The sequence below is a fragment of the Monodelphis domestica genome, chromosome 1 (assembly GCF_027887165.1).
Source record: "Monodelphis domestica isolate mMonDom1 chromosome 1, mMonDom1.pri, whole genome shotgun sequence".
In the NCBI taxonomy this organism is placed as follows: Eukaryota; Metazoa; Chordata; class Mammalia; order Didelphimorphia; family Didelphidae; genus Monodelphis; species Monodelphis domestica.
In genome coordinates, this window is record NC_077227.1 from 409191473 (window position 1) to 409263561 (window position 72089).

A 72089-nucleotide genomic window follows, 5' to 3' on the forward strand; every position below is an offset into this window, starting at 1 on the left:
AACCTTGGTGCTCATGGAGTCAGTATAGGGTGGAAAAAGAGACATTGGCCGACCTGTGATTATCTCGAATGGTGAGAGTGAGAGCTTGCCAAAAGGTGTGGCTCTCAGGTTCAATAGAACTATTGGAAGGGCTTTGGGCCAGGGTATGTTTAAGTCCTCCATAAATTTGGCTAATTGTACTTTAATGATGCCATTCACACGTTCCACTAATCCTGAGGATTGTGGGTGATAGGCACAATGTAGATGATGTAATACAGGCCATGCTGTTAACAGCTGTGACACTACCGAACCAGTGAAATGTGTTCCTCTATCACTATGTATTTCCCTAGGAATTCCCCATACTGGAAATATCTTTTCCAGTAAGCACTTGGCTACTGCTGTTGCTGTGGCCTGTCTGCATGGAAATGCTTCTACCCAGCGAGAAAACATGCAAACCATTACTAAAACAAATTTGTATCCAGCATGAGGTGGTAACTGAATGAAATCAATTTGCCATACTTGAAAAGGGGCCTCAGGTAATGGGAATTTACCTGGCATAGGTTTTAAAGGCTTACTGACATTATATTTAGGGCAAATTTGACATTGCAAATACACATCCTCCGCTGCTCGCCTCAACCTCCCCCACCAATATTTGCGAGCTATGCTGACCAATTTGTCTGGTCCCCAGTGACTTATGGAATGCAAGTACTCCATCATGGGACGGCATAGAGGGTCCGGTAGTACTACACACCCATTTGGTCCTTGCCACAATCCAGTATCCCTGTTTCTAACGCATCCCTCCTTCTCTAGTTTTTCTTGGATAGTTCTAGACATGACTTCTTGGGCTGAAACAATTTCTGCCTGGGTCAGCTTATTCTCAAAAATAGGTTCTTCCTTATCTGAAAGTGCCAGACCTATTGTAGTTGGGACCCGCCTGGCAGCTTCTTTGGCATACTGATCTGCTAGGGCGTTTCCCTTTGCATGGGGAGAATTCTCTCGGGAGTGCCCTGGGATTTTAATAATTGCTATTGCCTTTGGTAGTAAGAGGGCTTCTAACAGTCTCCGGACTTGTACCCCATTCTTGATGGGGGTTCCAGAGGAAGTTAGGTATCCCCTATGCTGCCACAACATTCCAAAATCATGAGCCACCCCGAATGCATACCTGCTATCCGTATATATGTTTACCCGCTTTCCTTTGGCCAGCTCACAGGCTCTGGTTACTGCTTCCAGTTCGGCTTGCTGAGCAGAAGTTGCCGAAGGGAGATGTCCTGCTTCAATGACTTCTGCAGTGGTAGTGATGGCATATCCGGCCACTAAAATGCCAGATTCATTTCGGAGACAAGAGCCATCTGTATACCAGGAAAAATCTGGATTCTCCAGTTCTTTTTCCTGGAGATCTTCTCGTGGACTTAAAACAGAATCAACAATGTTAACACAATCATGGCCTTCAGTACAATCCCTGTCACTTTCCTCTATATCTGGCAGGAAAGTGGCTGGATTAAGGGTTTTACACCTAGAAATGGTGATGTTGGACTTAGCCAGGAGAGAGGCTTCTAGCTTTGCAAGGCGGCTTGTGGAAAAATGCTGAGTGTGATGAGAGTTCAAAAGCACCTCTATTGCATGTGGGACATGCAGTGTTAAAGGAGATTCTAATGTCACTTCTTCTACTAGTTCTAGTAAATCTGAAGCTGCCACTACTGCCCTTAGGCATGATGGTAGCCCTCTTGCCACTGAATCTAGACTTTTACTGTAGTATCCAAGAGGCCTAAAGTGGTCTCCATGCTTCTGGCTCAAAACTCCCAGGCTAATCCCGTTTCTTTCTAAAAGGAAAAGGTGAAAGGGTAGTGAATAATTTGGACGCCCCAGGGCTGGGGAGCTAGAAAGAGCTGACTTTAAGTCCATGAAAGCAATTTTTGCAGCCTCATTCCAAATCAGAGGTTCTGGGGACGAGGCCTTGAGGAGATCAAAAAGGGGCTTGGCTACTAAAGAGAAAGATGGGACCCATAACCTACAGTAACCAGCTAATCCCATGAACCCTCGAAGCTGTCTTTTTGTTTTAGGCCTTGGGAAATTCAATATAGCTGCTACTCTGGCGGGATCCAGGCTACGCCCTTCAGCTGATATTAGATGTCCCAGAAACTTCACCTGTGAAGAGACAAACTGCATTTTTTCTTTAGATACCTTATGGCCTTTTTGTGCTAAGGACTTAAGGAGCACAATCGAATCTTCCCTCGAAGACTGGGCATCTGGGGAACACAGAAGTAGGTCATCCACGTACTGGAGTAAGGTGGACCCAAATGGAAATTTAAGGCCAGCAAGGTCTGCTTTTAGTACTTGGGAGAAATATGTGGCACTCTCTGTATAACCCTGGGGCAGAACAGTCCAGCAGATCTGAATTCCTTCCCAGGTGAAAGCAAAAAGGAATTGGCTGTCTGCATGTAGTGGCACACTGAAATAAGCACTGCATAAATCAACTACAGTGAAAATTTTTGCACTGTGTGGGATTTGATTTAAAAGGTTATGGGGGTTGGGGACTACTGGAGCTCTGGGGATAACACAGGCATTTACTGCTCTTAAATCCTGAACTAGACGCCACCCTTGGCCTCCAGGCTTTCGGACACCCAGTATGGGTGAATTGCAAGGGCTGGTACATTTTATCAAAATGCCTGCCTCTAGATAACTATCAATTAATGGTCTAATTCCTTCTGTCGCTTCCCGTGAGAGGGGATATTGAGGGACCCTTGGAAGGGGTTTGGATGGGTCTAACTGAACTTGTATTGGGGGAGCGCTTAAAATTCTCCCGATGTCAGAAGAATCAGTAGCCCACAGAGAGGAAGGAACTTCCTCCAGCTGTGGAAGATCATAGGCTATAATGGGAGCTGTAAGTATTTGGAAGGTGGGAGTGGCATCCGATGGGGATAGGGAAAGCCTTATTTCCTTTCCTGGGGAAAATTCAATTGTGGCTTTGTATTTGTCTAGGAAATCTCTACCCAAAAGATGCAGGGGGGCATCTGAGGAAAGAAGAAAGGAGTGCATATCTTTCACTTCTCCCAGAATAAATGGGAGAGGTTGAGACAAGTAAACAGATTGCACGTGGTTCGTGATCCCCACTATTGAAACTTTTTGGTCACTCCGAGGAAGGGGGCTAGGAAAGGCCGTGGGGTTTAAAACTGACATTGTGGCCCCAGTATCTATGAGAATCTCAATAGGATGGGATACAATCACAATGTGAGTGATGCCCACTGGGGAGGCGGACACCACAGTGAAAACCCCCTTGATACCCTCGGAGCCCCGTCATTGTGAGGCTTCCCCTCGGGGGAACTTTCCTGAGTGGTATTGAAACTTACCTTGGCGTCTCCCCCTCTTACCCAGGAGCCGATGGCAGTCCTTTTTTAAGTGCCCGGTCTGGTGGCAAAAGTGACATCTCCAGGCTCTTTGCCTCCCGCCTGCTTTTTCAGCAGAATAGGGTTCAGTCGGTCTTCTCTCCTTCTGCTCCCAGTGTTTTAACTGCAAATTCATGATCTGGTTAGTTTTTTTTGTCATTTCCTCTGCTGCCTTCTCCTTTTCTTCTGTCAGTGTTTGTTGGAATTTACTTGCTAGATAGACTAGGTCAGGGGTGGGAGTTAAATTCCAGTCTACTTTCCCTCTCTTGAGGAGATTTGCAAGGGCCTTATTTAACCCTTCCACATAGAGGGTGTTAAAGGTAATTAAGGTGTCTGGGCTATCTGGGGAAAGTCCAGAATTTGCCCTGAAGGTATCTAAAAATCTATTATAAAAATCAAATACAGATTCTCCTTCTTTCTGAGTGCAAATTTGGATTTTTCCCCAATTTACAGATTTTGGAAAGGCCTTGGGGATTGCTTCTAACAAAGCCTCTCCCATCTTCTTTGCCTCCTGAAGATGGACTTCAGGTCCTTCCTTTCTGGCCATTAACTGATTAATATATTCTAAAGGGTTCTCCCAACTAGCAGTTTTAAACCAGTGGGCTGCATCTCCTGAACCTACTAGTATGTGAGCTAGCTGGTAAAGGTCTGATAGGCCAGGCTGGTATGTAGAGAGAGTTAATTCAAATTCCTTGGCAAATGCTATGGGGTTTTCTCTAACCTTTGGGAATTCCTTGGCCATGGCTCTGAGCTCTGTTTTTGTCCAAGGAGTAAAAGATACCTGCATTGTTTTGGTTCCTTCCCTTCCCTTAATTTTAAAGGGGAATTGAGGGATGGGTGCCTCAGGTGATTCTAGGGGCTCAGGTATGCTGTCTAAAGAGGTTGCTGGGTTGCTAGAGCCTTTCAGGAGTTCTTTAAGGCTTTCTACCTCCTTCTGTAAATCAGCTATTTGCTTTTTAGTGGCTTCCCTGCCTTGTTCACCTTGATTCTCCTCCTCCTCCCTTACCTTTCTCTTGTTCTTACCCGTCTCTTGTTCTACGGATCGTTCTGACCTGTGTTTTCTCTGGGTGTACTCCTCGAGCCATAGGTTGAAGACTTCTCTTTCGTCTCCTTCAATTTCTTGACCTGCTTCACTTAAAACATACTGCAGAAACAACATCCTTTCCTCATTAAGTGAACCCCACCTTGGCCAGCTTACCTTCGGATTGGCCTTTGTCATTGCTTGCCATTTCTCTAAGTACTTGCTAGCATCCGGTCCATACTTCGAAACCATGTAACTTGCGGCCGTATTTCTAGGTGGTTCTTTGGGCTGCTGACCGCCCCCACCAAATTTTGGGACAACAGACAAGCTGTTACCCATGTCCAATGACTATGGACAAATTGACTAAGGATCCCTTAATTAAAGAGCGAGTTATTCCCAAACCAGAGATGCGAGTCCTTCCTCCGAGAGAGCCGCTTACCTGGCCCTTGCTAACCGGACTCCTGACCCAACCCCAAACAGGTTGTGTGTGGTACCTCAAGTCTGGGGTCCTCGTTAGCTGGAGGGCTCAGGCCGCGGGGACTTCGGATCTCGGTGGGACCTCCATTAATGTCAACTAGGAAAAACACAGAACTATTAAATAGTCAAAATCACTCTTTAATCAAGGGAAAAGGGGTTAGCGCTGCTACTACGACAACAGAGCTGATTTCCAAGACTGCACCGGAGTCAAGACGCTCTGGTCACCAGCCCCTGGGAGTGCCACCGACTCAGGATGGACTCCGAGGAACAAAAGAACTTGGGGAACCTATGTACCACTCTAGATGACCTGGGGGCTTTAGGATTAGAGGGACAGTTGATTGTCTTTACAATGGTGGGAAAGGAAAATGAGAAGTTCCAGACAGGAATAATAGTGAGGGGCTGGGGCCCCACAATGGACACAAAAGGGAAAGACTCAGCCTAGGGCTGGGTCACCTTGGTCATGGACTTTAGCCTAGGGGGAAGAAACCATTGGGACAAAAGGGATGTTTAACATTGGATGGGATTTGCTGTTCCCACCCAAACTACCAGGAAATTCACTGTCTGGTGAAGAGGGACCTTCCCTCAGGGGGAAACTCTCCCGTGAGAAAAGTCAAAACCTGGGGTTTCCACACTCCAACTAAATAAACTGGGGATCTCTAGATTTCCATGTTGACAGTACCATATTATATGACTGATGGTAGGCTCCTTGGTGATCAATCATATTCCCTTTATTTTTCATTAAAGAGAAACCTCAGAAGATTACCCATGTTCACTTACCATTGAGTGACTGAGTCCCATGTCAATCAGTGATATTCCAAGAATCTCATGAGGGCAGAGAATGTGTCATCGAAACTTTTTATCTTCCTCATGCGTCAGCACAGTCTGCAGCTTTGATTCAATTTTTCAGTTGAATTGTGTTATTATTGCCCAACCTTTACATGCTACATGCAGCTATTTCTGGAGAACTCAAAGCCTCATAGTCACCTTTAGAGAGGTCCTCTCTTTCCCAACACAGGCCCATCCTGTCCTGAAGAAGACTGCTCAGAAGCAGAGTTTTCCTGGGCTCAGGGCTTTGAGGGTCATTTTTGGGCTAGGGCACAGAATTGAGTTTGGGCCATGGGTCTTCTGTAAAATGATTGTTTACTTTGAATCCTCTACAATCCTTATCTCATTGACATGGGCACTGTACCCCCAGAAACCCAGGCTAACTATTATCAGGGAAATTCCCTTGCTCCCTTGCATCCTTGTGACTAAACCTAGAAACACCCAATGACCCCCCCTAGGGTCCTGAGATGTTTATCCTCCTTGATTGTCCTCTAGATTTAAGATGGACCAAGAGATGAATCTTTTAGCCTCCAGGCCGACCCCAGTCCAATGACCACCTCACCCCACCAAATGCCTGAGGGACCAATTCTCTAGGTCACATCCACACCAGGACATAGCATCTAAAGAGTATAAAAATCCCAGAACTGATGTCTTCTGGGGGATAGCCTTTCCATCCATGCTGTCCCTATGGAGGAACAGCCTTTCCATTCATGCTGTCCTCCCAGGAACTGCTCCCCATCTTGCTGTCCCACCTTGCTATCCTCCTGGTCATTCTCAACATTACTTTCTAAATAAATAAATTTCTCTTTTTGTTTTTAAGCCAAGTTTTGTAGTCTTGTATGCTTGCAAAAGGTATCCTTCCTGAAGCTAGGGGTACATTTCCACCCCATAACATCATGAAATGCCTCTTTCCCTGTGTTGACATGGAATCTAGAAACCCAAACTTGTAGCCTAGTAAGATCTGATGAACTCCAAGTTTCAGGGCTAGATTGTAGATTGTAGACCCAAAAGTTTGTACTTGTTCCCTGTAACCTGTAAGAATCCACCAAGAAGGGAATCTCTGGCTAGTAGTTTCAGACTGAATACGGAACCTATTGACCCTTTCCCAAGAAGATCCACACCTGGGCAGAGACCATCCTTTTAGTAACCATAGTAAACAGTCCCTTCCCTTACACCATAGCCGTAGCTATTATTTTTTTTCCCCAAGCTTGATTGAATTCTGTCTGTATAGTTTGAAAACTCCCATTTCCCTGTAACCATGGTAATGTCAATCAATCATCTTTCCCTGCCCCTGGATTCCCCAAATGATATATAGGTTCCCCAAATTCTTTTGTTCCTTGGAGTTATCATCTGGCACTCCCAGGGATAATGTCCCCAGAGTCCAGGGTGTAAACCCTGTAAACATTGTGGCGCCAGACTCTTTGAGTAAAAGGCCAAATATGGGACTTATCTCTATCCTGACTAAACTGTGGTTTTTCTGACTACTTTGGTAATTCTGTTATTTCCAAGTTAACACCTGAAAAGAACCTGGGTAAGGAGTAGCAAGTAGAGAGCATGATCTTGACCCTCTGGCCTCCCAGCCCTCTGGGAAGAGGGGTCACAGTTTTCTGCGCATAGACAATTGGAGGCCCTAGAGAACACAAGCCCATAAAGCCACCGGCTAGGAGCTGTCAGAAAGGGTATTTAACCCTCACCCCCAGGGGAAGGAGACAGTCCATTTTCTGCCCCTTGTCTTCCCAACTAGCCAACCCTGGGCCCTCAGCCTTCGCCAGTGAGTAGGATTCCTTCAGAGCTGCACGATCTACACATTCATCAAGGACTTCTTCATTGTGTGGTGCGTGGATGAAAGACGACACCCAGGAGATAGGCTCGAATACTTTATTGGAGACCAGAGATGAACAGAGATGGGATGGCAGGAGGAGGGAGCGCCAGGGATGGGCTGGTCCCACCTACAAGCTTTAACTTTAAGGACCCGATAGGGGCACCACCGCCGCTGCGTGCTAAGTGGTTGTCGTGGGCGCAGGGGTCGTCGTGGGCGCAGGGGTCCACGAGGGCGCAGCTGTCGGCGCGGACGTTGCCGGGCCCTCCGCTGCGGGCTCAGGGGTCGGTTCGGTAGTTGCCGGGCCCCCAGCCCCGGGCGCATCGGCTGTCGTGGGCGCATCGGCTGTCGTGGGCGCAGCGGCTGTCGTGGGCGCATCGGCTGGCGCGGACGTTGCCGGGCCCCCAGCCCCGGGCTCAGCGGCTGGCGTGGGCTCAGCGGCTGGCGCGGACGTTGCCGGGCCCCCAGCCCCGGGCTCAGCGGATGGCGTGGGCTCAGCGGCTGGCGCGGACGTTGCCGGGCCCCTTGTCGGGGGCGCTGCGGGGAGCGGTGCACCAGCAGTATTCTTACCAGCTCCAGCTTTAGGCGTGGTCTGAGCGATGTTCGTCGCATTGGAGCCCGGAATAACTATAGTTTCCGAGGTTGTATTCGGCATCTTCTCTAAGGGTACACAGCAGTTTTGTTTATTGAGGCACTGCCCAAATTTCCTCTCTGGGGTCCAGCAGAGACCCCGACAGACGCCTACGCCCTGATAACATTTTCTTCTTTTCCAGGCACCTGTCCAGGAGAAGTAGAGAGCCAGAAGTGAATGGGGATAGCCTCTGAAGGAGAGGTACAGAACTTGCCCTGGGGTCCACAGACTCAGGGATGCCATAATCCCAGGCTCAAGGGGGGAGGTCTGGGCCTGGGAGGATGGAAGATCGGGCTCCGATGGAGGTGGAAGGATAGTAGGAGAGGAAAAGGACAGGAGAAGGAACCTTCCGTTCCTGGGGGTGAGGACTTCCCAGCTTACCCTCTGTGTAACCCCAAGTTAGACAAAAATCCCCCGAATCCTCCGAAGCCCCTCCTCATCTCCCCAAAGAAGCCCCAGAGCAGGTGAGAAGATGGAGGAGACTGTCTTGAGATCTCAGCTGTCCCCAGGAAACACAAAGGAAGATTTTTAATATCTGCTCAGCCTCAAGTTTAGAAAGAACGTTTCCAGAAGATGGTGTTAAGTTGTCCTGTTGGTCCCACTCTTCGTGAGCCCACTTGGGGTTCTCTTGGCAAAGACACTGGAATGGTTTGCCACTTCCCTCTCTGGCTCATTTTACAGGTGAGAAAATGGAGGCAAAGAGGTTTAAGTGACTTGGCCAGGGTGACACAGCTAGTGAGTGGATGAGGACACATTTAAAATCCAGTTCTCCTGCCTGGGACCAGTCACTATAACCACCTCGCTGCTCCATTCCCAGAAGATGGACTCCTTTTTTTGTATGGTAAATGGGGTTGTGGGCAGAGATTCCCAATAAAATGATTTCTTCCCCTGAACCAAATTGGGATGGTGGGAGGAAGATAACAGGAAAGGCTGTCAGTTGGAGCCCTGGTCTAGATGGTGTAGTGGAAAGAATCAAGAGTCAAAAGAAAGGCAGCTAGGGGGCCCAGCAAATAGAGAGTCAGGCTTAGAGGTGGGAGGTCCTGGCTTCAAATGTGACCTCAGGAACTTCCTAGCTGTGTCACCCTGGCTAAGTCACTTCACCCCAATTGCCTAGCCCTTACTGTCCTTCTTTGATTCTAAGACAGAAGGAAAGAGTTTAAAAAAGAAAAAGTTAAATGACTGGCTGGGCTCAAACACCAGCTTTTTCATACTCTGATTTGACAAAATATACTTACCCTCTCTAGGCCTCAATTTCCTCATCTGTAAAATACAGTGGGAAGTATTAAACGAGATAATTTCTAAGTACTTTTCAGCATTGAAAGCTAAGCTTTTCTGCTCTAAGGGAGGCAGCAAGGTATGGGAGAAGGATCTGCTCTGGAGTCAGAAGACATGGGTTCAGGACCTACATCTGGCACTACCTATGTGACCTTGGGCAAGTCAGCATCACTCCCTGAGCCTCAGTTTCCTCATCTGTAGGAAAGTATTAGGGGTTGGGCTTAATGGCCAGTTCTAAATCTGATTCTATGATCTCTAATTCTGCTAATTCCTCATTAGAAGCCCCAGAGCATGTGAGGGAAAGAACAGGAGCTCAGGGAGGTGAGTCTGACCTAGAAAGCATAATATACTTGCTCACTCTATCAAATTCATTCCTCTGTCTCATAGGCATGTGAGGCAGGATTTTAAAACATCTGCTCAGCCAAGACAACTTGGAACTAAACCACTTTCCTGAGCAATCAAAGATTTTCATTGGTAAGTTGTATTGCGATTTGGAGTAAAAAGCTATTCTAATGGCCATTAATGAGAGAACCCCTCCTTCTCAGACCCAGTGCCTTTCTTCCTCTTGATTCTCCTTGACTATTGTAGTCTCTTTCATAATAAGGCTTATAGTCTTCATCTTGAAACTGTGATCATCTGCTTTGCTTCTGGGACCATTACATTTCCTAGCTCACTCTCTGACTCATTGGCCAGTCCTCTTTCTTGGGTTTGGTTCCTCCTCCTTCTGCTTCCCAATATTTGGGCATATCCTAAAGCTTTCATTTCTTCACACTTTCTAATTCACTCTTCCCTTTTCATCTTGATGTGGATGACTCCCCTCAATCCCTATCTCCTTTTCCAGGCTCACACTTGTAGCACCCTACCAATTCTTCAGACACAATGCATCTACAACCAAGTTCTTCATCTTCCCTGTGAGCCAGTTGGCTCTCCTGACTTCCTTATATCTGCTCAAGGCACCACCATCACCTAGTCATTCAGCCTCAAAAGCTCAGAATCATCTTTGTCTCCTGCCGTTCCCTTGTCTACAGCTCTCTTTCCCATTAGCATCATTCCTTCTGTTCCCATCCTGGGACAGACCCTCACTAGTCCTGTGGAAAGTGTCGACTTGGCTCTGTTGCCTAGGCCAACTCCTTGTGGTTTACTGGACCCTTCAGGTTGGACAGATGAAGACACTGTATTAAAAATCCCAAAAGGAATGAAGCAGGATGTCACTGTGTTCACTCTGCCCCAGAACACTAGACCAAAGTAATTTCCACAAGGCCTTCTTAGAAAGAGTAAAAAAACCTGGTTCTACTTCCTACATTCAAGAATTAACTTATAGCTGGTGGGGTGCAGGCTGGAAATCGAACTACTTTAAAGAAGAGTTTTTGTTTTTTCATTCGTAATGAGGATGTCTGGCACTGACTGTACACTACCCTTCTGTAGAAAAACAGAGCTTATGTGACCTTACAAAAGCTCTTGTCCAACCCTTCTCCTTTTACTGATGGGAACAAGGCTAGGCCCAAAGTCACAAAGGGGATAAAGTCTTCCTTTGCACACAAGTCTTCTAGCTCCATGTCCATTGTTCTTTCTAACTCACCACACTGTCTAATAACAAAAAATGCTGCCCTCCCCTGAAGCCCCAAGTCCCCCTGAAGGACAAAATGTTGGTCTGTAGGGACCTCTAGGGATCCCAAGGGGCATCTCTGCTCTTTGTAGGTGTATTTCCATGTTCCCTGATGGCCCTGACCCTCATCCCATGGACTGTCAATGAGCACCTGCAATGATTCCAGTGTGACCCAGTCCCAGCTCTCTTTCTTCCCTCAAGAGAATTCCAGGTTACCTTGGGTTGTCTGTGCCAGAAATGAGATAATGGCAAAGGCCAGAAGGAGCTTCATGGCTGCTGTCCCCTGGACAGAGGGCCAGCAAGGCTAATGGAGATGTAAGGAGCGCCCTGTGAGCTGTGGGTTGGAGCTCCAGCATTTATTACCCTCTTCAGCAGGGCTGGGCCAGGGTTGGTGAACCAGAGAAGGAGCAGAAGAATTCGGTGCTGCCCAGAGTAGTTGCATTAGGTCATACCGCCCATTGGTCAGTGACCTCCACTGAATGTCCCTTGGGTGCTAAGCTCCATCTTCAACACTGTTGAGGGAGACATAAAACACACCAATGTAGTCAGTCACAGAAGCATGGGAGGGCCCTTGGGAACCATCTCATTACAGAAGAAGAAACCCCTCATTTGGCAGGAGAAAACTGAGACCACATTGCAGGGGAGGGAGTGGTTTGCACCAGGTCTTCCTGGCTCCTCATACTGGAACATGTATCCTTTCAATCTTAAGCCACTGCTTTTGCCATTACCCTGCATTGCTTCTCTCCATATCCAGGCCCCTCTCAGATGGGAAACAATGTGTGCATTCCCTGCCTTTTTCTTTTATAAAGATCTCCCAACCAGAATGTGAGACTTTGTTTTCCTCCTTCCTTTGATCTTCAGTTCTCATCAATTAAATTTAAAAGAGAGATCATTTCAAGAAAGAAACAGAAGAACCAGGCCTCTCTGAGCTGAACAAAATGGAAAGATCTGTTTGTGCTGACCCTCAGTGGGTCTGGTTGAAGTTGTCTTTCTCCTTAGAACCTCTCCTGGACATCCTGAAGCACTCAAAAACGTAGCTTCCTTCCCCCTCCAGTCTAAGACTGCTCTCAGAAAAGCCACCTGGAGTGGAAAAAAAAAAAGTTCTGACCAGGTGAGTCAGGAGTGCAGCTCTGCCTCTAGCTTCATGATTGTGAGTAGAACTTGACTGCTCTGGGGGTCTCAGTTCCCTCATATGTAAAATGAGATTAGATGAGGTGATCAAGAAGGCCCCTCTCAGCTCTGACATCAATGTTCTAAGGTCCTTCCAGCTCTTACCTTGGAGGATTGTCGTCGTAACCCTCAGATTGCACCTGTGTGAATTTCAGGCATTTCCAAATTCTGATCTCTGTGGATATAAAGGCTTTTAGTCATCTGGGAAAGCTTGAGGAGGATTTTCCTTACTTTGCTGAAATTACAGCCCTATGGAGCCCCCTGTTAAGGCTGTCCCCAGAGGAATTCCGTGAATCGTTTGTTCCATGAATGGTTCCACTTATTGCTCCTTACCCACCCAGAGTGCTCTCTGCCTCAGCTCTTCTCTTGCCCCTCATTTTCTTCCTATGCCCATAAGCCTATTTCAGTGTATCCTGTAACTTTGTCTATATTTGTCTTCCTTTCCTACTACTCTTCCAGTTCTTGGGAGCCAGGGCCAGTGTCTTTGACCTAGTGCCCAAGTATCCCATAGTAGTAGTTTGAGAAATGTTTGAGGGCAGCGAGGTAGAGCTCAGTGGATAGAGCGCCAGGCCTGGAGTCAGGAGGTCCTGGGTTCAAATTTGACCTCAGATACTTCCTAGCTGTGTGGCCCTAGGCAAGTCACTTAACCTCAGTTGCCCATCCCTTACTGCTATTCTGCCTTGGAACCTATGCTCAATATAGATTAGGAAAAGGTAACAAAAGAAAGGAAATATTTGTTCAACTGAATTGAATCAAATTTAGGAGTTCAGAGAAGAAAGAGATAAGTATGGACAGGAACAGGCAGGGAAGACTTCCTGGAGGTGATGGGACTAGTGTGGAATTTCTGGAACTTCACTGAATCCATTGTAAATCCCTTGAGAAGAAGGATGCTATTGTTGGTTTGTTAAAATGGGCAGAGAACAAGGAGAAAGGCATTTAGGCTGGAGAAACAACATGGGAAAAGGAACAATGTGGGAAATGTAGGCTGTTAGGGGAGAGAGCAAGGAGTAGAGGTGAGGAAAATGGACTGGCTGGCACAGGAGGTATCCCTGGGGGAGTAGTGTTAGAGAAGACCATGTAAGTAGAGTAAGCATACCGTAGCATTCCTCGAAAGCCAAGCTAAGGACTTGGCCTTTAGGTAGTGGGGAGCCATTGTAAGTTTTAGAGCAGGGGACTATCATGAAGTCTTCAACAGTCATTCCAGGAGTGAGATCCCATATCTCCAAAGCCCCTAACAATCCTGAAATCTCTAGCAGCTAGTTGGCACAGTGAGTAGAGCGTTGGAGCCTGCAATCAGGAAGACCTGACTTCAAATTCTGTCTCAGATGCTTCCTAGCTGTGTGACCCTGAGCAAGTCAGGTAATTACTGGGTGCCACAATTTCCTCAGCTATAAAATAGAAGTAGTAACAGCCCACACCTCATAGAGTTGTCATGAGGATCGAATGAGATAATTGTGAAGCATTTAGCACACTCCATGGCACCTAGGAGGTACTCAGTAAATGTTTATTTCATCCCCATTATTCTATCACCTTTTAGGCTTTGCCTGAAAGGACCAGCCTTTGAGCTGTATTTTGAGGGAGGGTTAGGATTTTGACAGGCAAACCCTAGGGAAGGGCTTGAGTGAAGGCATAGAGGCAATTTCAAAGGACCCAAAGTCAGTTTGTTTGGAACATAAGGTTTCTGAACCAGGATGTGTAAAAATGGATTGGAATCCAGGACTTCAATCCCCACAAGCCTTTGCTCCACTTCCCCAGAATGCTTTGTAATCTCACCTGGGCCGAGATCGAGAAGGGATTTAACCTGATTGCCAAGGCTTTTCTGCATCTTTTTTTGGACTTCCGTTTTGGAGCAGAGACGTCTCTTCCATGATGTGAGGTTATCTTGTCTAGGCCTCTGGCCTAGGCATGTGTTTTTTCTTATTCTGTATTTTCTTTAATCCTTAACCTTTAATAAACCTCTAAAAATATAATACTCCTTGCAGAGAGAAACTAATTTCTACCTGTCTCAGTCTCCCCGAAATTTTAATCTTTACAGGTGGCACTTGTGGACATGAAAGCTTGGAAGCCATTTTCGAGGATGGAATGACAGGATTTGGCAGTAAACTAGATCTAGCAAGATCAAGTTAAAGGAGTCACACATACGGAGTCAAAGGATGGGAGTTCGGGTTTGCACTCTCCTACATGCTAAGTGTACGACCTGGAGGAAGTCATTTCATCAGGCTGGGCCCCATTCCCTCAAACAGAAAATGAGGCAGTTAAGCTAGACACTGCCTGAGGGGTCTTCCAGATCTAAACCTATGATCTTATGATCCCATATAGGATCTGAAGGAGGAAGAGAAATACAAAAATAACTTGGAAACTTGTAACTCAAGAAAAAGGAGTTGGCATGGAAAGAAATGAAGTGGATGAGAAGGGGAGCCAGTTTCAGGGGAATGTAATGAGAATACCATACAGTTATCCCCTCCACATCATGACTTTGCCTCTCGCAGTTACACTATATCATGGGTCAGCATAAGAAATGAAATGAGCATTTGGGGAGAGTATAGCAGAAGCTGTAGATGACAAGCGAAGGCCAGGAAAGCACATAGCGAAAGTTGAGAAAGTCAGAGATGCAGAAAATATTTATATACCATTGTCAAATATTGACAAATTTTATCTTTTAATACCATAAATATACACAATCTCTTTTTAAAAATAAAGTAAAAAGGGTGAAATCTGTGAAGAGAATGCCAAAGCTAGTATATGATATACCAAGGCTAGACATATAAAGATATCTGTAAATGTTTAGTAACTTCTCTGGTGCGAAGGGAGTTCCAAAAAACTTTACACAAATTTTTGAGGTCATGTGGGCACTGTGCCCCTAACCCCTGTGCCATGGAAGGGATAGCTGTACTTGGAATTAGCAGATACCGAGGTTTCAGTCTTCTTTCCAACACTTATTAGTTAGTTATATGGGCCCCTACGCTTAGTTTCTTCATCTGGAAAATGTAGTGCTTATATCACACCATTGTGAGGATCAAATGAGACAATTGAAGTTAAAGCCCATATAAACCTTTGAAGTCAAATGATACAGAGATAGAAAGATGGAGAGAAACAGAGACAGAAAGATGGAGAGACAGAGAGACAGCTATATAGATAGAAGCAGTCAGAGACTGAGAGGAGCCCTAAGAGCTATGAAAGTGTATGGGAGCCAACCTCACTCATCATGTTCTTTGCCTTGCAGTGCTTATAGATCATCCCGTCTCTCTTTAGAGCTTAGCTTGCTCAGAGCTAAGGAGCTCATTTACTCTGATGTATTTTCTGATATTCTTTAATCCATAAAACTTTTCTGATTTTTAGCTGCTGACTTGCTTAGACAAATGAACAGACTAGCCAATCACTATTTGTAATAGTCTTTTGTATAATAATCTGAAAACGAACCCCTCTCTTCCCAGAGTGATCAGGGAAATGGATTTCCTTGTGAGCCCCCAGACTAGAGATCTTTGAGGAGCAACAGATATAAGTATAATTCAATGTTTTTCTTAAAGACTGGGAGAGAGACAGCCCAACCTCAGCAATCCTGGACTTCACCAGTCCTTTCTCCAGATAGCATGCTGATGTTACAGGAGGAGCCCTTCTGCTTTCCATAGATGTGGTTACTTGAGCGGTATGTATGTATATACATATATGTTGGGTATATATATATATATATATATATATATATACACATATATATATACACACACACACACACATGAAGAAAGAGGTAGCCTCCTATTCCCCTTACACACCTATAAAAGTAGATAGAATAAATGCAAAATGAATTTATAAGGTAATTGGAGAGCAAGCACTGGAAGTTGAAGAAATCATGAGAAACTATGAGGCCTACTTTTTCAAAAAATATTTAGAGCAACTCTTTTTGTGATAGCAAAAAAATTAGAATTTGAAGACATGTCCATCAACTGAGGAATGGCTAAACAAGCTGCGATATGTGATTATCATGGAATACTATTGTGTCTTAAGGAATGACAAACAGGATGATTTCAGAAAACTTGTATGAACTGATGCAAAGCAAAGTGAGCAGAATCTGGAGAACATTATATATATAGTAACAGATGTATTGTACAATGATCCATTGTGAAGGACTAAAGTATTAACAGCAATGCAAGAATCCAGAATCTCAGGAATACTTATGATGAAAAATGCTATCCACAGTCATAGAAGGAACTGTTAAGAGAATGAATGCAGATAAAACTAAACCATTTCACACCTTATTTCCTTCATGAGTTTTTTCTTACATGGGCAATATATGCCTTCTTTCACAAGATAAGTAATATGGAAATTTGTATCATATGAAGAACTTCGGAATATTCTGTATCAGATTTTCTACCATCTGGAGAGGGTCAAAGGGAGAGAAGTTGGATTACAGAAGGTTAGAAAACAAATGTTTAAAAATTATTTCTATATGTAATTAAAAAATTATGCTTTTAAAAGGCATTTTGTACTTAGTCTAAGGTTCTCTTCTGCTCTTTTGACATGATCATGCCATATTTTGGTCTTGAATATGATTAATTAACATTGTTTTCCTAATAGCTGAACCTTGCTTGTTCCCCTGATATAAATCCTACTTGAGCATAATGAATGGTTTCTTAGATAAATTACTGTAGTCTACTTCAGAAGATTTTGTTTAAAAATTTTCAGTCAATGTTCATTAGTGATATTGGACTATAATTTTCTTTTTGGGTTTCATCTCCCCCAGGTTAAGTTTTAAGATTATATTTTGTCTCATAAAAGGATTTTGATAGGATACTTTCTCAATTTTTGAGAAAAATTTATGATATATGGGTATTGACTCTTCTTAAAAATTTGATAAAATTCCCCAATGAATCTCAGGACCAAAGTTACAAATACACATTTTAAAGATTGGATTTGGCTCTCCCCTGATTGTAACAATGAAGGTACTTAGCTCTTCCTTCATTGTGAAAATTAAATTGTAATCCCCTGATTGTAACAATGAGGGTACTTGGCTCTTCCTTGATTGTGAAGATTAAATTGTAATCCCCTGTGTATTTTTAGATTTTAATCCCCAAAGTGCTAACTCAGTTTTTAAAGTACATCTACCCATTTTAATTACACAAAGTAACTAACAACAAAAGGTGAAAACACTCATTTCATACACTGAGTGGGCAGTCCTGGAGAGGAGAGTCTGTTGTGATTGGTAAATGTGAAATTTAGGGGAGGTGACACAAGAGAAAAAGGCCTTTAAATAGAGGAAACAAACTGAAGAGAGAATCAGTCACCTGGGCTTGGAGTGAAGGATCAGTCACTTGGAGCTGGAGGGAAAACAGACACTTGAGGAGAAACTGGAAGACAGATAGTCAGACTTGAAGTGTAGACACTTGGCTGTGGAATTGGAGTCTTGAGACTCCTTTATCCTGACTGGGGCTTAGAATTTCTATGTGGCTCTGAGAAAGCCAGAGCTCTCTCTCTCTCTCTCCCCTTTTCTCTCAACCATAATATCTTTCCTCTATTGTAAAACAAACTACTACTAAATTCCATTTACTTAAGTAATTCATTTTGGGATTTAGAAATTAAATCCTTGGTGACCAGAAATTAAAAATTATTCAGGTCCAACCATAAAAATTTAACAATTTTGACTGACCATGTTGGTTGTGATGAAATACCCTCAATCTTCTTAAAATTTCCTAAACTTTTCTTTTACTCTGACTATTCCTGTCAGCTTTTAATAGATAATTTTGAATCTACATAAATCAACTGAAGAGGTAAGTTTGCTGTTTCCAATTCTCCCTTGTCCTAGGGAACAATCACCCTAATTAGTCAACCTTCACTGGCAATACTAACAGACTTGGGTGTTCTTAACTAGCTGTGAGAAAAACTTGGAGAAAGGAGCCCTGCTCAAGAGAGTGATTGTATTAAGTTTTAGCCTTGTCTTGCTCTGACCTTTCATCCAGAAGACTTAATTGGATTAAAAACTTTTAAAAGGATCATACCCAAACACCTAAAAATGTTGTTAGAGCTAGTATATGGCCAAATTAACAACTGGCTTTTCAGTAAAATGACTAAAATTGTACAAACATTGTTCTTTGACTATCTCATAATCCCAGAGAATGTATGGCAATGTCTATACTCTGTACTGCTTCTAGTTGGGATTTTAACTGTTGGAGCTGTAAGATTGTATCTATTTTTCTCTAAGAGAAACCTGGAAAATACCATACATAAGGTAGAAAATCAGGAGAATTATGTCAGTCTCCCCTTGAAAAACCCATTTCCGGGTCAAAACGACCAATTGCTCCTTCTACTACTCAACAAAATGTGGAACTAAATATTCAGCTTGAATTTATAGAGGAAAGTTTGGGGGAGCTCATAGTTTTTATGAAAAGTATTAAAAGGTACTCAGTAATACCCCAGATTAGGAGTGATTTATCTCTCCATACTTCCTCATTATCAGAATCTCTGTCCCACCCTGCTCTACACAATATGGCTCGTAGTTCACAAACCATACCTCCCATACCCAATTACTCCTTCCCCTACTACCCAACCCACTACTCCCCCCACCCATGCTGACTGCCCCACCCCTCCACCCTAACCTCACACCCTGCCCATTCTTCCTGTCCCACCACCTCTGAATCCTCCCCCTAACCCCTGCCCCTTCTTCCTTTGCCCCTCTTTCCCACCCTGCCCAATTCATTTCCAATACTGCTCCTACCTCTCGTCCTTCTGGCACTATGGGCCCCAAACCCCTTCCTCTCAATTTTCCCACCCCTTCTCCTTCTCTTACCTACCCCACTGAAAATGGAGCAAGAAGCCTAGAGACAGAAACATGAGAAAATTAAGATAGAAGTTTATTTCCTTTAAGGGAAAGCCGAACTTTCAATAAAAGTGGGAACTTGGTATCTATAGGACAATATACACCTTTCAGTCCTGAGGATTTAAATAAATTCAAGGAAGACCTTCCCTCATTCACGGAAGAGCCAATGTTAATTATAAAAAGCTTATAGAACATATTCAAAACTTTTGACCCTACCTGGATATATGTCAAAAATTTATTAGAAAAATTTCTGACAACAGAGAGAAAAATAAAGTCATATCTTTGGCTAATCAGAAGTGAGGTAAGGGAGTAAATTATTGGTCAACTGAAAATCCACATTGGAACCCCAATGTTGAACCAGATTATATACAAAACTAAACCGGGCCAGAGAAACATTATTGACATCCATGAAAGCTTGCTCTGTGTAACCTGCTAGTGGCAGTTACAAAAAGAAATTTTTCCTTTGTGGGTTGGGACTCGAGAAGGAGCAAGGAGTCTGAGAATATGGGTGAAGAATGAGAGACACAGACAAGTCAGTATTTCTGAATAGGGAAGGCATGACCCCTATGATATTCTCCTTGATAGGAAAATATGAGAACTAATGGTACACGTGGAAATGAAAGAAAATAGGGTAAGCGTATCAAGAGTGAGAATGCAAAGCCCAAGAGAATTAGGAGCAAGAGGAGAAATCATGGGGCTGCCTTCCATATTTATTACAGTGTGGCTTCGGAGGTACTCAACGAATATGTAACAAAGCATACATAATTTAGATTGGACAGGAAGGTAATGATGATACCTTTTGGGCGTGTTGGGTATGTTGACTTCAACCCACGCTTTTACAAAGGAATATGACTCCACACCAAATGTTAATGAGTTTGCCTTGAGCAAAGGCAGCATGGCTAGGTCAAGAGTCCGTCCACAAGTATCAGAGTTCAAACCTTGTGTCTGAAGACACAATATCCATACAATCATTTATATTTATTATAAAGCTTCCTCAGAGGGGAGAGAGAAGCTTTAAGGTAGGAAGATAGAGAAAGGATAGAAGTTTTAGATACCACGAGGGGGATGATGGAGTCGAATTAGAGATATGAGGTGGCAGGAATGAGTCTTTATTAATTACCAATGAGCCACAGCCAAGCTCTGATCAAAGGACCCTTCTGAAGGCTTTTACCAGTCCAGAGATCCCATTTAATACCACACAGGTCAGAGAGATGCTAGAGAAAGATTAGAAATGGAGCCTGGCCCAAAGCCAGGCTCCAGCAAGGACAGGCATCAGTGCGAGCTGGAAGGGAGGAAGAGCAGAAGAGAGCGAGGCGGAGCTGGCTGGGCCCTATTTATATGCAAATATACGCAGTACATAGGGATGGTTATCATTGGTTAATGACAAGGTATAGGTGTGGTTTCTCTCAACCAGGTGAGCACAAAGAAACCTGTGTTCCTGCCTAACCTGTGGGAAGCTGGGGTCAAGGGTTAGAGGCTTTCCCAGCCATGTGCAATACTGAGCATGCTCAAGACTGAGTATGCTCTCTTCTAAGACAATCTGTACATACCACTGTTTCCCTTGCCCATAGCTAGGGGTGGACTGCTACATCTTAGATGTGAATATGCTTGGAATGCTATACTCTGATAGACCAGACTGTGGAAAGGAAACTGAAACAAGTTCTGGGCTTTCTGCCACTGTGTTGGAACAAGCAACAGTGGGAACATTAGAGAAGAAATTGACAGACTGACAGTTGGTGGGGGAAGGGGCAATTGGAAGTGGCAGTTGGTTTTGTGATGAGCATTTCCTTCCTGGCAGGGGAAGAGGGAGGAGCTTTTCCTTCCCAGTCACTGGATAGAAGTGCCTCTACTTTCTTCAGTCCGAAGAGACAGGCCCAACCAGCTCTTAAGGTCAGAAGTATTCTTGTTTCTTGCTGTCTACTGCTAAGATTTTGAAATTAAGAAAACTAGTACAGATATAGCATAGACAAGAATAAGCCAGCCTGTGAGGCCTGGCCTCAGCTCCATAGCTGAGAAAGACTCAAAACGTATCTAGGGAATCCCTCTCCCCTTTTCCCTGATACTTCTCTAATCTGAACTGGTTATTAAAATTTATCTTATTAGAATATTGCAGTCATCTTTTCACGGGGCATAGAGGGAGCTGAACTTCAGTCATTCAACTACAAATGGTCCTTATCGGACCTCTGCTGAGCGGCCAAAGTCTGGGGAAAGGTTTGTCCCTCAGGAGGGTCTGTGTTTACCTGATCTGGGGCATCTTTGGCAGCAATCCATAGAGAAGACATCCCCTCAGGCTATCATAAGTGACTCATTTCTCGGACACCCCATTTTGTTCAAAAACAGACTCTCAGCAGGGGGCATCCCTTTCCTTTTGCCTCACCGGCAGCCATATTCACTCTCTCCCTTCAATTCCTCCATTCCCTCCTTCAAACCTTCCATATCCCCTGTTCTTCATATCCACCCATTCTTTCCCTATAAATATTACAAGACTCATGGTCTAAATTTGAAAGCACCAAACAAGAAATAGAGGAGACTCCATCTCAGTTTATAGACAGACTTATTGATGTGGAGAACATATATATGGACTTTGATCTATCCAGAGAAAGAGACATTAGACAAATACGTAGACAATTTGTTAAAAATTGTTGTTCAGTGGTAAAAGACTACTTTAAAACTAGCTGCCCGACCTGGGACTCTATGGACCTCGAAGAACTGAGGAAAGTAGCAGTCTACATTTATAAGGGCCATACAAAAAGACATGAGGAAAACAGTAAATCAGTGGAAGACTTGCAGAAAGAAATTGAAATGTTAGAAAGAAAACTGAAAAATCAGGGAGAGATCATAACCCTTTTTCAGGAATCCACAGATAAATCAAATAACATGCCTTTACTGTGGAAAAAGAGGCCAAGTAATGATGGTTTGTAAGAACTGGCTACGGCAAAGAAGAAATAACTTTAGAAACAATAACTATATAAATGACTATAATAATGATCATAGAAATCACAATTTTAGGAGTAATAGAAATATTTATAATAACTATAGGAATCATAATGAAAATCAGAAGGATGATAGTGCTCAAACTGAGACAAAAGAACATACACAACAAAATACCAAACAATATATGAAAAAATGGAACTTGTCCACTCTATACCCAGGGTGAAAATCCCCATCAGCATGGAGAATCCCAGAAAGCTGCCCAAGCATCTTCTTGACAGTGTGATTGGGGGGAAGGGGAAGGGCCTTGGAATCAAAGAACGAAACCTTTGATTTTCCAGACCCTGACAGTTTAATGCCAATTATCCTTGTACATTCCCCGCCCCTCACATAGTAAGGAACCTTAAGTCACCTTAAAGGTGAGGAATTCATACTACGATTATCTCTTGGACATGAGCCTCTAGGTTGGATGCAGAATGTGACTCTATTGGCTCTCTAGAAATTAGTAGGTATATCAGGAACACCTCAAATTGTCCCAAAACTTTCTCCTCTCATGGTATGCATGGGACCACTAACCATTGAACACTCTTTTCTTTTAGTGCCTGGATCCCCCACAAACTTGCTGGGGAGGGATTTACTATGCAAACTACAGGCCACAATAATTTGTGCTTTAGATGGCTCTTTATTATTGGAAGTACCTGAGGAATCTTTAAATTTACTCCCTCTATTTTTCTCAGAGAGCCAGGAAGTAAAAGAGCATCCCACCTTTGAAATATCTATAGATATACTGGAGTCTCTTTGGGCCACATCTTTTTCCAATGTAGGTTTACTTAAATCAGCTATCCCTGTCCAAATTAAAACTAAATCTAGTCTACCTCCTTCCATTCCTCAGTACTCCCTCTCAAAAGAGGCAATTGAGGGTATTACCCCGGTAATAAACTCATTGATTGACCAGGGCATAATAATTCCCTGTAAATTTGAATACAATATGCCCATCCTACCCATTAAAAAACGAAAATTGGGGGCCGATGGCAAGCCCCTCTATAGATTTGTAGAAGATCTGAGAGCAGTCAACAATCATGTTACAAAGAGACGCCCTGTAGTTTCTAACATAAAATACTAGTATTTCTTCCATTCCTAGCACAGCTACATACTTTACAGTAGTAGACTTGTACTCTGCCTTCTTTTCCATACCTGTACTTAAAAATTCCAGGCTTATTTTTGCCTTCACATGGAAGGGTTCTCAGATGGCATGGATTCATCTGCCTCAAGGTTATATGGAAAGTTCAGGTCTTTTGGCACACATTTTAAGTCAAGACACTGACAATATAAAATTTAAAAACAGCAAATTAATAAAATAGATGTAGATGATCTACTCTTGTCTTCAACAGATGCTGAAGCATGCCAAAAGGATAGTAAGCACCTCCTCCTAGAACTACATAAAAGAGGACACAAGATTTTGAAGGAAAAGGTTCAGTGGTACCTCCCAAAAGTAGAATACTTGGGATTTACTCTAACTGCTGGTGCCCTTACAATTTCTCCTAAGCACATAGAAAACATCCAAAAATTAAGTGCTCCTACCACTAAAAAGCAATTGAGGGTGATTCTTGGAGCAACAGGATTTTTTTTGGCAGTGGATCCCTTGTTACGGGGAAATCACTAAGCCCCTTGTATCACTTACAAAATACTTGGTCCCTGAACCACTTAAATTAGAAATGGAATACCTAACAGCTTTTTCAAATTTAAAACAGGCTATCCTGTCTGCCCCTGTTCTAGGCATCCCAAATTATGATAAACCATTTACCCTATATATACATGTACAAAAAGGGGGTAGTTTCAGGTGTTCTAACTCAACTTTGGGGACTTGCTCAATGCCCAGTAGACTATTATTCAGCCAACATAGAGCCAGTAGCTTTTGGAGCACCATCATGCCTTATAGGAATAGCTGCTGTGGCTTTAATAGTAACTAAATCAGCCAATCTGTTATTGGGATGACCTCTGACCATAATGTGCCCACATTAGGTTGAGGCATTGTTATTAAGACATAAGACACAGGCATTTACTGACCGAAGGATTACTAGGTATGAAATAACACTACTAAACAATGAACACATCACACTAAAACTCTGTGGAGCACTTAATCCTGCAACCTTACTTCCTGATTTGTCAACTTCCAGAGAACCTTTACACGATTGTACATCTCTAGTGTCCATTGTTGATAAACACCATAATGATTTACTGGACACACCATTGAACAATTTGGATTTAATGTTATTTATAGATGGTTCTTCATTTATTAAAGATGATGTGTGCTATACAGGAGCTACAGTAGTTAATGAATTTCAAACTCTGTGGTCAGCTTCCTTACCCTCAAATGTAAGTGCACACGGTGCAGAACTCACAGCATTGAAACATACCTGTTTCATTGCAAAGGATAAAAGAGTCACAATTTATACAGATTCCTGCTATGCCTTTGGCATGTGTCATGTTGTTTGCATGTTATGGCTCCAAAGAGGATTTTTAACCTCAGCTGGAAAAATCTATAGCTAATGGAGAAATTATTATTGAAGTTATTTCTGCTCTCCAGCTACCTGAAGCCCTAGCTGTAGTTCAGTGCTCGGCCCATACAGATGGCACTGACCTTGTCTCTAGGGGAAATGATTAAGCAGATGCCACTGCAAAGCTAGCAGCCATAGAAGGGCCTGAATTAATTTTAACATTAACAACTACTGATGACTTAAATTTATCACTTTCCTATAATGAAAAGGAAGTGAACAAATGGAAACAAAAATTTAAAGCAAACAGATTAATGGAATATTGGTGTCATCTGAAGGAAACCCCTTGCTTCCTAGAAGTTTTTATCAACAAATTTGCTAATCTATTCATAAAAATGGTTATTTTGGCTCCCAGGGCATCATGGACTCTGTTAAAAGTGTATGGATAGCCCCTGGTATAACTACTATAGCTTCTAAAGTATGTACAGCCTGTGAACCTTAAAAATTCCCAGACCCTACTTCATAAAATTGGATTAAGACCATTCCCCATTTGGGCAGTGAACTCTACTTAGATCAGGAATGTGAGAACTCACCTACTTAAGTCTGCCCTAGGGGAAGATAAAGTTGTAAACTCTTTTCTGAACAATGAAAAGTACTTAAACCCATACTTAAGCCATGTCTATTTTAGGACTAATACAAAAAGGGTGCTAAGTCCCTATAAAGGTCAAGCAACCTGTGAACTTACAAGGAGCAAAGAGGTGAAAACTTACTCAGAGATTCTAGTCTACTCAGGTGTGATTACTCAAAAGATTAGTCTACTCAGGTGTGAACTAAGAATGGTCTGTCCTTTGAAAAACATCTACAGTGATTGGTAGATGTAAGGACTTAGGGGAGGTGACATAGGAGAAAATGCCTTTTAAATAGGAGCTCAGATAGGAGCTCAAGGGACATTTCTGAAACATTCAGATTGAGGATTGAGCTGGTGAAGTCAGCTGAGATGGAGCTGGCCTGGTGTCACTAGAATTCTTGCTTGGACAGATCTTGTGGTGAGTGATTAAGGACTGACTGATCTTTTCTCTTAGGGCTTAGGCCTGGGTTGGCCAGGACTGGCCAGGGCCAGTTTATACCTTTCTCATTTATTCCCTCTTTTTCTCTTTTTCTCTCTTTCTTTAATTCCTCATTTGTATTAATTAAAATCTCTATAAAACCCAGTTGACTTTAGTATATTTCATAATTGGAAATATTTCCCTTGTGACCACCTTATATTTGATTTAAAAACAAAACACTGTAGTGAAAACATATTTCCTGTGGTCACAACTTACTCATCCACTCTTATATCTACTACAATGTAAGTCTTCAACTATTTTAATCACTACATTTTATGCCACAACTATTTTAACTATTACAGTTCATGGCTCCCACTCTTTTAACAGCTACAAGCCTGACCTACCTGCCAGGTCTTTAATCAACATGCCTTTTGTGGCAGTTTTTGGTGGATGTCCTCTTGCTCATATACTGTTTGAACATTTACAAATCAATTTTATCTCTATGCTGAAAGCTGGAGAGTATAAATTTTGTCTGGTCATAGTTGATCAGCTGACCAGTTAGACTGAAGCATTCCCTACTGCTTGGGCCACATCTTCTTTTGTTGTCAAAGTTCTTTTAAAAGAAATTATTCCCCATTTTGGCCTACCAGCCAGTATTGACTCAGATAGAGGAACTCATTTTACTGATGTAGTCTTATCACAAATTTATTCATGTTTGGGGATAACTTCTAAATTTCATATACCATATCATCCCCAGAGATCCAGCCAAGTTGATTTACCTCTGATTACCGCTTTGGCTGCATCCCAAAAGGTTTGAAAGGATGTCTCACTGGTGTCATTTTCCTCGATGAAATTATTAATTGTTTCTATGATTTCTTCTCTAACTAAATGATTATGGAGTATCATATTGTTTAATTTCCAGTTAGTTTTTGATTTGGTTTTCCATGTACCATTACTGATCATTATTTTTATTGCCTTGTGATCTGAGAAGGCTGCATTTATTATTTCTGCTTTTCTGCATTTGTGTGCTATGTTTCTGTGACCTAATGTATGGTCAATTTTTGTGAATGTGCCATGTGGTGCTGAGAGGTAGGTGTATTCCTTTTTATCTCGATTTATTTTTCTCCATATGTCTATTAATTCTAATTTTTCTAAGATTTCATTCACTTCTTTTACCTCTTTCTTATTTATTTTTTGATTTGATTTATCTAAATTTGATAATGGTTGGTTTAAGTCTCCCACTAATATGGTTTTACTGTCTATTTCTTCCTTCAATTCTCCTAGTTTCTCCATTAGAAATTTGGGTGCTATATTATTTGGTGCATACATGTTGATTAGTGATATTTCCTCATTATCTAAATTCCCTTTTAACAAAATATAATTACCTTCCCTATCCCTTTTAATCAGGTCTAGTTTTGCTTTGGCTTTGTCAGATATCATGATTACCACTCCTGCCTTCTTTCTGTCAGTTGAGGCCCAGAAGGTCTAACTCCATCCTTTAATTCTGACCTTGTGGGTGTCTACCCACCTCATGTGTGTTTCTTGAAGACAACATATGGTAGGGTTTTGGATTCTAATCCATTCTGCTATTCGTCTACATTTTATGGGTGAGTTCATCCCATTCACATTCAAAGTTATGACTGTCACTTGTGGACTCCATGGCATTTTGATAACCTTCCCTAATTCTAACCTTTTTTTCTTCAGCTCTACCCTTTAGTCCAGTGATTTACTTTAAATCAGTACCCCTTATCCCCTCCCTTGATATGTTTCCCTTTTTAGTCCCTCCCCCTCCTCCCTCTCTTTCCCTCCCCTTTTGTTTTCCCTCTCCCCCTCCCCCCCTTGGTTTTCCCTTCTCCCTACCCTTGTTGGGTAAGATAGAATTCAAGATCCCAATGGATCTGGATGTTCTTCCCTCTCAGAGTTGATTTCCCTGAGAGTAAGGTTTAAGTAAAAACTCTCTTCCTCTCCTTATAGGAGTTTTCTTCCCCTTCCCTTCCCATGTGAATCTTTGTGTGAGAAAGATTATTCTATTTGGTCTTTCTTTTCCCCCTATTTACACATTACATTTCCCCCACATGTTAGTATACATAGATTGATATAAATATAGTCCTTATAAAAGAGAGTTTGAATAAAAGAAAATGATAACATTTTTCTCCTTTTCCCTTTCCTTCATATTTACCTTTTCAGGTATTCCATGCTCTTTGATTTTTGATATCGAACTTTCCACAGAACTCTGGTCTTTTCTTTGCAAAAACTTGGAAGTCTTCTATTTTATTGAATGCCCATACTTTCCCTTGGAAGTATATAGTCAGTTTTGATGGGTAGCTGATTCTTGGTTGAAGACCCAGCTCTCTTGCCTTTCTGAAAATCATGTTCCATGCCTTACGATCATTCAGAGTAGAACTTGCAAGGTCTTGTGTGACCCTGATTGGCATTCCTTTATATCTAAATTGTCTTTTTCTGGCTTCTTGTAGAATTTTTTCTTTTGTTTGAGAGCTTTGGAATTTGGCAATTACATTCCTGGGAGTTGTCTTTTGGGGGTTTAGTGTAGAGGGTGTGCTGCGAGCTCTGTCAGTGGCTGTATTGCCCCCTTGTTCTAGAATCTCTGGGCAATTTTCTTTGATCATATCTTGTATTACAATGTCGAGTTTGCTGTTTATTTCTGGCTTTTCTGGAAGTCCAATTATTCTTAAATTATCTCTTCTCCCTCTATTTTCCAAATCTGTCACCTTGTCAGTGAGATATTTTATGTTCTCTTATAATTTCTTGGCCTTTTGGTTTTGCTTTATTAGTTCTTGTTTTAAGGCCTGGTTTTCTTTTTCAGTTTGGTCAAACTGGTTTTGTAGATGCATGAATTTCTTTTGCATTATTTCCCACTTTTCCTCCCAGAAGGCTTCCATCTTTTTGATCATTTCTGATTCAAATTCTTCATGGGTTTGTGGAGAGTTTCCATTTCCTTTGGAAGGTTTCGGAGCATTTGCTTGTGTTTCCTCTTCTATCTCCTCTGTGTTTTGTATTTTTGCTCCATAAAATGTGTCCAAAATTGCCCCCTTCTTCTCGTTTCTTTTGGAATTTGGGGGCTTTTGTGTGTCAGTGTAGTTTGCCATCTCTATCTGAGTGTGGAGGATTAGATTTTCTTATCTCTGTCTGGTGTTCAGAGGTTTTAGCCCCAGGCAGATTGTCCTTTCTATGAAGTTGTTGTTCTGTCTTCCTGGGGAAGCCAGGAATTGCTGGTGTGTCCCTGGGTTGAATTGAATGTGCCCTGAGGCAGGGACCTGAGACTGTAATGGAGGGATCCAGCCAGGGGGTTATAAGCTCCCCCCCCGTCTCTCTGTTTCCCTGCTGTCTGGGTGCCCCCTCGACTGGGTCAGGTTGTTTTCAGGAAGTGGCCTTCTGAATAGCCGGCCCTGGGGTCATTTTGCCAGCCCTGAGGGTTACTGTTGTTCCCGAAGACCCTGCTCTCTGAGGAGGAGGGGCTGAGGCTTCCCTGAGCTCAGGGCCAGGGCTCCTGATAAGAAGATTAGCTTTCCCTGGGTTGAACTGAGATTCTGATGGAAGGATCCAGCCAGGGGGTTACGAGCTCCCCGGTCTCTCTCTGTTTCCCTGCTGTCTGGTTGCCCCCTCGACTGGGTCAGGTGATTTTCAGGGTGTGGCTTTCAGAATAGCTGGCCCTGGGGTCCTTTTGCCAGCCCTGAGGGTTACTGTTGTTTCCGAAGACCCAGCTCTCTGAGGGGGAGAGGCCGCGGCTCTGAAAAGGTAAATATGAAGGAAAGGGAAAAGGAGAAAAATGTTATCTTTTTCTTTTATTCAAACTCTCTTTTATAAGGACTATATTTATATCAATCTATGTATATTGATATGTGGGGAAAATGTAATGTGTAAATAGGGGGAAAAGAAAGACCAAATAGAATAATCTTTCTCACACAAAGATTCACATGGGAAGGGAAGGGGAAGAAAACTCCTATAAGAAGGAGAGGAAGAGAGTTTTTACTTAAACCTTACTCTCAGGGAAATCAACTCTGAGAGGGAAGAACATCCAGATCCATTGGGATCTTGAATTCTATCTTACCCAACAAGGGTAGGGAGAAGGGAAAACCAAGGGGGGGAGGGGGAGAGGGAAAACAAAAGGGGAGGGAAAGAGAGGGAGGAGGGGGAGGGACTAAAAAGGGAAACATATCAAGGGAGGGGACAAGGGGGACTGATTTAAAATAAATCACTGGATTAAAAAGTTAGAGCTGAAGAAGAAAGGTTAGAATTAGGGAAGGATATCAAAATGCCATGGAGTCCACAAGTGACAATCATAACTTTGAATGTGAATGGGATGAACTCACCCATAAAATGTAGACGAATAGCAGAATGGATTAGAATCCAAAACCCTACCATATGTTGTCTCCAAGAAACACACATGAGGTGGATAGACACCCACAAGGTCAGAATTAAAGGATGGAGTTAGACCTTCTGGGCCTCAACTGACAGAAAGAAGGCAGGAGTTGCAATCATGATATCTGACAAAGCCAAAGCAAAAATAGACCTGATTAAAAGGGATAGGGAAGGTAATTACATCCTGTTAAAAGGGAATTTAGATAATGAGGAAATATCACTAATCAACATATATGCACCAAATAATATAGCACCCAAATTTCTAATGGAGAAACTAGGAGAATTGAAGGAAGAAATAGACAGTAAAACCATATTAGTGGGAGACTTGAACCAACCATTATCAAATTTAGATAAATCAAATCAAAAAATAATAAGAAAGAGATAAAAGAAGTGAATGAAATCTTAGAAAAATTAGAATTAATAGACATATGGAGAAAAATAAATAGGGACAAAAAGGAATACACCTACCTCTCAGCACCACATGGCACATTCACAAAGATTGACCATACATTAGGTCACAGAAACATGGCATACAAATGCAGAAAAGCAGAAATAATAAATGCAGCCTTTTCATATCACATGGCAATAAAAATAATGATCAGTAATAGTACGTGGAAAACCAAATAAAAAACTAATTGGAAATTAAACAATATGATACTCCAAAATCATTTAATTAGAGAAGAAATCATAGAAACAATAATTTCATTGAGGAAAATGACAACAGTGAGACATCCTTTCAAACCTTTTGGGATGCAGCCAAAGCAGTAATCAGAGGTAAATTCATATCCCTGAGTGCATATATTTACAAAGTAGGGAGAGCAGAGATCAATCAATTGGAAATGTAAATAAAAAATCTTGAAAGAGATCAAATTAAAACCCCTCAGCAGAAAACAAAACTAGAAATCCTAAAAACTAAGGGAGAAATTAATAAAATAGAAAGTGATAGAACTATTGATTTAATAAATAAGACAAGAAGCTGGTACTTTGAAAAAACAAACAAAATAGACAAAGTACTGGTCAATCTAATTAAAAAAAGGAAAGAAGAAAAGCAACTTAACAGCATCAAAGATGAAAAGGGGGATAGCACCTCCGATGAAGAAGAAATTAAGGCAATCATTAAAAATTACTTTGCCCAATTATATGACAATAAACACACCAATTTGGGTGATATGGATGAATATATACAAAAATACAAACTGCCTAGACTAACAGAAGAAGAAATAGAATTCTTAAATAATCCCATATTAGAAAATGAAATCCAACAGGGCATCAAAGAACTCCCTAAGAATAAATCCCCTGGACCCGATGGATTCACAAGTGAATTCTATCAAACTTTCAGAGAACAGTTAATCCCAATACTATACAAACTATTTGACATAATAAGCAAAGAGGGAGTTCTACCAAACTCCTTTTATGACACAAACATGGTACTGATTCTAAAACCAGGCAGGTCAAAAACAGAGAAAGAAAATTATAGACTAATCTCCCTAATGAATATAGATGCAAAAATCTTAAGTAGGATACTAGCAAAAAGACTCCAGCAAGTGATCAGAAGGGTCATCCACCATGATCAAGTAGGATTTATACCAGGGATGCAGGGCTGGTTCAATATTAGGAAAACCATGCACATAATTGACCACATCAACAAGCAAACCAACAAGAAACACATGATTATCTCAACAGATGCAGAAAAAAACTTTGATAAAATACAACATCCATTCCTATTAAAAACACTAGAAAGCATAGGAATAGAAGGATCGTTCCTAAAAATAATAAACAGTATATATCTAAAACCATCAGCTAATATCATCTGCAATGGGGATAAACTAGATGCATTCCCAATAAAATCAGGAGGGAAACAAGGATGCCCATTATCACCTCTACTATTTGACATTGTACTAGAAACACTAGCAGTATCAATTAGAGAAGAAAAAGAAATTGAAAGCATCAAAATAGGCAAGGAAGAGACCAAGTTATCACTCTTTGCGGATGACATCATGGTCTACTTAAAGAATCCTAGAGATTCAACCAAAAAGCTAATTGAAATAATCAACAACTCTAGCAAAGTTGCAGGATACAAAATAAACCCGCATAAGTCATCAGCATTTCTATATATCTCCAACACAGCTCAGCAGCAAAACTAGAAAGAGAAATCCCATTCAAAATCACCTTAGACAAAATAAAATACCTAGGAATCTATCTCCCGAGACAAACACAGGAACTATATGAACACAACTACAAAACACTCTCCACACAACTAAAAGTAGATTTGAGCAATTGGAAAAAACACTAACTGCTCATGGATAGGATGAGCCAATATAATAAAAATGAACATCCTACCCAAACTTATTTATCTATTTAGTGCCATACCCATTGAACTCCCAAAAAATTTCTTTACTGATTTAGAAAAAAACCATAACAAAGTTCATTTGGAATAACAAAGGATCAAGGATATCCAGGGAAATAATGAAAAAAAAACACAAATGATGGGGGCCCTGCAATCCCAGACCTCAAACTATATTACAAAGCAGCAGTCATCAAAACAATTTGGTACTGGCTAAGAGACAGAAAGGAGTATCAGTGGAATAGACTGGGGGCAAGCGACCTCAGCAAGACAATATATGATAAACCCAAAGATCCCAGTTTTTGAGACAAAAATCCACTATTTGATAAAAACTGCTGGGAAAATTGGAAGACAGTGTGGGAGAGATTAGGAATTGATCAACACCTCACACCCTACACCAAGATAAATTCAAAATGGGTGAATGACTTAAACATAAAGAAGGAAACCGTAAGTAAATTGGTTAAACACAGAATAGTATACATGTCAGACCTTTGGGAGGGGAAAGATTTTAAAACCAAGCAATACATAGAAAGAATCACAAAATGTAAAATAAATAATTTCGACTACATCAAATTAAAAAGCTTTTGTACAAACAAAACCAATGTAACTAAAATCAGAAGGGAAACAACAAATTGGGAAAAAATCTTCATAGAAACCTCTGACAAAGGTTTAATTACTCATATTTATAAAGAGCTAAATCAATTGTACAAAACATCAAGCCATTCTCCAATTGATAAATGGGCAAGGGACATGGATAGGCAGTTCTCAGATAAAGAAATCAAAACTATTAATAAGCACATGAAGAAGTGTTCTAAATCTCTTATTTTTTTTTAAATTTTATAATATTTTATTTGATCATTTCCAAGCGTTATTCATTAAAGACAAAGTTCATTTTCTTTTCCTCCCCCCCACAACCCCATATCCGACGCGTGATTCCACTGGGTATCACATGTGTTCTTGATTCAAACCCATTGCCATGTTGTTAATATTTGCATTAGAGTTTCGTTTAGAGTCTCTCCTCTGTCATGTCCCCTCAACAGCTGTGGTCAGGCAGTTGCTTTTCCTCGGTGTTTCTACTCCCACAGTTTATCCTCTGCTTATGAATGGTATTTTTTCTCCTAGATCCCTGCAGATTATTCAGGGACATTACACCTCCAGTAATGGAGAAGTCCATTACATTAGATTATACCACAGTGTATTAGTCTCTGTGTACAATGTTCTCCTGGTTCTGCTCCTCTCGCTCTGCATCAGTTCCTGGAGGTTGTTCCAGTCTCCATGGAATTCCTCCACTTTATTATTCCTTTTAGCACAATAGTATTCTATCACCAACATATACCACAATTTGCTCAGCCATTCCCCAATTGATGGGCATCCCCTCTTTTTCCAGTTTTTGGCCAAAGTTGGCCAAAGCTGCACAAAGAGTGCAGCTATGAATATTTTTGTACAAGTCCTTTTGTCCATTTTCTCTTTGGGGTACAGACCTAGCAGTGCTATGGCTGGATCAAAGAGTAGACATTCTTTTGTCGCCCTTTGGGCATAGTTCCAAATTGCCCTCCAGAATGGTTGGATCAGTTCACAACTCCCACCATCAATGAATTAATGTCCCTACTTTGCCACATCCCCTCCAGCGTTCATGACTTTCCTTTGCTATCATGTTTGCCAATCTGTTAGGTATGAGGTGATACCTCAGAGTTGTTTTGATTTGCATCTCTCTGATTATAAGAGATTTAGAACACTTCTTCATATGCTTATTAATAGTTTTGATTTCGTTATCTGAGAACTGCCTATCCATGTCCCTTGCCCATTTATCAATTGGAGAATGGCTTGATTTTTTGTACAATTGATTTAGCTCTTTATAAATTTGAGTAATTAAACCTTTCTCAGAGGTTTCTATGAAGATTTTTCCCCAATTTGTTGTTTCCCTTCTGATTTTTGTTACATTGGTCTAAATCTCTTATAATCAGAGAGATGCAAATCAAAACAACTCTGAGGTATCACCTCACACCTAGCAGATTGGCTAACATGAAAGCAAAGGAAAGTAATGAATGCTGGAGGGGATGTGGCAAAGTAGGGACATTAATTCATTGATGGTGGAGTTGTGAATTGATCCAACCATTCTGGAGGGCAATTTGGAACTATGCCCAAAGGGTGATAAAAGAATGTCTACCCGTTGATCCAGCCATAGCACTGCTGGGTTTGTACCCCAAAGAGATAATGGGGAAAAAGACTTTTACAAGAATATTCATAGCTGCGCTCTTTTTGGTGGCCAAAAATTGGAAAAAGAGGGGATGCCGTTCAATTGGGGAATGGCTGAACAAGTTGTGGTATATGTTGGTGATGGAATACTATTGTGCAAAAAGGAATAATAAAGTGGAGGAATTCCATGGAGACTGGAACAACCTCCAGGAACTGATGCAGAGCGAGAGGAGCAGAACCAGGAGAACATTGTACACAGAGACCAATACACTGTGGTATAATCTAATGTAATGGACTTCTCCATTAGTGGAGGTGTAATGTCCCTGAACAATCTGCAGGGATCTAGGAGAAAAAACACTATCCATAAGCAGAGGAAAAACTGTGGGAGTAGAAACCCCGAGGAAAAACAACTGCCTGACCACAGCTATTGAGGGGACATGACAGAGGAGAGACTCTAAACGAAACTCTAATGCAAATATTAACAACATGGCAATGGGTTTGAATCAAGAACATATGTGATACCCAGTGGAATCACGGATCCGCTATGGGGTTTGTGGGGGGGGGGGAGGAAAAGAAAATGATCCTTGCCTTTAATGAATAATGCTTGGAAATGATCAAATAAAATATTCTTAAAAAAAGATTATTATGAGAATTAACCTGGATCCTCATGCCTAAGATAAAAAATTGAGTATATGCAATTATAAAAATAAATTGCGAACATGAAAAAAAAAAAGAATTCTACCTGGCTCTGAGAAAGTCAGAGCTCCCTCTCCCTCTCTCTCTCCCCTTTTCTCTCAACCTTAATATCTTCCCTGTATTGTAAAATAAACTACTACTAAATTCCATTTACTTAAGTAATTCATTTTGGGATTTAGAAATTAAATCCCTGGCAACCACCAATTAAAAATTATTCAGGTCCAACCATGAAAATTTAATAACATATACACACTCCCTCCCTGCTTTAACAGTTCCTTTATGACTAGATCTATTTCCTTTTTTAAGTTTGGGTTATTTAAGATCTCTATCTCATCTTCTAACATGGTGCATTTTATGTGTTTGAAGATATTCACTTTTATGTTCTTAATTATTTTAGCATATAACTGTGCATAACTTGTTCTAATGATTTTTTTATTTCTTCTAATCATAGTACAATTTTAATTTATTAGTTTGTAATTTTATGTATTTTCTTCTCTCTTCTTTTTAATCAGATTATCTAAGGTTAGTCTATCAATTAGTCTGAAGAATCACCTTTTAGGTTTATTGATGATTCCATCTCTTTTGTTTCCAATTCCTCTGTTTCCCTTCTACTTTTTAATAGCTCTTCTTTTGTGCTTTTTGAGGGGTTTATTTGTTGGATTTCTAATTTTTGAATGCATTTTTAGTTCATTAATCCTTTCTTTTTCTATTTTGTTAATGTATAATTTGTAAGTATTTTATCCCCTCCTCTCCACCAAGACCTGCTTTAGCTGCATCACAGAAGCTTTGGTATGCTGTTTCATCATTATAATTTTATCTTACATAATTATTAATTTTTTCTCTGATTTTTTCTTTGAGTCACTGATAATTTAGGGTTTCATCGTTAGGTCTCCATTTGGGTCTATGTGTTTTTTTGCATATTTTCCCTGAAGATGTTTCTATTTTTATTGCATTATGGTCTATAAAGAATAGATTAACCCTTTCTGCCTTTTAATATTTGTTTTCAAAATCTCTATTGATTTTGATATTCAGGGTCAGGTTTTGTAAAAGTTCCATGTGGTGTGTAAATGCCAAAACTGTAAGGATAATTTTAGTGTTTTGACTTAATATCTAAATAAGTGGTCACCATGGGAAATTCCCAAATATGAAAATACCCAAGTCATCTGGGATTTATGGAGATTTTAATTAATAAAGAGAGAAAGAATTAAGGGAAGGAGAGAGAGAGAGAGAGAGAGAAAGAGACAGAGAGAAATAATTTAAACTGCTCTGGCTCAGGCTGAGCCAAATAGTAGAAAAAGGTCTAGGCCAAAGTGGCCTCTCTGAGCCTAAGGGAGAGTGCGTCAGTCTTATTACTTACCACAAGACCGTCTCCAAGCAAGCTCCAGTCCTCCACTGAATCTTCTGAACTCCAATTGAGCTTTTCCCTCCACTCTGAACTGAATTGCTCTCTAAATTTAATTACCTCAACTGACTTTTTACCCCTTCCTTTTAAAGAAAATTTCTCTTATGTCACCTCCCCTAAATTTTCACGTCTACTAATTACAGTAGACACGTTTTTTTTTTTCCCCAGAACTGCCCATTTTTAGTTCTCATCTAATTTGGTTCTCACCTTCTATGGTTAGATTATATCTTCTGAGTACTTCACACCTCTTTGTTCAGCTTGCTTTTTGTAAGTCACTTGATCTTTTTGTGATTAATTTAACCTTTACAGGTACTTAACACCTTTTTGTATTTGATCTAAAAATAGACCTAGTTTAAGGTTCTAGCTTTACTATAAGGTATGAGTTAAGGACTTTCACTGTTCAATCAAGAGTTTACAACTTTATCTTCCCCTATGGCACTGTCTGAGTAGGGTGGAGTAATTTTAAAAGTTCCCAATACATTCCTGATTAAGTATCTCCATTGTTACAATAAGGGAATAGTTTAAATCAAATTTTCTAAGGTACAGTCTGAGTAGTGTTTAAGATTCACAGGTACTGAGAAATATGTAAAATGTTTTGCTGTACCTTGTAAAATATGTCATGCATTTTAAACTCTAGTTTGTGTAGCAGTTTATTCAGTTCCATATTTTCTCTTTTGTTTACCTTTGGATAAGACTTATCCAAAGCTGAGATACAGAGATATTGAAGTTTTCTGTCACTATTATGTTATCCAAGTCTTCCTGTAGCTCAGATGTTTCCTTTATTAATATGGATGCTAAGCATTTGAAATTGTTATTAATGATATTTATTTTTCTCCATTGTTTCTTTCATTGTAATATAGTTTTCTTATTTATCCCATTTAATTTTTAATGTTTGTTTTTGTTCTGTTAGATAGCATGATTGCAATTCCTGCTTTTTTGTTTTCATTTTATGTATACTAAATTTTTTCCATCTACTCAGTTTTAGTCTGTGTCTTTGTTTTTAACACATGTTTCTTATTAGCAACAGATATGGGGATTTTCTTTTCTTATCCAACCTGTCTCTCTTTTTCATTTTATTGGATTGTTTTATTCATTCATATTTCAAGCAATTAGAGTTTGGTTTATGTTTTCCTCCCCTTGTCTCTAATATCGGAGGGGGTTTTTTCAAGTTAGGATTCCCCTCTCTGCCCCTTCTCCTGCACTATGTACTATAGTACTATGTTGCTTCAGTTACTTTACCTTGATATTTTTTTGAGCCTTATTTCCACTGACTCTATTCCTCTCTCTTCAGATCACCTACTCTTATATGTTACCCCTTTCTTTTTTGAGTTTCACTTTTTGGGTCCTTTTTTTCTTTTTTCTACTTTTTAAATTTTGTAATTCTTTCTTGCTTTTCCCCCTCAGTTAATCAAATAAATTCATTTTTCTCATCTACATAACTAGTTCTATTTCTTAGTCATCATTGTTGTTGTATTTGTCATTTCACTTTTTATAAATGTTTTCTCTCACGCTCTTTATTATCCATCCTCTCTTTGTCTTTTTGTCAGACCCTTGTTTTTGTGATTTATGACCCTGTATTCCTAATGTACTCAAAGTTTCTAAGGTATCCATTCTATGCTCTTCCCACTAAGCAGTTTCTGCCACTGCTTTGTAGTGCTTGCCCCATGGTTTCTGCTTTTCTATTGTATCTGACTCTTCAACAATACCAGTTATTATGCATGTCAGCAAAAACATTGCTCCATGAGAAAGGTCTCTTTCCCACCACCCATCAATGACCTATATCCCACCTTGGTTATCTCATTTTCCCAACATTTGCCTAAAATCTCTTTCCAGTTTCCAAGCTCTTCTACTCCCTCAGGTACCAGTTGCCCCAAAGGGTTCCAAGACCACCCTTCCCAAATTAGAATGAGTAGACTTATCAACCACTAAATCCTTGAGGCCATATCCAACACAAGATCTCCATCTCTCTTTCCCCAGAAGACCACTCATCAATGGAATCTCCTCCCAGCATTAAAGCAAGTCTTTCTTCCTTCCCCCCCCCCCTTTTTAATCCTTCTTCCACCTCCTCATTCACTTTCCTATAGGCTCTTCTCTTTCTAGGACCACAAAGGTCACATTGCCTTCATTGCTAGTCTTTAATGGGAGCTTAGCACACCACACATTCTTTCTGTCTCCCTGTCCCTCTCCTTTTTATGTCTCCTCCCCATGTTGCAATGTAGTCCCATCAAAAGAGTATTGATTCACCTGTAGGCAGAGTGTTACCAAGTTCTGCTCATAAGACCTCCCTGTCTGCCTCTTCATTATTATTATCTCTACCAAAGTCCCACCTTCACCCCAGTCTTTTTGTGTACATTTAGGAGTCTCTTACAGATCTTGCTGTTGTAATTGCTGGCCTTGCTGGCTGTGTTTTATTCACTCTTTTGCATTTCTGTTGCTTTGAGTGTTCAAGAAGCAATTAATTTATTCAGTTCTGGTTTTCTTTCAAAAAAAATGTTCCAAACATCTATTTATTATTCAATGTACATCATTTTTCATGTCTGGTTAAGTTCAGATTTGCAGGGTAGGTCATCTGGGCAGCATCTTGAGTTCCATTACACTTAGGAACACATTATTCTATTCCCTCCAATGTTTACTATTGGGTTCAGAATAGTCTGGTATTATTCAAAGTTCTTTTCTTTGTATTTAAATATCTTTCTCCAGTTCACTGGTACATGTTGTTTCTGAATTGAATTGTTAAATTTAACCACAATCTTAGTTATTCTTGTTGTTATTGTTGTTTTTCCTGGAAGCAACCTCTAAATTTTTTCCATTGTTATTTCTTTTTCAATGTGTATTAGTTTTGGGCACTTCAATTATTTCCTTCATATTGTTCTCTCTTTTGTTTCCTTGGGGAGATTTCCCATTAGCCCAGTTTTTCTATTCTGCCCATTATTTTTGCTGTGCAAGTCATAAATTCTGCTCTCATAATTCTCATTTCTGTTTTGAACCACTTATAAACAATGTACTGTGGTTCCATGTTCTTAAATTCCACAGTCCTCTTCAAATGCTGGATCACTTTTCTTTGTTTTATAGTATTTATTTATAGAACCCTACACTCATTTACTGGATCTAGAGGTCATATTTCTTTCTGTTGCTACAGTTTTTCCTACTGATTTCTCTGTTTATGATTCAATTGTTTGAGTTTTTCTCTTCCCGACATCTTTGGTAATTTTGGTCTGTTTTCTGCCTTTATTTCCCACTATTGTTTACTTTCTGATTCCTTCTTCTCTCAGTCTGCCTTGCTCCCTCTGTTTCTTAGTTCTTTGGCCAGGCACTGGCAGTTAAAAGCTTTGCAGAGCTGGTACAACTGGGTTATTGGCCCAGCTCTGGCAGGACTGTCCATCCTGGTACCTGCAATTCAAATTCTTGTAGCATTGGCTGTGGCAACCAGGGAAAATTTCTAGAGCATGGGGCAGTGGTTCCCACAGCACTTGAAGGAGGAAGATGGGTAGGGATCAGGGTGTGGGTTGAGTTGTAAGCCTGCTATTGCTGCCTCAGTGTCAGTACTGATAGAATTGGGGAGGATGCTGACTGAGCTCAGGGTCAATGAGGATCAGTTGATGGTTGTTTGGAGTATTTTCTAACCTTATTTTAGATATTAGGGTGTCCTAGATAAATTATGGAGATAGCACGATTTGCTTTATCTTTGGTCAATAAATTCTTTTTTTTTAATTGAAAATATTTGAGAAGTAATGGCAATGAAAGAAAATGTCTAATTCAGCACTTTGTTGTTCACTTGGCCCAATTAATGAGCATTTTTTTAGTAGTTACTGCATGTCAGGCACTATGTTAAACACTAAAGCTACAAGAAAGGCAAAAAGTGCTAAGAAAAAGGCTGACTAGAAAAGACTTCTCATAGAAGCGGGGGGAGTTTAGCTGTGATTTAAAGGAATTAGGAAACCCAGGATGTAGAGATAATGAAGAAGAGTTTGTTCTAGGCATGGGAGAAATCAGGAGATGAAATTACTTGTTTGCAGAACAGTAAGGAGTCCAGTGTCACTTAATGGAAGAATATATGAGGGGGTGTGAGATGTAACAAGACTGGAAAAGTAGAAGGGAATGAGGTTATAAAAGGCTTTGAACACCAACAGATTATTTTTATATAATCCTGGAGGTTATAGGGAGCCACTAGAGTTCACTGAGTAGGGGGCAACATGATTAAATCTGAGTTTTAAGAAGATTAATTTGATAGCTGACTGGATTGATGGATAGAAGTAGGGAGAGACTTAAGGCAGGGAGAAGACATAGGACACTAATCACAGTCTTTCTCTTGCTCTAATTACATGCCAACATGTATTTGACTCATAGACTCTAAGCATCTTGAGAGGAGAACTATGTTTTATACTTCTTGGTCTTCCCTACAATGACCCATGGCTTTCAGATGACAAAAAGACAAGAGGTTCAGAAATGAAAAATGATGGACTTGGGGTCAGGAAGCCTAGGTTGGAATTCCATTTCCAGCATTCACTCACCATGTGATTTGGGGCCCATCTCTTCTTCATTTGGAGCCTTAATTTCCTTGTCCACAAAATAGGGGTGATAAAGTGTCAAGAAAAGCTTTTTGTAAACCATAAAGCTCTATACAAATGTAAGCTTTCATTACTGTAGATGTTCAGTAAATGTTCAATTAAACCAAAATTTGAAGCCATAGGAAAGAATGAGCTTCTCAAAAAGGAGTGCCTATAGCATAAGAACCAAGTGCAGAAGCTCATAATCCTGAGGAAAATCTACAATGAAAATAGAAAAAGAGTAGCCACAAAGGAAGACAAATGATGTCAAAGATGATGGTTTAGTCAAAACCAGTCAGAGGCAGTTTAATCAATAGGCAGAAACCAGGAAAAAAGAAACATCTGCTCAGAATATCAAGAAACTGAAGTAAAAGCTAATAGTAAATAGTGTCAAATGCATCAAAGAAGGCAAAGAAGAAAGGTAATTGGATTTGATAAGGAAGATATAATTGATGACTTTGAAGAATGGTGGGAGTGAGAGTCCAATGTCAAGTGTGTCTATTAAAGGTGAGATTTAAACCCAAACTCCTACTGACTCCAACTTCTTCCACTCGTTGCCTCAGTTGTGGCAATATTCGACTGGGAATGAATTCATTGGATCAAAGATGTAGAGCTAGAAAGGACTTAGAGTTCATCTGATCCAGCCTCCTCATTCAAAAAATGGCAACAACTAACATCACAAAGGGGAAGTTACTTGACCACAATCAGACAGGTAGAAATGGCAGAGCTGAAACAGAAGCCAGGTCTCCTTACTCCAGACTCAGTCCTCTTTGCACTGCCCCAAACTGCCTCATTTTACAAGGAGCTTGGTAGTGTGCAAAGCCTTCTTAGATCCCAGCTCATCATCCCAGCAAGAAGATGTACCACACCCTGGGAACCAGAACCCCCAAGTGAAAGTCACAATATACAAGGGACAAGTGCCAAAGAGACAGTTGGGTTCAGCTCTGGTCCTGACTGAAGCCTCCTTTCCTCTCCCACCTCCACCTCCCCAGTCTACTCACTGATAGGAATCACATTCCTACGCTGTTATTCTCCATTTAGAAGGAACATACTGTCTGTTCCTGCCTCCAGGCTTCGGTTCATTCTGTTCTCCATAGTCCCCTCCTTCCTGGAATGTACCCCCAACTTCTGTTGACAAAATTGACCCTTGATCATCTTTCCAACTCAAGTCTCACCTCCCCTTAGAAGCCCCCCCTGACCAACCCTACTCTAACTTACCCAAAATCCATTTCTCTTCCTTTAAGATTTCTCCATCATACAGACATGTAGTGCCCGCTGCCAAGGAGGACTTACTTAAGATGGCTGTAATGAGGACCACAATGGACTAAAAGTCATCGGGCAGAGCCTTAGGAATAATTTTGCTGCTAAGGTTTTGGGGGACCTTGAGTAAGTCACCTCCCCCCACTCAGAACCTCCTGCCCTTTATCAGTAGAATGAGACTGGGCTGCATAGACCTCTAGGGTCCCTTCCAGCTCCATAATTCTTTGTAACCACTCTGGATCTCAGTTCTCTCATCTGTCAAAACATCCACACTCCCTGCTTCCTAGGGCAGCTGCAGGACACTAGTTTTGTAAAGTAAAGCCTGATAGAAAAATGAGCTAGTGAGGTCATAATGCCTGTTATTTCTCCCTGCTGGAGTACAAAAAGAGGCAAATCTTGTATAATTGTCGGGTAGCACCTGCCAAAGGCCCCACCCAAATGGTGTCCCTGTCAGGAGACTAGGATCCCCTATATAGCTTACGAAGACATCTGAGTAAAATATTAATGGTCATAAGGAACAAGTATCTAGTTCTTTGTTTGCAAAGCACTTCATTTATACTATTTCATTTGATTCTCACCACGACTCGGTGAGGGTAAAAATGTGAGTATTTTACAGATGAGTAAAGTGAGGCTTAGAGTTGTCAAGTGACTTGCCTGCAGCCATATAGCTAGTAAGGTTTCAAACTCAGTTCTTACCTGATCCAGATCCCAGCACTTTATACCACCCAGCTGCCCCTGCACAAATGCAATTTCAAAGTAGTAGGCACACCTTAATGATCCTACACCTGGTGCCAGCTCTTCCTCCTGTCCAGCTCTGATCACTTCCCCCTGGTGATCTGCGGGCTCCCCATTGCCTACTTCTTAATGTCCAGGCTCCTTTGCCTGGTTTTCAAAGCCTCCTACAGCTCTCCTTTTCGAGCCTTCTGTCCCACTGCTCGTCTCCATGCGTGCTAAGCTCCACTGAATTGGGCTACATTTGATGCCATCTCTTCATGACTTTTCTGCCTCAGCTTGACTCACAGTGTTTCCTATGCCTAGACTCTCTCCAAAGTCAGCCCATCAGATGCCATCTGTCCTTTAAGACTCAACTTAAATAGTACAGAAGATCTTCCCTGACCCCGACCCAGACAGCAGAGGCAGCAAAACCAACCTGCCCTAAGCACAGACTGGGTCATGTCCCTCCTTGGGTCGTACCTTTTCAATGGCTCCCTATGGCCTACTGGGGGACTCTGAAGCCTGGCCTTCTGGGGGTTTCCTAAGCTGGCATCGCCTACCTTCCTAGCCTGATCTCAAAAGAAAAGGCAAATGGGAGCAGTGGATAAAGAGAGAGTCATTGGGAGTATGGAGCTTGGCATCAGGTCTATTTGTGTGGACACAGTTTGGCTGTATGACCCTTTCCAGCTCTCCAGCCCAATTCATTTAACACCTCAGTGCCTGGGGCAGCCCTGTCAGAGTTGCAGGACCTAAGCTGGTTCCTTAAACCAGTGAAATGGCAGGCCTGGGCAAAAAAATAAAAGTGTGAAGCCTCTCCTAATCCCCGTTACACTATCTGCCTTCCTACCAAACTGAGTCACTCTCTTTCCTGCTCCCCTCTGCCTGATTTTATTAGTCTTTGGCTCCTCTCCTCTGCCTTGGCCTCACATAGCACTTTGTACCCCCACTGATGCAATTATGACATTTTGTTTAGTTATCTGTGCACCCACCGAGTCCCCTCCTGTTAGCTCCCCAAAGGAAGAAATTCCTTCAGTGGAATTACTCATCTCAATATCTCCCCCTGTGCCAAGTACATATAGAGCTGCACATACAGAGCAAATGAAGCTTTGCTCAAGCGGAAGAATCAGTGATCGTATATCAATGTGCAATATTCGACATCACTCGGCTTCACGCTCCTGTGATTTTAGCCAGCACTTGGCAGCATCTTAAGGGAGGAGAGCTGCTTTGGGGAAATGTTTTCAGAGTGTGCTTTTTAAAAAACGTATTAGTTCAATTTCTTTTGTCACAGAGACTCCACCACAAATACCCCAACGCCCCTCATGACAAAGGATGTTTTCTCTGCCCTCCTCTACCAAAACATTTAATTTGGGGTTGTTAAGATAAAGAAAGTGGATAGAGTGCTGGAAGACTCAGCTTCCTGAGTTCAAATCCGGCCTCAAACATCGACTAGTTGCGTGATCCTGGGCAAGTCACTTAAAACGCCATTTGCCTCCCTTTCCTCCTCTGTAAAATGAGCCAGAGAAGAAAATGGTACCCAGTCTGGTACGCTTGCCAACGAAACCAGTCCGACAAGAGTAAACACCACCACCACAAGAGAAAAAAATATTGTGTCCTTTAGGTTTGATAGCATGGTACTAACATTGACTGGAGTTTTGTCTGCCCTCATAACTTTTCAAAGAGTGACTTTAAAAAATCCAGAAGAATTTTATACTAACTCCATCTGTAACCATTTGTAATTGTTGTTCTTTTATTTAACTTCTGCAATTTAATGCCATCCATCAGAAGAATGAGTCAGTTTTGGGTCACTCTATCTTACAAACATATTTAAGGGCTTTAATTGAGCAGAGCCCCAAATTCAGTCCCAGTGGGACACAAAGAGGAAAAACAACACTGTATGTACCCTCAAGAAGCTGTCAGTGTAGGGGGCAGCTTGGGGCTGCCCATTTCACTCCAAGCCCCTTCCCATCTATCCCCAGAAGCCCCAGAGCAGGTGAGATGATGGAGAGGACTATTTTGATATCTTAACTAGACCATCTGTCCCCAGGAAACACAAAAGAGGATTTTTAATATCTGCTCGGCCTTAAGTTTAGAAAGAACATCTCCAGAAGATGGTGTTAAGTTGTCCTGTTGGTCCCACTCTTAGTGAGCCCATTTGGGGTTCTCTTGGCAAAGACACTGGAATGGTTTGCCACTTCCCTCTCTGGCTCATTTTACAGGTGAGAAAATGGAGGCAAAGAGGGTTAAGTGACTTGGCCAGGGTGACACAGCTAGTGAGTGGATGAGGACACATTTAAAATCCAGTTCTCCTGCCTGGGACCAGTCACTATAACCACCTAGCTGCTCCATTCCCAGAAGATGGACTCCTTTTTTTGTATGGTAAATGGGGTTGTGGGCAGAGATTCCCAATAAAATGATTTCTTCCCCTGAACCAATTTGGGGATGGTGGGAGGAAGATAACAGGAAAGGCTGTCAGTTGGAGCCCTGGTCTAGATGGTGTAGTGGAAAGAATCAAGAGTCAAAAGAAAGGCAGCTAGGGGGCCCAGCAAATAGAGAGCCAGGCCTAGAGGTGGGAGGTCCTGGCTTCAAATGTGACCTCAGGAACTTCCTAGCTGTGTCACCCTGGCCAAGTCACTTCACCCCAGTTGCCTAGCTCTTACTGTCCTTCTGTCTTGGAAACGTACTTAATATTGATTCTAAGACAGAAGGAAAGAGTTTAAAAAAGAAAAAAGTTAAATGACTGGCTGGGCTCAAACAGCAGCTTTTTCATACTCTGATTTGACAAAATATACTTACCCTCTCTAGGCCTCAATTTCCTCATCTGTAAAATGAAGTGGGAAGTGTTAAACAAGATAATTTCTAAGTACTTTTCAGCATTGAAAGAAATCTAAGCTTTTCTGCTCTAAGGGAGGCAGCAAGGTATGGGAGAAGGATCTGCTCTGGAGTCAGAAGACATGGGTTCAGGACCTACATCTGGCACTACCTATGTGACCTTGGGCAAGTCAGCATCACTCCCTGAGCCTCAGTTTCCTCATCTGTAGGAAAGTATTAGGGGTTGCGCTTAATGGCCAGTTCTAAATCTGATTCTATGATCTCTAATTCTGCTAATTCCTCATTAGAAGCCCCAGAGTATGTGAGGGAAAGAACAGGAGCTCAGGGAGGTGAGTCTGACCTAGAAAGCATAATATACTTGCTTACTCTATCACGTTCATTCCTCTGTCTCATAGGCATGTGAGGCAGGATTTTAAAACATCTGCTCAGCCAAGACAACTTGGAACTAAACCACTTTCCTGAGCAATCAGAGATTTTCATTGGTAAGTTGTATTGCGATTTGGAGTAAAAAGCTATTCTAATGGCCATTAATGAGAGAACCCCTCCTTCTCAGACCCAGCGCCTTTCTTCCTCTTGATTCTCCTTGACTATTGTAGTCTCTTTCATAATAAGGCTTATAGTCTTCATCTTGAAACTGTGATCATCTGCTTTGCTTCTGGGATCATTACATTTCCTAGCTCACTCTCTGACTCATTGGCCAGTCCTCTTTCTTGGGTTTGGTTCCTCCTCCTTCTGCTTCCCAATATTTGGGCATATCCTAAAGCTTTCATTTCTTCACACTTTCTAATTCACTCTTCCCTTTTCATCTTGATGTGGATGACTCCCCTCAATCCCTATCTCCTTTTCCAGGCTCACACTTGTAGCACCCTACCAATTCTTCAGACACAATGCATCTACAACCAAGTTCTTCATCTTCCCTGTGAGCCAGTTGGCTCTCCTGACTTCCTTATATCTGCTCAAGGCACCACCATCACCTAGTCATTCAGCCTCAAAAGCTCAGAATCATCTTTGTCTCCTGCCGTTCCCTTGTCTACAGCTCTCTTTCCCATTAGCATCATTCCTTCTGTTCCCATCCTGGGACAGACCCTCACTAGTCCTGTGGAAAGTGTCGACTTGGCTCTGTTGCCTAGGCCAACTCCTTGTGGTTTACTGGACCCTTCAGGTTGGACAGATGAAGACACTGTATTAAAAATCCCAAAAGGAATGAAGCAGGATGTCACTGTGTTCACTCTGCCCCAGAACACTAGACCAAAGTAATTTCCACAAGGCCTTCTTAGAAAGAGTAAAAAAACCTGGTTCTACTTCCTACATTCAAGAATTAACTTATAGCTGGTGGGGTGCAGGCTGGAAATCGAACTACTTTAAAGAAGAGTTTTTGTTTTTTCATTCTTAAATGAGGATGTCTGGCACTGACTCTACACTACCCTTCTGTAGAAAAACAGAGCTTATGTGACCTTACAAAAGCTCTTGTCCAACCCTTCTCCTTTTACTGATGGGAACAAGGCTAGGCCCAAAGTCACAAAGGGGATAAAGTCTTCCTTTGCACACAAGTCTTCTAGCTCCATATCCATTGTTCTTTCTAACTCACCACACTGTCTAATACCAAAAAATGCTGCCCTCCCCTGAAACCCCAAGTCCCCCTGAAGGACAAAATGTTGGTCTGTAGGGACCTCTAGGGATCCCAAGGGGCATCTCTGCTCTTTGTAGGTGTATTTCCATGTTCCCTGATGGCCCTGACCCTCATCCCATGGACTGTCAATGAGCACCTGCAATGACTCCAGTGTGACCCAGTCCCAGCTCTCTTTCTTCCCTCAAGAGAGTTCCAGGTTACCTTGGGTTGTCTGTGCCAGAAATGAGATAATGGCAAAGGCCAGAAGGAGCTTCATGGCTGCTGTCCCCTGGATAGAGGGCCAGCAAGGCTAATGGAGACGTGAGGGAGTACCCTGTGTGCTCTGGGTTGGAGCTCCAGCATTTATTACCCTCCTCAATGGGGCTGGGCCAGGGGTGGTGAACCAGAGAAGGAACAGAGGAATTTGGTGCTGCCTAGAGATGTTGCATTAAGTCACAAAGGAAGTTCCAAAAAACTTTACACAAATTTTCAAAATCATGTGGGGTACATGCCCCTAACACCTGTGCCATGGAAGGAATAACTGTACTTGGAATTAACAGAGACCTAGATTTCAGTCTTCTTTCTCTAGGAAGGAGCTTGGCACAGTGAGGGATCATTTGGAATGTTGGACCCAGGGACAGGAGTGACAGGTAGAAGGGAATAGGTGAAAGGAGCAGGAGGTTTATGGGAAATGGATCTGAGAACGGGGTCTTTTGCTCTCTGGACTCTGAGGGAGATGGGAGTGGAAGATCTGGGGTCACGACCCCAAAACCTGAGAGTCCCAAGATCTGTCTCCATTTCCCTTTGCACTGAAGAATCAGAAAGTTTCCTGAAATCACTGGTGCAGAGATACGAACATCTGCTGCTGAGGGGCGATCAACCCCAAAGCCTCATGTGGGTCACCCCAAAGACCTGTCCCGACCTGTGCCTTCCCAAGAAAGACACTAGTGTTCTGTTTTAGTGTAGTCTAGTAGAGAGATTTGAGATAAAGGAAGAAAAGGCCTCAGAAGCCACAACCATTTGACTTGGCTGGTTTAGCAGAGAGGGCATAAACTGCTTGGGTGTCTCGTAGGGTTTCCTAATCCCTCATTCCTATCCCTCCCTTGTTTCCTTGATCAATAAACCACCCTTTGTGAGTAAATCAGTCAGATTAAGGTTGTCTCTCTAGAGGATAAGAAAAGAAGAATAAAAGTAAACCAAGAGGGAATTGGGAAAGGCTATCTACACAAGCTTTGGTCAGAGCAAAATCCAGAGCTGGCAGCCATTCAGCCGTTCCCTGACAGGACTGTGTTCACAGGATGTTTTGTGGGCCTCAGGAACTAGCAAAGCCCTGGGAAATGTCCATTCCCCAACCCACAGAAGCCTCTTGTCTGGGCAATGGTCTCTTTCCATTCCTGCTCAAATTTCATCACAGGGATACCCCTCTTGTATGTTTAGGGTGGGAGAGAGGGAGAGCTAAACAGACTTTCACTCACCATTGGTCAACTCTCTCTCTCCTTCCACTTCACCATTCCTTAATCCCTTCTCTTTCCCCCTCAACTGTTTTAATCATAACAGTTTTTGGCCAAGCCAGTCAGGTTTCCAGTCTATTTTATCAAAAACTGGGCAGGTTATGGGAGGTTTCTGGGAGGTAATGAGATAATTGAAGTAAAATCCCATATAAAACTTGAAGCCAAGAGAGAGACAGAGACAGAAAGACAAATAGATAGAAAGAGTCAGAGACTGAGAGGAACCCTCAGAACTATGAATGTGTACGGGAGCCAGACTCACTCATCATGTTCTTTGATGTGCAGTGCTTATAGCTCTACAGACTGCTTAGAGAGGACTTCCTGTGGGGGAGATCATCCCGTCTCTCCTTAGAGCTCAGCTTGCTCCCAACTGAAGAGCTCATTTACTCTGATGTATTTCTGATATTCTTTAATCCATAAAACTTCTCTGATTTCTACTTGCTGACTTGCTTAGACAAATGAACAGACTAGCCAATCACTATTTGTGATAGTCTTTTGTATAATAATCTAAAAATGAACCCCTCTCTTCCAAGAGTGATCAGGGAAATGGATTTCCTTATGAGCCTTTAGATTAGTGATATTTGAAGAGTGGCAGGTATAAGTATAATTCAGTGTTCTTTTTAAAGACTGGGAGAGAGACAGCCCAGCCTCAGCAATCCTGAACTTTGCCAGTCCCTTTCCCAGATAGCATGCTGACATTACTGGGGGAGCCCTTCTCCTGCTTTACAGAGATGTGGTTCAGAATGCATGTCTATCCATTTCCATCCTTGAACCCAGTCAATATATACAGATGAGTGTTATTGTAATGGCTAAAATTAAATTATGAGACTGCTGGTAGCTTTAGTAGCTTTTTTTTACATCAAAGTAGTGATAGTAAAGAGAGGGAAATGTAGGAAAGAGTTAATTAGCTTACTACCCTATTTGGTGTTTGATGTATTGAAGCTCACCACCAACAGGGATTCCTTCAGGTTACAAGCTTTATGAGAGAGAGAGAGACAGAGAGAGAGAGCAGTTTTCTCCACCCAATAGTCACATGTCATGTCTGAGGAACCAACCATAGTTCCTTAATTTGTCTGACACTGCCCAGAGGAGCAGTGCCTATGGGATCAGTTTCCTTCTCATTGGTTTCAACTTCCTTTATCTGAGGGTTTGTTTATATTTGCAAATCTCAATGATAAATGACTTCCAGGTCACTGATTGATGATGTAAAACAAAGTGACATAATAGGGAAAGAGGCTGCTTTCCAAAAGTATGTATGTATATGCATATATGTTGGCATATATATACATGAAGAGAAAGGTAGCCTCCTATTCCCCTTATACACCTATAAAAAGTAGATAGAATAAATGCAAAATGAATATAAAGTAATTAGAGAGCAAGCATTAGAAGTTGAAGAAATCATGAGAGACCCCCATTCATATGCTGCTGAACAGAGCTAGAGAAAATCATGAAACATCAATAACTAAACCTACTGTATTATGTAAAAATGGACTTGAATCCAGGACTTCAATCCCCAGAAGTCCTTGCTCATCTTCCCCAAAATGCTTTGTAATATCACTGAATTCTCACCTGGGCAGAGAGCAAATCATTATTTAAAGGGTATCCGCCCACGGCAGAGTCTCTTCTCTTCCTGTCTCTGCTGGCAAACAGACGCGTCTCATGATGTGAGTGAAATTTGGGTGGGCCTCATGGCCCACCTAGCACGTGCTTCTCTTGCTTGTATTTTCTTTAATCCTTAACCTTTAATAAACCTCTAAAAATATAATACCTCATGCAGAAAGAAACTAATTTCTACCTGCCTTAGTATCCCCTAAATTTTAATCTTTACAGTTTGGAGACCACTTCGGGAAAACAAAATATCTCAATCTTCTGATTCTTTTCTTTACTGATCTTTAGTTCAGCCTTTAATAGCTACTGCCTAGAAATTTTTTTAAGCCAAGTTTCTCCAAGATGCTTTTTTAGAAAACCATCTTGATCAGCTCCTGCCAGCAACCATCCACTTCAGACTTTCTTGAGCCCTTCCCTCCCACCCAGCTCAGCCGCTTCTCCCTGTCTGCCTGCAGCCATCCGCTCCAGACCGGTTTGCTGTTTGACCCGATTGCAGCTCACCTGCCCACCCCGGTGGCCCACTCCGGCTCTGGCTCCTGTCCTGGCCTCTTCATTCTCACCTGGTGCCTGCTCTCCTGGCCCTGCCCACCCCGGTGTTCTCTCTTGCTCACCTGGCCCCCCTGATTCAACCTAGATTGCAATCACCTGGTGACCTGCCTGCCCAACAAACTCTAGCCTTGGAGCAGATCCGCTCATTACTCACAACTCATTTCTACCAGCTGGTAACAAACGGGGTATTGGCTCCACATGGGCGGATTGGGCTCCACGTGGGCGGATTGGAGAGTAGGAGGGAGAGACAAGAAGGAAAAAAGAAAGATTTTTCAAGCAGGAACTTAAAAGCATGGCTATATTACAAGGATATCTTTTAATTGCATTGATCCTTTTATTGACTTCACCTGCCTGTCAGGGAAAATATTCAGCATTGTAAACCTTTCAGCTAACTTTGGGGAAAAAACTCTGTGTAACAGTCGACTGAGAGCCAGGCCCAGAGACAGGAGGTCTCTGGTTGAAATCTGGCCTGGAGACACTTCATGGTCATGTGGCCCTGAGCAGATCACTTGGACCTCATTGCTTACCACTTATCAATTACCTTCTGACAATAGGCATCTAAATGGATAATTAAAAACAAACAAACATATATACTTTAAGGCATTTCAGACTCCAATGGTTGAAAAAAATAATCTCTGTATTCTATTGCATTTTCCTTATTGCTTTGTTTAAGATATAACTTTGTGATTTTAAGTTCATATATTACTGGATTCAATATTATTCTATTATACTGTTCACTTAATGTACTGAGTTTTAAAATTCTGTTGCTTTTCCCTAAAACCATATTGAGATCATTGTAATTAAGCCCATATGTGAAAAAACAGCCTTTCTATTTTTGCCTTTGTAAATTGTCACATAGAGGATAGATGGACTTCAGAACTGGTTACAATTGCTATAACAACCTTTGGAAAATTTAATGTGCTAAATATCTCAACTGATTTTAAGGGTTTTTAAAATATGATTTTTGGAATTTTTTTTAAGAACCTCTGGTCATTTTTGCCTGCCCCTACCACGAGGTAAGGCCCATAGCTGAAGTGAAATACATTTTATAACCCCCAACCTTCCCGCATTTCTAAATATGTGAATGGAAGTTGGGGCAGTTAATCTCAGGGCATTTGTACCCCTAAAAAAGCCTCCAAAAAAGAGTACCTCTCATTTATACTCTTCAGCTCATTACTTTACTTCCACCAGAATGATATTTCTTCATGATGTTCAAAACCCCAAATGAGTTTTACTTTTTTTAAAAATATGTTTAAATACCAAGGTTGAAAGATTGCTATGTTTGTAAAAAAATTGTGACAAATATCCATCAATTCATAGTTTAAAAAAATACCATACAGCAACTTATGTGAAATATGATAGTGTGTTTGTTTGCTATTATAATTAATTGGGCTATTGAGAATTTTGGGGATATTGATAACTACATATTTGTACTACTGTTCTTTAAAAATGAAAATTGTTACCTTGTTCAATTCATTTGCTTTCACTCACAGTAGATCATGGCCAGGCATGAAGAGGAAATGGATCTCATTTTTGGTGAGAAAGCCTTGCATTCTATATTTTCTTAGCTGACACAGAGTGTCAATGATTATAAGCTACATTTTTGAATTTTTAAAACTCTTTTATTATATTTTTCTTGCATGTGCAATATACTATTTGTTTTTTTTTTAATTTTTCTCTCCTTTTTATATTTGAAGCACATGTTACAGCGTTAAGATTTTCTTTAACCTTTTGACTTTTCAGTACTATAAGTTTAAAATACATTTGTCAATGTATTCCCAAAAAACTAGAGACTATAAAAATGATGCCACTGATTATTTTTAAAAAAATTATGGGACTTTGCTTAATGATTCTGTCTGATTACAGGACAAGATATTCACAAAAGAGTCATTGCACAGAGCCAAAGAAAAGCCAATCCAGGATGGATTGATGCACTTCTAGGCCAATACAAAGGTCTTGAACCTAATGTGAAGACTCGAGGTTACTGTGTTTAACATTTTGTTATGACATAGGCTTTCCTTGTGTCCACACTCACTCTGAAAATACTCACAGACGAGTATCCCCAAAACCTTGGCTCATATAATCTGGTCCCCTTTTCTGCCTTTCATAGTGTGGTACCTTTCTGTAGTCCTGGCTACCGACTGGGTAAATGTATCATTGCTTAGATCATTTTGATTGGGCCCTGATTCAAGGACCTCAAATTGTTGTGATGTTTAAGTTGATTATGTTTTTATGATCCTTTTTGGGGAAACTTCTTTCCCCAATAACGATCAAACAGGGGAATGTAAAAATGGACTTGAATCCAGCACTTCAATCCCCAGAAGTCGTTGTTCCACTTTCCCAAAATGCTTTGTAACCTCACTGAATTCTCACCTGGGCAGAGAGCAAATCATTTAAAGGGTCTCCGCCCACGGCAGGGTCTCTTCTCTTCCTGTCTCCGCTGGCAAACAGACGCGTCTCATGATGTGAGTGAAATTTGGGTGGGCCTCATGGCCCACCCAGCACGTGCTTCTCTTGCTTGTATTTTCTTTAATCCTTAACCTTTAATAAACCTCTAAAAATATAATACTCCTTGCAGAGAAAAACTAATTTCTACCTGCCTCAGTATCCCCTAAATTTTAATCTTTACAATTAGCCAGAATATAGTGTGAAATTTCCCCCCTCAATATGTACTTTTGAAAGTTGCCTTCATGGTATATTCCAGCACTTCCAGATTTGAAATCATATATTGTGTGTCATTAACATTTGGCACGGAGCCAAACTCATTTGCAAAGTGCAGGTTAGATTTACCTGCCTTTAGGTTGTTGTCATTATCATTTAAACCAATGTCAATCAACTATGCTTTGTTACATATTCATTGAACACCTCCCAATCCACACCTCAATAAATGCGGATGAGGGGTGCAAGGCTCTCTCTTGATTCCTATTCTTCCACTTGATCCCTTTCATTCTCTTTTCCTCATTCCTATCTAGGAATTCTCACTACCACGTGTTCTCTTATTTCTCATATTTTCCCTTAATTAATTTTCTAAGGAAAATATCATTAGGAGCAAGCACCGCTCCCCAAATCAATTAAGTTGTCTTTGAGTCTTCATTTATCACCCATTTTCCTCAGACTCCTTTCTCCTTCTTAAACTATAACCCACAAAGGAAAATTATATAACAATCGCTGCACGGATTGTTATAATGATGCTTGTAGTCATAGCTGATGAGCGAAAACTGACTCCTTACATCATTTTAGGCATAAAAAATTACATAAGGAACAGTTACCATCAGGCACGATCATCAGCGTGTGCAGGAAAAGGGATGGATGAATGAAGAACTTGTATTAGATTGGTTTAATGTGGTCTAGGGTAGGTGTCCCATGTATTACTGAGTCAGAGAGGAATGCTCATACTGGAGGCAGTCAAGGATCACCTGATTGAAAATATGAAGAAGAGAATTGCTGAAATGCTCTCAGACCTTGTTGTTATTCTGGGAGGAATGACATTGCAATTTACAAGTGTTAGATGTAGTAATTAATAAGCCACTCAAAGATCATTTGAGGAAAGAATATGAGTGGACGTTGGCCAGAAACCACGATTTTAGGAGAAAATAAAATGGGTGTTTCCTCTTTCTGAATTACCCATCAAAATACTTGGGATAGCACTATATTTGGGGCCATATTATATTTGGGCTAATACAGTCATAAGTAGAATAAATATAGTCTTGAAGTGAGAAAAACTAAGTCCTTGACCAGAAGAATCTCTTTTTCCCCTGGGAAAGTAGAAATCAGAACTGAGCTTTCCTGTGAAGGTCAGCCAGTGCAGAATAGTTAGAATCCATGAGAAAATAACTGGGATGAGATATGTATGGAATGACTTCCACCCTATGCCACTGGCCAAGATAGCTTCTAGTGAATTAAACTTTGGATTTTTCAAATGAGATGTTACTTTAATGTATGTTCTGTCAGAACAAGCAACAAGTGATCATATGACACACAAGAAGTTTTTAAAGTGGTTAATCTGTGAATGGGATTTTATACAGGAATGAAGAATTGGGTATATTGCAAAAGAAGGGATTTTTTAAAAAAACACCATTGTATTGGACTAAGAATATCTGAAGGAATTCATGATCTAGAGATTGACATGTTTTCAGATACAAATTACCAGAAAGTAATGATGGAGGAATACAAAATAAATATGTAGGCATTTGTACTACAAAGTGAATTAAGTTTTCCACCTGAATAAGTTAAGGATATATGATATGCAAACTGTATGTCTTTAACAAGAAAAAAATTGACCAGCCCTGAAATCTAGAAGTTTTTTTTTTAAGTATGGTACCTTTCCTCTACTTGCAATAATGGTAAAGAGGAGAAGGCAGAAGAAATAAGAGTAAATAAAATAAAATAAACAAAGGCTAGGGGCAAATGCTAGTGTGATTTAGACATCACAAATTGCAAATTGGAATAATGTTGATGGAATTAAATCAGGTACATAGCAATGTTTTGAGGTAAAAGAAAACTGAACTGGAGATTTTATTCTGCTTTAAATAGAGAGTTGAAAGAGTCAGGATACATACTTTGGACTTCAATTTTTTAAAATAATGAAAGATTGCTAAAGGACTTAATCAAAGCTATTTGGAAGTGTGGAGTTCAAACTAAACTCCACTGAGAGTAAATTATTTTGAAGGGTTTGATACATTCAAAATTTTAAATTGGGTAAGTCCACTTGTTAATGAGGGATAAGTGACAAGGTTGTTAAGTAATAAAAACCTAAATCAAGCCAAACAGCCTTAGGATGAATTGCTTACAAGCTATTAACCCCTTCCTCAAACACAGGAGGGAGAAAGAAGTACTTATAATTGTTTCAAATTGATTCTCAGTGACTAAAATAGCAAAACAATAAATACATATGACCTCAACAAGTTGACAGCTACTGTGTGATAGAATTTGAAGATGAGTATATTTTAATTATATATTTCAGAAGTTTTAAGGAGATGTTCAAAAGATTAAAAGTTGCCAGCCATGTCTTACCAAAAGGCTTGCTTGAAGCTATAGAATCTTAATGCAAGCATTCCAGGTCCCAAATAATAAGATAAGTTAGGTAAAATGTAATTGATGAGTTACCTCACACGAACTTTGGTAACATAACTTGAGAGACCCCCAGTGTAGTCGAGGCATTGCTGTAAGGGTTAAAGCCCTCCTCTTCTCCCTGCTTGGGCTGCATAGTCAAGGTCATGGGTTGAACTGTGTACGACCTGCCCAGCTGCATGCTCAAGGTTGGAATGGTCAGCAGAGGGAGGATTGATAATGGTTGTGAGAAATTGTGAGAGACTGTGGGAAACTTGTTTCTCTGCCCTTGTTTGGAATCCTCTCAGTTCCTCCTTGTGCCTGGCAGGTAATGTCATGAATTCCTATGAATCTGCCCAATTATTGGTTCCTGCTGTTGCTGGGTGGTAACATCATATCTTCCTGTGGGTCTTAACCTATATATGCTTTGTCTGAATCCAATAAACTTTGTCGCTATGCATTTTCATATAGCATCCATTCATTACTCTTCACTTTTCGTTACCCCAAGTAAGGTCACACAGGGTTGGCCAACCCTGGCGCTGAGCCTTACACAAATGGCGTCTGGGTACAGGGACATATGCTGTCGTAACCCTGATTCCTTTGCTGGTCATAGGATGATGAAGAGTTAACGGCCTCTGCTGCGAGACTGAAGCTCGGGTGGGCAGGGGATCAAACAGAGATAAAGAGCGCCACATTGGCGGGCCTCCTCTATTTTCCAACTTTGTCTCTCTTTCTTTTGCTTTTTAGTTTATCTTTTAGCAGTAATGGGTAATTCAATTCCTGTCTTTTTAAAGGACAAAGATTGGCAAACAGTTCCAAGATCTCCTAGGAATGGGTTAACTCCCCTGTTAACACTATGGGGAGGATTGGGGAGGATAATCGGCTGTGTCTCTCGAGAAGTTTTAAATCTGGTGTTCTGCTTACTATAAACGTTCATTATCCCTCTTTGATAATGTTCCAATCTTTCTTTCTTGTGACTTCTCGGACAGCTCTATGCTGTTCCCTGATAGTTCTAAACTGTCCCCTATTAGGGATCCCCTTTCCCCTGGTTCTTTTATTGGAACCCTCCCTTCGGTTCTCTTTGGAGAACCCCTGATGCTGTGTGCTGGTCATACAAAGTTTTGATGCTATGGAAATCCCCTCGGTGGTGAGTATACGAGATACTCTAAGGGTGAGAGGAAAATCTATTTTTTCTCTAGAATGGATCCTAAAACACTGATTTTTTTTCAAAGCATGCTTGTCACAATGTTGTGTGATTCTGTTTATCATTGTCTTTGTCAAAGTCTTGTCTCTATGTATTTTTAAATTGGACACTCACAAAAAGAAAGAAAATAAAATGGGATAGTTGCAAGATTGAACTTGCCTGTCAAAAATCCTCAGCAGAGGACAAAAGCAAATACCTGTTCAATGATTTTTTCCTCTTTTTTCCTTTGGATGGGCCCCCAAAGAAGCGAAAAAGAGCAAAATTCAGAGCAGAAAAAGGGAGATTTTTACTCCATAATTAGAGGCTATTTTTCATTTAAGATTAATGGTTTGATGTATGCAATTTGAAAGGATTGTTAATGATTTTGACATGATACAAATATAATTTCGTGTATTATAGTAACTATTTGTCATGTTAATAATGTCATGTTAATAAGATTTACCAGATTTTATCGAGCACAACAAAATTCATGGTTAGAAGTTTATTTTGTTAAATCTTGCTATGCATAATGGTTTCAGTGAATTTGAGAATTGTCTAAATGTGGCTGATAGCCAGACTGATACAGAGAGGGAATATTTTATTCTATAAGGACAAAAATTACACTGGCTACTTTATAAATGTAAAAGTCATTCAAAAAAAGTTGTTATGTTGTTGAGAAGAACTTATTCTAGAAATTAAATTTGGGATTTTTTCAAATTAGATTTATTTTCATGCATGTGCTGTCAGGAGTAGTAACAAGAAATTATATGACACACAAGAAGTTTAAGTGATTAATCTGTTCATGGGGTTTAATAATATTAGTACTAGGAATTTGATATTTTGCAAGAGAAAATTTCTAAACGTTGTTGTCTTTGACTAAGGTTATATGAATTGCTTTTAAAAATGTGTACAATGTATAGGAAGGAATTTAAGGGTTTATGATATGCAAACTGCAGCCTTGAAATAAAAAAGGCTTGTCATAAGGATTAAATACAATTCAGGATAGTACCTTTTCTCTACTTACAATAATGGTAAAGAGGAGAAGCCAGAAGAAATAAGAGTAATGGATAGAGATACTAGTTGATACTGTGAATTCTAGTGTAAAATATATACAACAAATTATAAATTGGAATTTAATCAGGTATGTAGCAATATCTTGAGCTAAAAGAAAACTAAACTGGAGGATCTATTCTACTTTAGACAGAAATTTGAGAGGAGTGCACGTAAATGCTTTGTACTTCAGTTTGGTTAAACACTGAAACATTGCTAAAGGACTTAATCAAAGTTATTTGGGAGTTGTGGAATTCAAACTAAAATCCACTGAGAGTAAATTATTATGAAAGAGGTTTGAGAAATTCAATATTTTAAATTATAGTGAGCTCACTTGTTAGAGAAGGATGGGACAAGGCTTTTAGGTAATAAATCTAAACTGAGCCAAGCAGCCTTGGGATAAAACTTTCTCAGAAGCTATTAACCCCTTCCTTGCACACAGGAAGGAGAAAGAAGTGCTTATAATTATTCTACACTGATACTTATGAACTGAAATAGGGACCTCAAAGATTTAACAACCACTGTGTGATATAACTTAAGATGAGTATATTTTAATTGTAGAAATTGAGGTTTTAAAACGCTCAAACAAACAAACTTTGCCAGCCTTGTCTGACCAAGTAGCTTGTTTGAAGCTGTGGAATGTTACTGCAAACATTCCATGTCCAGAATGATAAGATTATTCAGCCAACAATATGCAGCTTCAGTCCTTCTTTCTGTAAGACTGCACTTTCCTGCTCTGTACAGCATCCATTATATGGATTATATTCTTCTTGGGGCTGAAGATGAATATCAAATATGCAAGTGCTATAGTTAATTGGAAATTATCTTGCAAAAATATCATTTAGTCATCGCTCAAGAAAAGATTCAAAAAACAAGTCCCGTACTCTGTTCAGGGGCTCAGTTATATGTAACAGCTGTTATGCCTCAAAAATATGATTAAGAAAGGACTGCCTTAATACCTTAAATGATTATCAGAAATTGTTAGGTAATATCAATTGTGTTAGGCAATATTCATTTCTTACTACAACTGAATTACAACCCTTATTCAAAATACTGGAAGGGAGTTCTGATTTGAATTTCCCTGGAACTTTAACACCTGAGGCCTCTCTTGCTTTAGAGATAGTAGAAGACAAATTGAATCAGGCTCCACTTAACCACTATCAGCCTCAATTAGCCGTGGAAGTGAATATTTTTGCAACTTTCATGTTACCAATAGGTGCCTGAACTGAGAAACAAAAAGTCATTGAATGGTTAAATCTAAAAGCAAAATGGGAAGGGCATAGAACATGTGATCTCAGGTTTAGGATAGTATCCTCATGAAATCTGGGTACCCATTGCTAAAGATATAATACAGAATTATTTACAAAGTTATGACAAATGGTCTTTACTATTAGTGTACCTTATTGCTATTACCACCTACACTCTACAAAGCTTATTTTCTTTTTTGTCACAACATCCTATTGTTTTTTCTCATATTCTAAGAGATTGTCCGGTATCAGGACCTAATGTTTTTGTTGATGCAAATGCTAATTATAAGGCAGGAGTATACAAGGAAAGTAGCTCACCTGTAATTTTTACCCTCCCTAAAACAGATAATGGACCTGCTTATACTTCTAAACAATTTTTTCTTTTTTGCCAACAAGGACAAACTATTGTGGAGCACAGTAATCAGATCTTAAAAACATTTCTTTTAAAACAAAAATGGGGAGAAAGCGCCCCACATCGATGATTGGCAATAGCTGTATATACTATAAATAATTTGATCTTTACTTCCAATAATTTATCCAGAGCTGAAAAATTTTTCTCTGCATTTTCTTATGTACGAAATTCAGGTACCACCATTCCTGTGCTCCCTGACCCAGAACAAAAATTTGGCATGTGGAAAGATGATAATCAAACTTGGCAAGGACCACCCAGTGGTCCTGCAAGGCCGAGGTTCTGTTTGTGTCTTCACAGGTAAAGACAGAGTATGGCTCCCTCTCCGCTGAGTTCGAGAAATTGACCATAAAGAGAAGAAAAAGGGGAGGGCGCAAGAAGCCTCGCAAGGAGACTTGACAACGTCTCCATAAGATACTGACTCTTCTGCTTCTATTCCAGAATTTAAGTACAGCTATTGGAATAAAGAGATGGTTTTTTTGGGAACAACCACCTTGGGTAGAGTATGTCAGCATGGGACATGCTTTACCGGAAGTCATCTTATATACAAAAACTAACTGATATTCCTGGCATTTACCATTTTGAGAGATAAGCTAAGGACAACAATCAGGCCAACAATTTGTTTGTGCCTTTCAATTGGAACTGGACTAATTGAGGCACCCCCAGTGTGCCTTGCAAGAGACCATCCTGCATGCCTGCCCCTCAGATCTCTGCAGGTGCATTATTATGGTCATTCTGACCTGTCAGACTCTTTCTGGATAGGAACGTATTGTGTAGACAAAGGGATAAAATATGAAGGTTACGGCCAACTGCAATATCTAGGTTGGCTTGGGGAATCTTGTGATTGTATTTGGGGACAAGAAAGACCTATTTGTCTATATGTGATGGAATATGAACAAAGAGACACTGTTAATATGTTTCCACCCTTGCTATCATGTAGACCTAAAAGGGCATCATGTATTCATTGAAAAATATGATTTGGGTGTATTGGTATAATGACACAAGGTGTATTGGAAAGAAACTGGATTCTTATAAATTTCATGATTGTTTTATAGGAGGATACAGCTCGCCTTTGTGGGTGATGCCCCCAGAACTAATTGGGTACATTCTGCTAATTTCACACAGATTTTGACTGATTATGGAAAGATAGCCCTGGCATTGGATAAAGTAAATATGTCTCATTATGTTAATGTTACTTATAATGAAAAAAACAGTAAATAGAAGTGTTACATTAGACACTCAAGCTAGACACTCAGGGGGATGGTATCACTCACTTGCAGATAGAGCAATGGAAAGATTATCTCAACTAATTAGCTCTAGGGAAAAGAGATGTATTTCTTGCATAGTTTTAGGTATTGTAGCCTTGATAGCCGCCCTTACTGCTACAACTGTCAGTAGTGTTTCTTTAGCACACAGTGTAGCTAATGTTCGTGTCCTGGAACATGATGCAGAATATTTACATGGGCTTGCGCAGAATGTAACCAAGGCTTTGCACATACAGCAAGATATTAATATAAAGGTTTTTTATGCTTTACAACAAACATCTAAAGATGTATTGTTATTAATTAATCAAGTAGAAATTGTAGCGATTACGGGTAAATTAAGGTGTGATTATCATTATTCAGCTTTTTGTCTTCTTCCTGTTAAAGCTAACACGCCTTATGCATTTGAAAAAATTAGAAATGATCTACAAGGTCTTTGGCTAAAAGGCAATATCTCGGAAAACATCCAACAATTGAACTGTATTATTGAAGAAATGGATAGTTCCTTAGCTGAGGATCTTTATCCTGAACATATTGCTGATTCTATATACAATTGGATTAAATCAGGCCAAAGTTGGCTGTCTCCTTTAGCTCAAATGAGTATAACCATATTGACTTTCATACTGTTTATAGTTATCTTACTGGTCCTTCTTCCCTGCCTATTCTGGCTCCTTGTGTCCAGCGTGGGTAGGATTGGACAAGTTCTGACCCAACACCGAGTACTGTTGCAAAACAAAAAGTGGGAATTGTAGTTGAGGCATTGCTGTAAGGGTTAAAGCCCTCCTCTTCTCCCTGCTTGGGCTGCATAGTCAAGGTCGTGGGTTGAACTGTGTACAACCTGCCCAGCTGCATGCTCAAGGTTGGAATGGTCAGCAGAGGGAGGATTGATAATGGTTGTGAGAAATTGTGAGAGACTGTGGGAAACTTGTTTCTCTGCCCTTGTTTGGAATCCTCTCGGTTCTTCCTTGTGCCTGGCAGGTAATGTCATGAATTCCTATGAATCTGCCCAATTATTGGTTCCTGCTGTTGCTGGGTGGTAACATCATATCTTCCTGTGGGTCTTAACCTATATATGCTTTGTCTGAATCCAATAAACTTTGTCGCTATGCATTTTCATATAGCATCCATTCATTACTCTTCACTTTTTGTTACCCCAAGTAAGGTCACACAGGGCTGGCCGACCCTGGCACTGAGCCTTACACCCCAGATGTTACTTGATGTTTTGATTAATTATTGACCTGTATAGTAGCCAAGGGACAGGCAGGATTTTGAAAATGGTATATGTGCTTGCTCACAATTTATGCCTGTGCTGTGAATTGAGCTAACATGACCTAAATTTTGTAACTAATGAGCACTGTGCTAAAGATGGTGTTTCAATAATATAATCCTTTATATAAGGATTCTTTAGAGTTTTTGATTAGTGCTTGCTTCAGCATCACATATACTAGAGTTTTTGATTAGCACTTGCAGTGATACCAAATGGAATGTTATTTTTATGATGGTAAAAAGCAACTCAGAGAAGGTGCAGAGGTTGAATATGGAAGAAAGAGGGGCTTTGCTCTGGAGTCCATAAAGCTTGAAGATGCAGATTTGTAGAAGAGAGAGGGAGTAGAAAAGAGAGAGGGGAAGGTGAACGCGTGAAAGCAATAATTGGATCACTCACCTAGGCATAATTTCTAAAATTAATGTATGTGGTATTGGTAAATCACAAATGATTCTGGAATTTTCTCTGTAAAGTTATGCTAAAGAGATTCCTGTATGGCCTTGTCTTAGTCTGAAGAGATGGTCTAGGTCCAGGAGATGATCCAGCTCTGATTTATATTTACTATTTATATTTATTTTTTTGCTACTCAATTCAGCACTCCTGTTCCCTATTGCCAAAACATGTGAGAATAACTGAGTGATCAAGCTTCATTTGAGGGTATGGAAATTTGTTTCTGGACTGCTGATAAGCAGAATTTCTCTGAGCTGTAATTGGTAAGACATGTCTTTTAAGGAAAAAGAAGGCTTCTGGGATCTAATGGTGACAAAGTACACAAAGGACAGAGAATGTCCTGAGATGGTTACAGAGGCAATTCAAGGCTCATTTTGGACTGGACCTTTTCTAACCATCTAGGCTGTTAATCCTTCAGTGACACAACGATGGCATGAGCCAGTGACCGCTTTGCCCTGTATGTGAAGCCCTTTATTTATATTCACATCGCTTGGGACATGAGGACATTTTCCTTGTCTGCCTTCTTTTTAGAGACAAGTTCCCAGAATCAGCACATAATGCAAATTGTAGAAATAAAGGTTTCCATTTCCCCAAACTACTTATTAGTTTAATTGAAAATTGAAAATTATCAAATTGTTAGGGAACATACTTTGAGAACTAGGCAGAGTTATTAATAAATGGTTTCTATGTGTAGCCTTGATTTACCACAATTAAAGTTTGTATTTTGTGTTTGGAAAAGAAATAACCTAAAGCTTTCTGGATTTCCTTCAGGATCTAGGGTAAAGAAACACATCTTTGAAATCTTGTTCCTCAGGTGGTTATCACTGCTATGTAAACGTGGGCTTTGCAAAAGAATGTTCTTTAACAGAAACATCACACATCAATTCTCCAAATGAAACTTAGGAATCAACTCCTGTCAGAGGATGATTTCTGGAGATGAAGTCTATTGGCTACGATTCCCAAATGTTAATGTTTAATATCAATTTCTATTGTACTAATTCTCTCTGTCTATATCCGTTGCTCTAGTTTTGGCCAGATCCTGGTTTCTGTCCATCTGCTTTAAGAACTGAACCCCCCCCCCCAGGCCCCCATGAGCAGTCTGCCGGTCAAGGGTACCATTCACTGGACCAGTCCTTCAGGTCTCCCAGCCTTCAGTGAGCCCTTACTGCAGACACGCCCCTGGAGATCCTGTGCCCCTCCCCCCTCCTCCCAGGGGTTCGACGCCCCTTATCAGCTATGAAGAAACTACAGAAGACTGGAAACATCGCCCCTGTTCCCTTAAATATTTGGAGGAGGGGCACGGCATGGGACATTGTACCCCTAGGGTGTAGAAGTTTTTCAGGCAGACTATAGGCAGAAAAATTCTTTTGCTCTCACTATATACCCTTACCTGCCACCCAGGCAAAGGTTTGACCCCATCACCAGTAGAGGGGGAATCGAGATGAGACAATGAAGCCTCCTGGAATGGGTGGGAGGATCCTGCAGGCTCAGCTCTTATGGAGGCTGGTCGGTGACATGGTACTGATGTTGGTTAAAGGTCATGTATATGCTTGTCTATCGGCAAGAGACCCCTGCCCTGTGGAGCCACACAAACCCTGAGGTCACGCTGCAGAGAAGGGGGTCGGGGGCTTCCCTCATAGACCTCTCGGTGGCTCATGAGGTCCGGGGAATGACATACAGGAAACCAGGGCATCCTTATAAAGCTTGTTTTACAGGACAAACCTGCTCGGCCTCAAAGAGGGCTGCATTGCCAGTGCAGATACTGCTTCGAGCCTCTCCCCTTGGCCCTGTGCTCCCAATCTCCCCTGATCCCCCAGAGACCTGGTACTGGAAATGAAGGGAAGTGGGGGTTGCACTGTGTCCAAATGAACAGTTCCTGGAAAAACTGCAAGGCCACAGTTGAGACAGATATCCTGGAAAAACTGTAAGACACTCTACCCAAGGCCACAGCTGTTGAGACAGATATCCTGCTTACTATCCTCCCTTTAAGCTGCTCTCTCTATATACGGACTCCTGGTCTTACCCCGGTGTGGTTTCCCTTGGGTGGCCGCCCTAGTGCGCTAGGAATAAACCTCTCCCCTTTGCCTTTACATTGTCTCTGCATGTTCCTTTGTGGGGTTCTTCCACTCGGACCCTAACAGAAAGTCACTCCAGGGACATGGTTTGCTTGTACTATAGGCATTACACCTTGCCTTTCCCCCAAGACAATTGCAATCCTGGATGCTGCAGGTAAGCCTATACTATGCATCCTAGTCCACATTATTCCCCAGGTTTACTATTCTTCTGGTGAAGAGGGTGAACATACTTTGACAAAATGCCCACTGAAGAACACCTCCTTAGTTTGGTTCGGCGCTGTCGGGCACCCATTCTTGTCCCAATCCTGATAGGACTGGGGGTAGGAGACAGTGCAGCCCTGGGCACTACTGCCCTGGTTCAAGGCAGTTGTAAAAACGGACTGGAATCCAGGACTTCAATCCCTACAAGCCTTTGCTGCACTTCCCCAGAATGCTCTGTAATCTCACCTGGGCCGAGATCTAGAAGGTATTTAACCTGATTGCAAAAGCTTTTGGGTCTCTCTTTTGGACTTCTGTTTTGGAGCAGATGCGTCTCTTCGATGATGAAAGGTTATCTTGTCTAGGCCTCTGGCCTAGGCACGTGTTTTTTCTTATTCTGTATTTTCTTTAATCCTTAACCTTTAATAAACCTCTAAAAAATATAATACTCCTTGTAGAGAGAAACTAATTTCTACCTGCCTCACTCTCTCCTAAATTTTAACTGTTACAGTTTTTGGCGACCACTAGATTGGATGAGAACTTCTCAAATTTTTTAGCCTAGATAATGATTTTTTTTTAAGCCATGTTTCTCCAAGATGCTTTTTAGAAAACCATCTTTATCAGCTCCTGCCTGCGGCCCTCTCTGGCTCCTGCTTCTGCTCCTGGCCTCTCACCTGGTGCCCGAGCTCCCAGCCCTGCTTGTCTGCGCTCCAGCTCCCGGCCCTGCCCACCCCGGCGGTCTGTCTCTCGCCCATCTGGCCTCCAACCCAGACGGCTCATCACCCCAGCCCCAGACTCATGAGCGCGACCCCAGCTGGCTCATCACCCAGATCCTCTGAGCAGATCGACCAGCTGGTAACAAAAAAACTGCGGTATTGACCACGTGGGGTATCAGAGCAGGGGAGAGAGAGAAAGGGAGTGAAAAGAAACAGACTTTTCAAGCAGGAACTTAAAAAGCAACGGGCTGTTTAAAAGGATAACTTTTGACTGTTCTGGTAATAGCATTGACTTCACCTGCGTGTCAGGGAGAAGATTCAGCTAATCTTGGGGAGGCAAATGGGTGGCTCAGTGAACTGAGAGCCAGGCCTACAGATATGCGGTCCTGGGTTAAAATCTGGCCTGAGACACTTTATGGCCATGTGGCCCCGAGCAGATGGCTCAGATCTCATTGCCTAGCCCTTACTACTCTGCCTTCTGATAATAGACATTTAAATGGATAATTAAAAACAAACAAACAACCCCCCCAAGGAACTTTGAAGAGACTAAAGGCTATATTGTAAGGCATTTCAGACTCCAATGGTTTATACAAATCTCTGTACTCTATTGCATTTTTCCTGATTGTTTTAAGATATAACTTTGTGATTTTAAGTTCATATATTACTAGATTCGATATTATTCTGTTATACTGTTCATTTTAATGTACTGAGTTTTGACTACTTTTAAAATTCTGTTGTTTTTCCCCTATAACTGTCCTGAACAAATATTATTGAATAAGCCCATATATGAAAAAACAGCTTTTTTCTATTTTGCCGAGGATAGATGGACTTCAGAACAGGTTATAATTGTATAACAACCTTTAGAAAATTTAATGTGCTAAATATCTCAAATGATTTTAAGGGTTTTTAAAATATAATTTTTGTAATTTTTTTAACAATCTCTGGTCATTTTTGCCTGCCCCTACCACGAGGTAAGGCCCATTATAGTAGCTGAAGTGAAATTTATTTATAACCCCCAACCTTCCCTCATTTCTAAATATGTGAATGGAAGTTGGGGCAGTTAATCTCAGAGCATTTGTATCCCTAAAAAGCCTCCAAAAAAAGGAGCACCCCTTTATTTATACTCTTCAGCTCACTATTTTACTTGCACCAGAATGATATATAGATTTCTTGATTATGTTCTTAACCCAAGAGGAGTTTTACTTTGTTTAAAAAATATGTTTGAATACCAAGGTTGAAAGCTTGCTACATTTGTAAAAATTGTGACAAATATCCATCAATTCATAGGCTTTTAAATGTCATACAACTTATGTGAAATGTGAAAGTGTGTTTGTTTGCTATTGTAATTAATTGAGCTATTGAGAATTTTGGGGATTTTGATAACTACATATTTGTACTACAGTATTTTTAAAAATGAAAAAATTGTTACCTTGTTCAATTCATTTGCCTTCTACTCACAGTGAGCATAGCCAGATATTAAGAGGAAATGGATCTCATTTTTGGTGAGAAAGCCTTGCATTTTATATTTTTTTAGCTGACACAGAGTGTCAATGATTATAAGCTACATTCTTGAATTTTAAAGCTCTTTTATTATTATATTTTTCTTGCATGTGCAACATACTATTTGTTTTTTTTATTATTTTTTTCTCTCTGTTTTATATTTGAAGCACATGACACCAGCATTAAGATTTTCTTTAACCTTTTGATTTTTCAGTACTACAAGTTTAAGATACATTTGCTAATGCATGCCCTATAAAGCTTGTGACTATAAAAACGATGCCACTAATTATTTAAATAAATTATGGGACTTTGCTTAATGATTCTGTCTGATTCTAGGACAAGATATACACAAAAGAGCCATTGCACAGAGCCAAAGAAAAGCCAATCCAGGATGGATTGATGCACTTCTAGGCCAATACAAAGGTCTTGAACCTAATGTGAAGACTCGAGGTTACTGTGTTTAACATTTTGTTATGACATAGGCTTTCCTTGTATCCACACTCACCCTGAAGATACTCACAGATGAGTGTCCCCGAAACCTTGGCTCATATAATCTGGTCCCCTTTTCTGCCTTTCATAGTGTGGTACCTTTCTGTAGTCCTGGCTACCGACTGGGTAAATGCATCATTGCTTAGATCATTTTGATTGGGCCCTGATTGAAGGACCTGTTATAGATTTATTTTTCTTTACTTGGAATTTTTACACATAAGACTTTGATAGTCTATATTTTCATCCAGAAATTTTTTCTTTTCTTTTGGATTTTTCTGATTTTTTTAATTTCTCTTGCCAATTGATTCATATACCTCATACCTCAGCCATGCATCCCTAAGTGATCCTGTTTTTTTAATCACCCTCTTAACGGGGATAATGTAAAAAATATCATTATTTAAATTGCAAAGTTTAAATTCCTTTTGAGAAGAATTTTAGGTAAAGAAGATGCTACTTCCCTGAATCCAGAACTGAACTCTTGGAGAAGACATAATGAAGATGCCTCCAGATCACTAGCTACACAAAAATGAACTTTGGGTGTGGTTGATTGAACATTTATTTGTATGTATACTTTCATGCCAAAGGGGACTGCCCCCAACTGGCTTTCTGTCAATGCATCCAGTAATTATTGGTTTTGTTCTTTTTTTTCTCTTATCCTCAAATTATTGTAATCTTTAAATTGATTATGTTTTTATGATCCTTTGGGGAAGGACTTCTTCCCAGAGGATCAAATGGGGGAATGTAAAAATTGACTGGAATCCAGGACTTCAATCTCCACAAGCCTTTGCTCCACTTCCCCAGAATGCTTTGTAATCTCACCTGGGCTGAGATCAAGAAGGTATTTAACCTGATTGCAAAAGCTTTTGGGTCTCTCTTTTGGACTTCTGTTTTGGAGCAGATGCATCTCTTCCATGATGAGAGGTTATCTTGTCTAGGTCTCTGGCCTAGGCACGTGTTTTTTCTTATTCTGTATTTTCTTTAATCCTTAACCTTTAATAAACCTCTAAAAATATAATATTCCTTGTAGAGAGAAACTAATTTCTACTTGCCTCACTCTCCCCTAAATTTTAACTGTTACACAGTCAAACTTTTCGATCTCTCTCACAGCAAATTGACCTGGACCTCAATGAGTTAGAAACCTCTGTTAATTTCTTAGAAAAATCATTGTCCTCCAAGGCTGAGATGGTACTTCAAAAAAGAAGAGGGCAGCACCCCCTATTCCTCAAGCAGGGCAGACTTTGTGTAGCACTGGGAGAATCATGCTGCTTCTCTGCAAATCACTCTGGACTTGGACAAAACTCCCTAGGTATGCTCCGATGTAGAATTCACAACCAGGAACATACCAACCAATAAGTCACTAATTAGTACTCCACTCTTTTTGCCTGGTCTCCCTGGCTGACAACTTTGCTTACAGCCATGGCGAGTCCTATCATGTTGCTGATTCTGGGCCGCCTCATTGGCTCCTGTTTAATTAATTGGTTCATGTCCTATATCCACCGATGCCTAAAGGCAGTACAACTTTTTTGATTTTGTGGTCTCACCACCCTCCTGTGTCCAATGAAGACTCACCCACACAAAAGAAAAGGAGGGATTGAAGTGAGGTAAACTAAGTCATTGACCAGAAGAATCTCTTTTCCCCCTGGGAAAGTAGACATCAGAACTGAGCTTTCCTGTGAAGGTCAGCCAGCTCGGAATAGTTAGAATCCATGAGATATGCATGGAATGACTTGCATCCCACTCCACTGGCCAATATGGCTTCTAGATGATAAGGCTGCTCGCTCCATCAAGGTTATTTCTCATGATGAAGATTGTTTGCTTTATATCTCACACCCTATAAAAACTGCATTGTAATTTCAGTCCAGGGCAGTTTTCACTAGGAAGGTTGCCCTGGCCAGTTAGGTATGTATTACCAATAAATAATTTTGGTTCTGTTAATTGAACTTCTGGGTGTCTGGACTCGCTTTATGAAGTGCACCACTTCAGCATCCTTTCCGCGTTGCAAATTTCCTCATTGCAAATGGCTTTGACCATTATCTTGCTTTTGGTTCTGGAGGTATTCTGGATCTCTCTAGAGAGAGGTGGGACCAGGGCTGTACTAACAGAATCAGAATATTCTTATTGGAAATATCAGATGATGGAACAGTCCTAGAGAGCCAATGATTTACTCCAGGGCACACAGAGTATTAGTAGCAGAGGCAAAGGTTTTGTATATCCTCTTTCAATGTGGAGGGGGAGCAGGAGGGAGGGGAAGGATTGGTGAGGGAGGATGAATTTTTAATTCAAGTATAAGTAGGGAAACCTATGAAAGACCCATATTGTTAGTGTTAGAAGGACTTGGAACTTGGATTCACTTCAACTCAACAACCATTCAAAAATTATTTATTTAGCATATTTTTCCATGGTTACATGATTCATGTTTTCTCCCTCTCCCCTTTCTTCCCCCTTCCCAGAGCTGACAAGCATCAACAATCATTTTTTAAAGGCCTAATATGTGTACAGTTCCTGCCCCCTAGGAGCTTACATTCTACTGGATATTGAAAGGGGGAAGAATATAAGGGAATTGAATAGATTATTTAAATGATATGGTCCCTAGGAATTTAATCAATTTTTACAAACTATAGAAAGAGTGAAAGTAAGAAAATCAGAGAGAGGATAGATAACCTAACACATTAAGTATTTTGCTCTGGCCCCTGGCTCAACCCAGGCAGGGCTAATTAATCCTCAGTTAGAGGGGCCTCAGCCTTAAGCTGGAGGGCCTGGGGATGAATAAAGCAAGAGCTTCAGTCACAAAAGACTCTCTCAACTGAGGCGAGTCCTTTCAGAAAATCCAGGAGTCAGCTTTTTTAATTCACCCAAGTGGTAGTTCTAAGGGAAGCAGTCCTCAACCAGAGCTCCTCCAGGGTCAAGTTCAAGGGGAAAGAGAATTCAAAGGAAGTTCTTGGCATTTTTAAAGACCTTTCCTTTTTGTCACTTCCTGTGAGTTCCTTCCATTTTATGTGTACGAATTAGAGCTAAAGCTTTACTTAGGACTGACCAAGGGGCAGTCAGTTGATTCTGATTCATCACCCACTATTGTACATGTGGGTCACAGACCTCCCCCTGCTTAAGGATAAGTGGGGTGTATACTCTTTTGGTGATTAAATCTAAAAATGGGCAGGGGAGAGTAATCCCATCTTGACAATATTGTATGTCAGAGCCGAAAGAGACCAGAGACACCATCTAGCCCAAGCTTTATAGAGAGACATAGATTTGTCTGACTTGCCTAAGGTTAGAGGTTGAGCCAAACTCCTAAATCTCGAGTTGGAAGGGACCCCAGAAGCCAAGCTTCATAGTAGACAGAAAAGGAAACTGGCCAATGAGCAGGGAGGTTGATAGATGTGTGCTTCTAAGTGGGGGAAATGATAGGGTAGGTGCATTTATGGGCCCTTCATTCATTAGGTGGATTTAGGGAAAACAGAGCCCTACTGGGAAGAAATTTCTCAGTGAAAGTAATGGTGAACTTGGGAGGGAGCTCTGCCTATATGTTTCCTAAGTTTTGGGTGACTTCCAGGTCTCAAACCCCTATTATGGGTTAAGGAAGTAGGTGGACCCAATGGATTTGATCTTCTTGGGGGTCATAATTTGTGGGTGGTCCTTTTTTCTGAACTGATATCATTTTCACTTACCCTCATTCCTGTCTCCTGAGATCATCTTCCCCTTGTTCAGTTGTAAAGCCTATAATAATTCCTACTAGAGATAACAGTTTTGGAGCACTTGACACTATAAATTAATTTGACAAAGTGTTGAATAGATGTTCACACCTGCCCTGAGAGAGGCAGGTCAGGGAACATCATCCCCATTTGGCAGATGGATAAATTGAGACTGAGAAAGAAATAGTAACTTTTGGAAATAAAAAAATGCAACTAATTATTTAGCTGAACTGGGGCTCAGACCTAAGTCTACTCACTCCCAGCCCAGGCTCTTTCTTCCACACCAGACTATCTAATCTTTCCCACATTCCCTCAGCTCCAGTGTCTGCCTCCCTTCCTCATTGGCTTTTGCTGCTGGATACTCCTTCCACACTTTGCAGTGAGTGCAACATGCTGGGAC

General features: G+C 40.8%; 1 long non-coding RNA gene across 1 annotated transcript; it reads right to left on the reverse strand.

Moving 5' to 3' along the window:
• Nucleotides 1-27307: 27307 nt before the first annotated feature.
• LOC103094022 (uncharacterized) lies at nt 27308-42928 on the reverse strand. Its single transcript, XR_008915236.1, has 3 exons — nt 42250-42928; nt 42033-42159; nt 27308-29214 (listed from the first exon to the last, which is right to left on the reverse strand). It is a non-coding gene; the product is annotated as an uncharacterized LOC103094022 (long non-coding RNA).
• Nucleotides 42929-72089: the final 29161 nt, after the last annotated feature.